General features: G+C 44.6%; 1 pseudogene; it reads right to left on the reverse strand.

Annotated features, from left to right (window-relative positions):
• Positions 1-20,158: 20,158 nt before the first annotated feature.
• On the reverse strand, positions 20,159-23,076 carry LOC137437945 (uncharacterized; annotated as a pseudogene).
• Between the last annotated feature and the right edge of the window lie 49,013 nt (positions 23,077-72,089).

A 72,089-nucleotide genomic window follows, 5' to 3' on the forward strand; every position in this document is an offset into this window, starting at 1 on the left:
ACTATCATCTTTATCTCTGTTTGTCTCTATGTCTCTCTTTCTTTCTTTTTCTGTCTATCTCTCTCTGTCTGTCTCTCTTTCTCACTTTGTCTCTTTGGTCCATTCGCAAAGCCAAAACGAACGACCACAGAACCCTCGCCATTAATATCTATTGTAAGCGTGCCAAATCAATAAGTATCAATTTTTTCTATGAGCCTCGACCAGAGGGTGGTTGTTACTCACAAACACCATTTCCTGTAATTATCTCTCACTAGGGCATGCCCGTACTATATATATATCTAAAATTATATCCCCCGCCGAGCAAGTCGCTGGCTCCAAGTCGAGTGCTTTGAACAAAAAAAGAAGTACTCTAAACGGTGGTTTTTTATTCAACCGTGAAGCATGTCTCAAAGGCTTCTTGATGGACCTGGACAAAATTTGATGCAATTTTTTTTTTTTTCTCAATCGCCATCTTTCATCATAATTCTGAACCGGCATGAGGGGGGGTTGTCTGTCATGAATTTATAGGCATGGCGGGAAAACTGAAAAAAAATTATTTATTTAAAACGGGTGTACACGATTGTACACGTGTACGGACGGACCTTACCGAACCGGCAAACAAGTCGCTTCATGCACATCAGTGGTGCGTTTCTTCGTGGCGCGTGTCAGAAGAATTACACAGCGCAGGAAAAATACGTATTTACAGAAATCGTTAAAAAAACTCGGATAATCGCTAAAATCGTTGTGGCCGGTGTACCATATTGGAAATATATATATATATAAATATAATTCCGTTTCCCGGTTCCCTGTCGCTCGCCAAGCGCCGATCAAGTCAAGTGCTTCGAACAAGTGCAAAAAAAAAAGTAGTACTTTATCCGTGTGCGGGTGTGTAAACGAGTGTACCGGCCTTACACGTCCTTGAAACAAGCGGTCGCAAGGTGCACACTTGCTCCGCCCGCTTCCAGGTCACAGTAAGGCCCTTTAATAACCAGCGCAAAAATACGTATTTACAGAAATCATTTAGAAAAAAACGAATTAATTGCTACAGTCGTTTATCGAAATCCCATTCGTGATGGCTCACGCCACCTATATCGCGGCATCGGTGCACAAAGAAGCCCCAGATCACCTGCTCCCCCATGTATGTACCCATAACTTCCAAGTTCGTAAATCATATTGGACAAGACAAGACACACTCACCTTTTAAAGAAGACTTGCTTGTACAATTGATCCCAGCGGTGCCTCCAAGATTGTCAGGGAATTTACTGGGGGACTCACAGGACTCCAAAGACCGGACACAGGTTACAAAAGGTCTCGTTTATTAAACTGTATTCACTTCATCCAATTACCAAAATGATACCGCATAATATAATGGATCAGGTTAACTCTTTTCGCTGGTCCTTCTCTCCATCCGACACTCCCGTTCGGTCGGCGCTTCACGTAGCAAGTACTCTCGACTCCAGCCGCAGCTCCCGCTTATATGGACCAACTCGACTTAATCCTCTGTCCGCTGAACTCGTAATCTCCTCTCCGCCGACGTCACCGGTCGCCTTCCTGGCGCCAGCTAGCCCCCCCTGCTGTGAGTTCCATTTATCAAACAATAGGGGGGTGCTCCAGCCTGGGGCTGTGACCAGGTGTTTCAAGAGACCATCATGTTCGTGCACATTCCTAACTCATTTACAAACCCGTCCCCCACAGAGTTTGCATGTAAAATGCATCTGCTTTGTTACTAGGTCAACCAATAAGTTACCAGTGCCAATTAATAAGTTACACTGAATTACACTTCCACACCGCAATGGCCGTACCAAGTTAGCTAATCGGCTTAGGGCTGAGTGGCAGCAACTGACAAATGTGCCTGTATCCAGAAGGCTAGTCAACCAACGACTGGTTCAAGCAGGCTATCGTGCAAGGCGTCCCCTGAGAAAGCCACGCCTGACCAGACAACACCGCCAGCGCCGATTGCAGTGGGCCAGAGAGCACCGTCAATGGAATCCAGGACACTGGAATCACGTGATCTTCAGCGACGAGTCTAGATTTCTGGTCTATCGTCAAGATGGCCACGTCCGAGTGCGCAGACAAGTGCATGAAGCCTACAACAAAGATTGTATAGTGCCAAGAGTCCAAGCTGGAGGTGGTGGGGTGACCGTTTGGGCTGCTTTTCATGCAGGGGGCAAAACTGACCTGGTTGTTCTGAATGGAAACCTGAACCAGTTCAAGTACAGGGCCATTCTGGAAGAAACATTGCTTCCATTTGCTCGTGCAGCCTTTCGAGGAAACTTTGTCTTCCAAGATGACAATTCACGGACTCATCGTGCTCGCATGATCCAACACTTTCTTGCTGACCGTGGTGTAGAGCATATGGAGTGGCCTGCCATGTCCCCGGATATGAATCCGACGAGCTGAGGTACCCGGCTTCACCCGGGTTGAATAAGAATAAGACAAATATATGATGAAAAGAACATGTATATGTTAGAGCAATATCACAGTACATTTCCTACATGACGTTTTGTCAATTGTCAATTTCTCAAAACCTCTTGGTATACAACATTTCTGGTTTTCTTACTTGGTGCCAAGACATAAAGATTGCTTGGTTTTCCAACCCTCGAGCAGCCCACGTACAGCTGGCCATGGGAAGTACCCGGCATTGCCGGGCGGGGGAAGGGAGGGGAGGGGGAAGGGGAGGGGAGGGGAACGGGGGGGGAGGGGAGGAGAGGGTGGGGAGGGGAGAAGAGGGGGGAGGGGAGAAGAGTGGGGAGGGGGAGGGGGAGGAGGAGAGGAGAGAAGAGGGGGGGTTGAGATTGATATACTGAGTTGAGAAAGTAAACACAAGTCAAGAAAAAAAAATATATTCCATATTAAATGCCAAGTCTGTTTATATATATATATATATATATATATATATATATATATATATATATATATATATATATATATATATTTATTTATTTATATATATTTATATATATATATATATATTTGCGGTTTTGAGAACCCACACTTGTAAATATAACAGTAAAGCGCGGCGTTACGCGCGCTGCTTGTGAGCAAGGAGGAAGCGGACAAGCGGTAACATATAAACGTCTTTATTGTAAGACTACACTGTAACACTAAACTCCTCCGGGCTGGTCGCCCGGGGTATATCATGAGGCCACGCCTACCCCTCGGGCGTGGCCACCGCCCACTCGGTGCGTGGAATGATGTCACCACGCCAGTGGGCTTTTGTGTCCGCCACACGCGCCCCCCCAGAATTCCCGCGCACCTGGAGGGCCAGTTTGCGGGGCAGACGAATGACCCAGCCGAAGCGCCCCCTGGCGATCGGCGGCGTCCGGGGTGCAGGGATACCAGGTGGGATGCCCCTGGCTGCCCCTGGGATGGGTGCAGGACCGGGGGGCGCCGTGGCGGCGGGGCTGGGCGGTGCCGGGGGTCCGCCCGCAGGAGGGCGGCCCCGACGTGGGGGTCGGGCCACTGGCGGTGGATGGTCCACATCGAGGTGGGCCGGCTTGAGGCGGTCTACCGAAACGCGGTCAGGAGTACCGCCGATGTCCAGGGTGAAGTGCTTCGCCCCGGTCTCCAGCACGCGGAAAGGCCCGTCGTACGGGGGCCGCAGTGGTGTCCGATGGGCATCGTGGCGGACGAAGACGTACTCCGCCGTGCGAAGCTCCGGGGTGACGTGCGTCGGTGGGTGCCCGTGGCATGCCGTTGGCACCGGGGCGAACCTCTGGGCGGTCTCTTGCAGAGCGGAGCGCTGCTGTGCCGCGGACCATGGTGCCGTGGAGTCGGGGAGGAACTCGCCCGGCACCCGCAGCGGTTGCCCGAAGACCAACTCCGCCGCGGATGCGCGCAGGTCCTCCTTGGGCGCCGTCCGGAGGCCCAGCAGGACCCAGGGGAGCCTGTCGACCCAGCCGCCGTCGCGGAGGGTGGCCCGGAGCGCGGCCTTCAATGAGCGGTGAAATCGCTCACACAGGCCGTTAGCCTGGGGGTGGTAGGCCGTGGTTCGGTGCAGCCGGACCCCGAGCCCCTGCGCAACCGCCCCCCAGAGCTCCGAGGTGAACTGGGGGCCGCGGTCGGATGAGATGTCTGAGGGGGCGCCGAACCGGGCGACCCAGGTGGCGATGAAAGCCTGCGCGACATCGGCCGCCGTTGTCGACGCCAAGGGCACGGCCTCCGGCCACCGGGTGGTGCGGTCCACCATGGTGAGGACGTAGGTGAAACCCCACGAGGGGGGCAGAGGTCCCACCAGGTCCACGTGGCCGTGGTCAAACCGGCGTTCCGGCACCGTGAACGGGGCCAACGGGGCCTGGGTGTGCCGGTGCACCTTGGCGCGCTGGCACGCGAGGCACGTCCTGGCCCAGCCGCGGACGGCCTTCCGGAGGCCATGCCAGACGAACTTGTCGGCGATCAGCCTTTGGGAGGCCCTCGCGCCCGGGTGGGACAGGCCGTGGATGGCGTCAAACACCTGGCGCTGCCAGCCCGCGGGCACAATGGGGCGAGGACGCCCGAGGGAGACGTCGCACAAGAGAGCCGCGCCCGCGCCGTCGAACGGCACCTCGGTGACGCGGAGGCCCGTGCCGGTGGTCCGCAAGGCCTGGACGTCGGGGTCAGCGGCCTGGTCCGCTGCCATCCGGGCATAGTCGATGCCGAGGTGGACTGCGTGGGCGACGGCCCGGGAAAGGCAATCCGCCACCGGGTTGTCCTTCCCCGCGACGTGCTGGATGTCCGTCGTGTACTCGGACACGGCCGAGAGGTGACGCTGCTGCCGGGCCGACCACGGCTCGGTGACCTTGCCCATCGCGAAGATCAGCGGCTTGTGGTCGACGAAGGCAGTGAACGCCCGGCCCTCGAGCAGATGGCGGAAGTGACTGACCGCCAAGTGAAGTCCGAGCAACTCGCGGTCGAAGGTACTGTAACGGCGTTCGGGCGGGCGAAGCTGCCGGCTAAAGAACGCCAGCGGTTGCCAAGCTCCACGCACCCATTGCTCGTGCACCGCGCCCACCGCGTAGTCCGAGGCATCGGTGGTGAGGGTGATCGGTGCATCGGGCGCCGGGTGCGCGAGCATGGTGGCGTTAGCCAAGGCGAGCTTCGCGCCCGTGAACGCCGTGTCCATCTGCTCGGTCCAGGTAACGTCGCCTTTGCCCGGCTTACCTCGGAGAGCTTCGTGCAGGGGGCGCAGGAGCTGGGCGATACGGGGCAGGAACCGATGGTAAAAGTTCACCATGCCCAGGAACTCCTGCAGCCCTCTGATCGTGCGGGGGTGCGGAAACCCCTTCACCGCCTCCACCTTGGCCGGCAGGGGGACGGCGCCGTGCCTGGTGACACGGTGCCCCAGAAAATCGATTGTGGCGGCGCCGAACCGGCACTTTGCGGGGTTCACAATCAGGCCATGCTGGCCCAGGCGTTCGAAGAGCGTGCGGAGGTGGCGTAGGTGCTCTTCGCGGGACGCGCTGGCGACGAGGATATCGTCCAGGTAGACGTAGACAAAATCCAAGTCGCGCAGGACGCTGTCCATCAGTCGTTGGAACGCCTGAGCCGCATTCTTCAGACCGAAGGGCATGCGCAGGAACTCGAAGAGTCCGAATGGCGTGATGACCGCCGTCTTCGGGACGTCCTCCGGCCTGACGGGGACCTGATGGTAGCCGCGTATGAGGTCCACCTTCGAGAAGAAGGACCTGCCCGCCAAACGGGCGGAAAAGTCCTGAATGTGGGGGACGGGGTAGCGGTCGGGAGTCGTGGCGTCATTGAGACGGCGATAGTCCCCGCACGGTCGCCATCCCCTGCCGGGCTTCGGCACGATGTGCAGCGGCGACGCCCAAGCGCTCTCTGAGTGCCGAACGATGCCGAGTCGCTCCAGGGTAGCGAACTCCGCTTTTGCCACCGCCAGCTTCGTCGGCTCGAGGCGGCGTGCCCGGGCGTAGACCGGTGGCCCGACGGTGGGGATGTGATGGGCCACCCCGTGCTTGACGGCCCCCGCCGAGAAGGTGGGCCGCGTGAGGGCCGGGAAGCCGGTGAGGAGGCGGGTGAATGCGTCCGCTGCCGGAAGCGTACAGACCAACGTGGCCGGAACCGAATCGTTCGGCAAGCCGCTTGGCAAGCCGCTCGTTGAGCTGGGCAACGCACATGCGAGCGAGCTGAACGTCTCGGCCTGGACAAGCCGTCTGCGCTTGACGTCGACCAGGAGCCCATTAGCGCACAGGAAGTCCGCGCCAAGCAGTGCCATGGGCACGTCGGCGGTGACGAACGTCCATCGGAAAACCTGCCCTCCAAACCGCAGAGAGAGGCAGCGTTTTCCGTACGTACGGATGGGCGTCCCGTTCGCTGCAAGCAGCGCGGGGCCCCCACCCGCGGCGTGCTTGTCTGACGTGCCGGCGGGAATGACACTCACCTGTGCTCCCGTGTCGCACAGGTAACGGCGCCCGGAGAAGGTGTCCGTTATGAACAGCAGGCTGCTCGAACGGCCGGCGCTCATCGCCACAATTGAGCCCCGGCCCGGGCGTTTCCCGACCCGTTGAAGGAGCACGGCGGATGACACCGCCGAGCTTCGTGGCCGAACTTGGCGTGGAACCAGCACCAGGTGGTGGAGCTGGAGGAGTGCGGCTGGCTCCGCCAGGCCGGTGGAGTCGACGGGTTTCCCCGCGGTGGCGGTTTTCGCCGCGGCGGTGGGCGGGGCGTGGCGGCGTTCACGAGGTGCGTATCAGCATGCTGCTGAACCACAGCGTGCTGTAGAAGATGATGCTGTGGAACATCAGCGTGCTGTAGAAGATGATGCTGTGGAACATCAGCGTGCTGTAGAAGATGATGCTGTGGAACATCAGCGTGCTGTAGAAGATGATGCTGTGGAACATCAGCGTCGAAGGCCGTGACGGCCACGCCAACGCTCGCCCGCGTGTCCGAAGCGGCGAAGTACTTGTCCGCCTCGGCCGCCAATGCTCGGGGTTCCGTTAGCCCGGTCCCGGCCAACGCGAGGCGAACCTGCGCTGGAAGTTGGCGACGGAAAAGCGCCCGGAATAGCGAACCGGGGGCTTCGTCGCCCAACAGTGACAGCATATGGTCCATTCGGACCGACGGGCGCGTCTCACCGAGCTCGGGAAGATCCAGGAGGCGGTCGGCCCGTGCGTCGTCCGTGAGGCTGAACGTGGCTAGGAGTAGCCGCTTGAGTGCCTCGTACTTGTGGCCGTCCGGTGGGTGGCGAAGGACGGACACAACTCGAGCGGCCGTGCCGGGCCCGAGGGAGGCGACGACGTGGCAGTAGCGCGTGTCATCGCCGGTGAGGTGCCGAAGCTGAAATTGGGCTTCGGCCTGGACGAACCAGACTTCGGCCTGAGCCTCCCAAAATTCCGGAAGTTTGACGAAGGCGGCCATGGCGATGGCGTCGCGTGTGGAAGGATCGCTCCGGCAGATCCAACGTCGAGGGTCACCAGTAAAGCGCGGCGTTACGCGCGCTGCTTGTGAGCAAGGAGGAAGCGGACAAGCGGTAACATATAAACGTCTTTATTGTAAGACTACACTGTAACACTAAACTCCTCCGGGCTGGTCGCCCGGGGTATATCATGAGGCCACGCCTACCCCTCGGGCGTGGCCACCGCCCACTCGGTGCGTGGAATGATGTCACCACGCCAGTGGGCTTTTGTGTCCGCCACAACATCATTAAAGGTTAAAGGTAGCACCCCATAGGTAGGCCACAAGCAACACGTAGGTCACCTTAGGACGTCAGTTATTTCATACTATGTGTTTAGATAAGGCCATGTCCAGTAGTTGCATCTGCATTGTGTCAAATAAATAAGAGTAGGCCCCTCATCCATTTTGCAGCCTCCCTCCAAGCGATGCCATTAAGCGCTCTCCCGTCTGCACCCCATCGACCCTCCCAATTTGGTTCGCTCCTTTGCCAGCAGCCTTCGCTGCCCTTGGGCTCGCTCAACCCAGCCAAAAGCCACAAGGTGAGGCCCGAAAAGGGGGCGGAGCACCAGGATGGAGGTGCGGCCACGTCAACCAGCCATCAGGGTGGAGCCGGTAAGCCAACCAGGGCTGAGATGAGGTCGCCTGACCGGGCGTGGTTTGGGCTTTGAGAGCGTTCGCTGGCTTGGTTTATAAAAGCGTGCATGCATAGCCCTTCGACAGGACTCGCTGGGGAAGGTTGAGAGGACTCGAGAGTATATGCGCTTTACCAAGAGAAGGCTGATGAGAAGGACTGTCTGAGCGAGCTCGCGTTAAAAAGGGACTTGTTGGGAGGTTGGCTTATTGAGGACTTATGAGAAGGACTCGCTGGGGAAGATTGAGAGGACTCGAGAGTATTTGCGCTTTACCCAAGAGGGGACTGATGCGATTACGAAGGAATTGCGCTTTACGAGAGGGCTGACTGGGCGAGCGCGCTGTGCAAAAGAACTGGTATGAGAGTTGAGTACGAGAGGGAGAGACGCGCTGTGGCAACCAGCTTTACAACGGATGAGCGCGCGGCACGCATTGCCGAGAACTGCAGCATGCCGAAGGACATTGGGGAAAGGGCGCTTGGAGCGGGTAATACCGGTAGCGCGTGTCAAAGTGCCGGAACGCATATTAACCGCCAGTATACCAGCCTTTCCCCGTCACGATAATTGTCCGCCACGCGCTTACACTACGCGGAGAGCTGTCCGCCGTCCACCTTCATCGCCTGGTACGGGATGAGGACCGGAGCCGGACCGGAGCCTGAACACCATCGCCAGACCTTCCACCCTACCATCTGCATCCCCGCGTGAGTCTGAAGTCTGAGACCGAATCTGAGAGCGAGCGGGCCCCAGTCCAGGGAATATGTGTTTAGATAAGGCCATGTCCAGTAGTTGCATCTGCGTTGTGTCAAATAAATAAGAGTAGGCCCTTCATCCATTTTGCAGCCTCCCTCCAAGCGACGCCATTAAGCGCTCTCCCGTCTGCGCCCCATCGGCCCTCCCAATTTGGTACGCTCCTTTGCCAGCAGCCTTCGCTGCCCTTGGGCTCGCTCAACCCAGCCAAAAGCCACGAGGTGAGGCCCGAAAAGGGGGCGGAGCGCCAGGATGGAGGTGCGGCCACGTCAACCAGCCATCAGGGTGGAGCCGGTAAGCCAACACGAGCCAACCAGGGCTGAGGTGAGGTCGCTTGACCGGGCATGGTTTGGGCTTCGAGAGCGTTCGCTGGCTTGGTTTATAAAAGCGCGCACGCAAAGCCCTTCAACAGGACTCACTGCGGAGGGTTGAGAGGACTCGAGAGTATACACGCTTTACGAAGAGAAGGCTGATGAGAAGGACTGCCTGAGCGAGCTCGCATTAAAGAGGGGCTTGTTGGAAGGTTGGCTTATTGAGGACTTATGAGAAGGACTCGCTGGGGAAGGTTGAGAGGACTCGAGAGTATATGCGCTTTACCCAAGAGGGGACTGATGTGATTACGAAGGAATTGCGCTTTACGAGAGGGCTGACTGGGCGAGTGCGCTGTGCAAAAGAACTGGTATGAGAGTTGAGTACGAGAGGGAGAGACGCGCTGTGGCAACCAGCTTTACAATGGGCGAGCGCGCGGCACGCATTGCCGAGAACTGCAGCGTGCCGAAGGACATTGGGGAAGGGGCGCTTGGAGCGGGTAATACCGGTAGCGTGTGTCAAAGCGCCGGTATGCATATTAACCGCCAGTATACCAGCCTTTCCCCATCACGATAATTGTCCGCCACGCGCCTACACTACGCGGAGAGCTGTCTGCCGTCCACCTTCATCGCCTGGTACGGGTCGAGGACCGGAGCCGGACCAGAGCCTGAACACCATCACCGGACCTTCCACCCTACCATCTGCATCCCCGCGTGAGTCTGAAGTCTGAGACCGAATCTGAGAGCGAGCGGGCCCGAGTCCAGGGAATAAGTTAAGACTGTGGTTAAGACTGCCCTGTGTACTTGTCCTTCCCCTTTCTTTCTTGTACATTCTTTCGTTTCCTCTTCTTCTTTGTACATTGTAAATAAATTGCCTTGTTCTTTCTGGTTTCTCCTTAATCCGATCGTCCTAGTCTTTTCTCCATTGGGTAAACGTGGCACGATCCCAACCGCTATAATCGGGTTATCCATTGTTAACAGCTCGGATCGCGGATCGCTATCCGCTCGGCGTTTCCACCTGATATCCGTGATTCGAGCGAGAGTTATCTCCTCGTTTCCGGTCAGCGTTAGGACTTAGGTAATAGCGAATCCCTAGTCCTAAAAACCCTACCTAACGCTGCCCGGGAAGGACGTTATAACTTCCAGGATCGCGTCGCCCAGATAGAGGACAAGGGGATTAACCCCCCCCCCCCCCCCTTGATAAGGGGAGAGCCGATGTCGGAGATCCGCAACAATATATATATATATATATATATATATATATATATATATATATATATATATATATATATATAATTATATATATATATATATATATATATATATATATCTATATATATTGTTACGGTTTTTAGAACCTTCACTTTGTAAATTTAGTATTAAATTTCCTGTGTACATTTCCCCTTAATTGGCTGTTAATTGAAATAAGTGCACCTTAGCTAGTCCATGTACAAGCAGGTAGCAAATCATAGGCTTCCCTCAATAGTTATCTCTTTATTCTATGTCAGTTTAAGGCTCTTTTGCCCATTAGTTGACTCTGCATTGCACCAATTGAAATAAGATAGATCCCCTGTTCAAATTGTCCAAAACCTCCATTGCCGATTGTATTGCCAATCGCATTACCAACTGCATTTGCCTCCATTACGGCGTGGTCAGCTCGGGGAAGAAAGGCGTGCCGCCCATCGTCATCAGGGGGAGGAGTCGGCCAAGTCCCAGGAACAAGGCGTGGCTTTGCCAACGCCTCATCAAGGGGCGGGATCGGTGAGCCCTCGCGACCAATCAAGGCCGAGGCAAGCTCACCGATGGGCGTTTCCAAAAGGCCGGCGGCTTGATCGCCACGCGCCTCATAAAAGGAGGTTGGGAGGGACTGCTTGGGCCGATGAGTGAGAGAGCTCCCCACCAGAGAGTCGTTGAGGAGTTCTGTGGCAAACAGTTCTCTGAAGGGAGGCGCCTGAACAAGCTACGAGGGAGGTGTGCTGAACCGAGGGAGACGCTGTCCCAACCAGCCTAGCCACGACAAGCTCCGACGCTTTGCTGCGAGCATCCCGGCGGTGTGGACCCGAGGGTGGAGAGCCGGCGGCTGCTCGCTCCCGGCCCGGCCGTTCTGTGGACCGCCTGAACCTTCTTCTCTCTCCAGCCATTCCTGCTTCACTCCCATTCGTGTAAGTCTGACTGTCATCTGTTTGTCTGTATTGTCTGGGGTTTAAGTTAAGCCTGTAGATAAGCTAGAATTGCACTGTGTCTTCGTCTTCTGTAAATTATTTTCGTTTCTTTCCTTCTCCCTTGGTTTCTTTGATTTGTACATAATTAGTTAATAAATCCCTGTTCTTCCTACCTTTGCCTTCTTTCCTTCACATCTGTTCGTCTTTGTGATTTCCCCCATTGAGTACCTGTGGCGCGATTTCGGCCAACGTTTAGGATCGGGTTAGTCTTTGCTAATGGTTCGAACCGCGGGCTGCTAAAACCGCTCGGCAAAATACCATCTTGTCCGCGGTCTTGAGCGGAGTTGCCCACCTGCTTTGTGGAGGGGTTGGCGGGGTGTACGGGAATCCCTTGACCAATCGCCTCGGCCAATCCCACCCCACAATGGAGCGGGGTAGCTTCAGGATCGGAGACGGCCAGTGCAAATAGAAGGGGGATTAACCCCCCCCCCCTGCTAAGGGGAGAGCCGTACTCCGTTTCTGTAACAATTGGTGTCAGGAGCGAGATTTGGACCCGAACCAAATTTTTAAAACATCCAAAAAAAAATTTGGCCAAAATTACGAGCGGCCGAAATTGTAGTAAAACATCTAAATTAAATCGTGCCATGGATGGTCAAGGCGACCGGATGCCGGGAGGGGAGATAAAGGGGGTAGAGTCGACCCCCAACCCCGGGGAAGCAGTGGGAGTAATGAAGGAGGAGCGCAATACGCATTGGGTTGCGGAGGGTTCAGGTGCACAAGATGGTGCCCTCGCGCACGAGGTTTCAGGTGCACAAAATGGCGGCGCCACGGCAGCCACGCCGCGGCGCAAGTGGGAGGGATTGACATGCAGGCCCTCATTGCGCAGCTGCAGGCAGCCATACAAATGAGTATGGGAAGCCAAATTGCAGCAATGGGAGGCCAAATGGGAGCAATGAGGGACGAAGCAAGGGGTACCAGTGAACGGTTGGGCAATCAAATTGGGGAATTGAGGAATGATATGGGCAACCAAATTGGGAAATTGAGGAATGACATGGGAAATCAAATCGGGGGGCTAGAAGCCAAATTTGAGGGTTTAGACAATAAATTTGAGGGGTTAGACAATAAATTCGAGGGGATAGACAACAGGTTGGAAGGGCTAGAAGGTAAATTGGGGGGCCAACTGGAGGACGTGGGTAATCAAATTGGGGAAATGAAGGAGGGGTTAGCGAGGTAGGAAAATAGAATGGCTGCCCAGGAGAACCAAATGGAAGGGGTGAAGAATGGGTTAGGGGGGTTAGAAAACACTATGGAAGGCAAATTGAGGGAAATAGGGGAGCAATCCGCCCGGGAAATTAAACAATTGGGGAATCAGATAGAAGAGGTAAAAATCGGGTTAGAAACCAAAGTGGATGCCCAGAGGAATGATTTAGAGCAGATGAGGGCGGCATCTACCAAAGAGATGGGAGAAATGAGGGAGGAGATCAGACGAGGTGTGGGCGAAGAGGTCGCTCATTGGGGTGCATTCGGGGTACGCGAAGAGGCAAAGCAGGGTGAGGAGCGTATGGAGAAAGAGGTGAGAAATAGTACGGCTAGGTTACAGGGGGGCATAGAAGATCTGACGAGGGGAGTAGAGCAGCTGACAGTGGGACAAAAGGAATTAGGGGAGCAAGTAGAAAAGAATACGGCGGTAATCGGGGGGTTGAAGGCGACACAGAAAGAAATAAAAAAAGAACTGATAGCGACGAAGAGGGAATGTCAGATGGTACACGAGGGGTTGACAAAGAGGTTGGATGAGGTGACAGAGGCAATGGAGACAAAAGAACGGGAAGTAAGGACGCACATAGAAACGACCAAGGTGGCATTAGAGGAAGAAATTGAGGGGGCGCACCGGGAAATAAAAGAGGTGAAACAAAAATTAGAGGAAGTGGAAGAGGGGGTAAGTGAAATTAAGAAGAGATGGAGGGAGCTGAAGGAGGAAGTGATGGATTATGTACAAGGTCTGTGCTCAAATCGTGATGATGTGCTTACTAACCAAATAAAGAGTTTGCAGGTGGCGGAGGAGGAGCGAAGACGAGGTGCCGAGGTGAGTGGCGATATACTCGGAAATGTACATGGTATGAGGGGAGATTCAGCGAGCTTGGGTGTTGGTTTAGACCCAGGCGTTCGTGGGAGGCCGCTGATGAGGTGTGCGACAGGTGCAGAGTGTGTGGAAGGAGGAGGTGTGCAAGGAGGTCCGACTTTGGGGAATGCGGAAGGTATTTGTGAGCCAGCGTGTGCGGAAAGAATGCACCCCCATGAGTGGTATGGAGTATGTACCGGGAGAGAGTGCGACAGGTGCATGAGAAAGGTGTGGAACAGAGGTGTGTGTGAGGAAAGAGTGTGCGCCGAGGAGTGAGTGTGCTGTCGAGAGTGAGAGTAAATGCACGACAGAGTGTGGTGGTGAGAGTGACACGGAGTATGGGTTGGTTGTGGCAGGTGAGAAGGGATGCACACCTGGAAGGGAAGAATGCACACCTGGCATGGTTGAGCATGTGCGGGAATGTACACCTGAGTTGGTGTTGGCGCAGGTGCGAAAGGGCACATGGAAGCGCATGATTGGTTGTGCAAAAGAGTGCACACCCATGGTTGTTACAGAGGGTGTGACCGAGGAGTGGGCACGAGGAGGTGTGTTGATGAGGTGTGCGAACGACGAGTGTGTGCCAAGGTGTGCGGAGGTCAGGTGTGTGGCGAAGTTTGTGAGCGGAATGAGTGTACCTGGGTGGTGTGTAAGAGAAGGTGCAATGACGGAGTGTATGGAGACACCTGGATGTGTGAATAAGGAACGGAACGCGTGGTGTGAGCATGCAAGTGAAGCATCGACGTTAAACGGAGCAGCGGTTAGATCGACGGTTAGCCGACGCGAGCCCTCGGCTCGTGCCGGGCTTTGGGTGCTGCGGGAACCAACGGGGATCATAATCACGGTGGTTTCAAAGGAACTGCCGTGCGCGATCCGCGCCGGGCCTCGCTCTGCACGGTCGCGTCCGTGCTCCGCTAAGCAGAGCGGGCGGCCCGGTTCTAGGGCAGGTAGGAAGGGTCGGCACGGCGACCCCTTGTGGTTGCGGCGTTCCGGCCGGGCGAGATCGGGCGGGAGACCGGACGGCTCCACGCCGAGGTGGACCTTGGAATCTTGGCCCGAGCAAACCTCCTTCCCTGAACCGAGTGCCGGACGGATCCAACTGCAGGAAACGAACCACCGCGTTCATTGCTCGGCTTGGCGAAGCCAAGTTTTGAGCATGTAACGACGCACCGAGGCTCAAGTTTAATGGACATTTGGGAGGGATAGGGAATTGGTGATTGGCAAAAATTGATGAGCAAAATTTGATTGGCAAATGATTGGCAAATTTGATTGGCTGAAAATTGGATGGGCAAAATTTATAGTGGGAGATGCCCGATGTGCAAGGATGGTAAATCCACCATCCCTCGCATCCACCCGGGGCACATGAGCACTAGTTATGGGGTTATGGCAGTGTAAGCTCGCCGAGGGAGGGTTTGGATAATGTATAGGGATCTAGAAAAATGACCTTAGGTAACGATAGAGGTAAGTAGCGACATTGTACAGGTAGTCGTGGACGTAGAGAGGTTAGAATGGTTGTTAATGACGTGGTATGTGCTTAGTTTAAAGGGAAGACGGGGAGCACCAAGTTTAGAAGGGCACCAGGTAGATCAGATGATGCCGTGTGTGTGTGAGAGTCTTAGTATTGAGCAAATGAGGAATTGCTAGGCAATGCTCGGGAAGGATGTGTGTGTGAGCGTGGGAAAATCTGGGTGCCTGAGGCAATGGTTTTGAGAATCGAAATTGTATGGAGCAGTGTTTGAGTGAGTAATGGTGATTGTGTGTTGTATTGAGCAAATGGTCCTGGAGGAAGGAGGGTGCAGGAAGCACCAGGTGTGATTGCACAGGTGTGCAAGTGAACAGGTGTATATAGAGCATGGTTGTATGGAATAAATGGTCTGGAATATATGGAGTATGGAATGGATGGTGTGGAGTGAGTATGGTGGAAACTGTGGAGTGGAGTGGATGGTGCGAAGGTGTGAATGGGGGAAAGGTGGACCCCTATCACGAATACCCGGGGAGGGTAGTTTAAGAGTTAGGTAGAGGGTATAGGTAAATTGTGGTTGGATATTGGCATCTGTGGTGCGTGTGGAAGAATGGTGTTTGGATGGGTGCATTAGTGACGTGGAAATGGCTGGGCGTGTGGCCTGTTAGTGTGTGTCGTTGAATGGGCACTCCGCCACTGTGAGGATGTCAGCCAGGTGAGGCCGCAGGTGGGCTCTGGGAGCCAGTAGAGTTGTTCAGTGGGGCCCGAGGATCCAGAAGACGGACCCGGGTAGCCCAGTGCCAGAGAGGGCACCGAGGGGGGTAAGTGCCAGAGAGGGTCTTCCCCAGTTAGATAGGTTAGGTAAGGAGCAGGTAAGCTCGGAGGCAACTGCAGTGGTGGAGGTGTGCAGGTGGGTAGACCTGCTGGGAGAGCTATACGACCCAGTCCTGAAATTGTGCGAAGGCACAGGAAGTTGAACAGGGGGAGTGAGACCCCAAATTGATGAAGCACCACAGTTTGGTCAATGGGGATTTGGTTCTTAAAACCGCATCGAGATTAAGATGGCCAATGGATTGGCAGGGACAGACCCCGGGTAGTGTAAAGTGTGTAAAGTCATTTAGGAAGTAGTTAGGATTGAAATCTCCTCGCACCATCTGCATCCACTCACCTGAGGTGACAGAACTCCACACCATGCCATGTTTTTATTATTTTTTTGTGCAAATGTTTGGATTGTGAGGGGCATCATGACGTGGGGGTGACATTGTGCTTAATGTTCCATCTCTTCCTCCTTATGAGGAATTGATGAGGAATTTGGGTGATGGCAAATTTAGCCATGCGGGTTGCAACGAATTTGGATTAGGGGAGATATGGGGAAGATGTGACGCTAGAGACGAATTGTAAATTGTTGTAAATATGGGTAAGGGCAAGGGTGGAGTAGGTGACAGGGGGGGTGACGTACGGTAGGGACGAGCTTTCTCACTTCGCTCTCCGTGCGCACCCTGTGCTGCATTGCCTTGATTGATGTGTACCCTTGCGCCCTTGCCTCGCTAATTCTGCTTTGTCTTCCTTTCCCCGACCCGAGGATCGTGCTCTCTGGGCACTGAGGGGGAGCGTGCGGGAGGCCGCGTCTGTGTGCCCGAAATTCTTGCAACCAGCTGCCTGCATCCACGCACCACTTATGGACCACATGTCTGTGGCTGAGCACCACTCATGGACCCCACGGGTTGGGGCATGGCCCCTCTGCTGGGACCGGCCACGATGGCCCAAGATCTTGCTTGCGGACCCCTGTGAGGTGGCACCAAGCCCACAGGTGAACCACCCATAGTCGGCCCCTGTGGGCCATAAATAAAAAATGGATGCGTTGTGTGGTTTTTTTTATTTCCACCAAATAGGCCGCAAGCAAGAAGAACAAGAAAGACAACATCAGGATGAACAATGGCCAGCAGAGGGAGCCGAAGAGCAAGACCACCAACAGTGTGTTTGTTTTATTGAACTGATGTGATGGTGCTTTATGGTGCTTTGGTGTTTTGGTGCTCTTTATTGGTGCTGGTGCATCGATGCAGTGCAGGCTGTCTCCTCCCCTCCCACAGGATTTTCTTTTTGTTTCCCCCAAAAGAAATCGCAGGTCCTGGGTTGCGTTTTGTAAATAGTCCAAGTAACGTAACTTGTAAATAAGGCTCCCCACCATTCATGTTTAGTTTGAGAATTAATTCCGCAATTCGGTTATCCTGTGGGCGTGAATCTGTTAGGCAGGGTGCAATGCAGCAGAGGGACATACTTATTTGTGTTTTAAAACTGTCACACTCAGGGTCAGATTAATTGTAGAGGGAATTACACCTGCGTGTCACACTAAGTTAAAGTTCTATTGGCCCGAGACGTGCCGTGAGGAATGAGGGTGCTGTGTTACGGTTTTTAGAACCTTCACTTTGTAAATTTAGTATTAAATTTCCTGTGTACATTTCCCCTTAATTGGCTGCTAATTGAAATAAGTGCACCTTAGCTAGGCCATGTACAAGCACGTAGCAAATCATAGGCTTCCCTCAATAGTTATCTCTTTATTCTATGTCAGTTTAAGGCTCTGTTGCCCATTAGTTGACTCTGCATTGCACCAAATGAAATAAGATAGATCCCCTGTTCAAATTGCCCAAAACCTCCATTGCCGATTGTATTGCCAATCGCATTACCAACTGCATTTGCCTCCATTACGGCATGGTCAGCTCGGGGAAGAAAGGCGTGCCGCCCATCGTCATCAGGGGGAGGAGTCGGCCAAGCGCCAGGAACATGGCGTGGCTTTGCCAACGCCTCATCAAGGGGTGGGATCGGTGAGCCCTCGCGACCAATCAAGGCCGAGGTGAGCTCACCGATGGGCGTTTCCAAAAGGCCGGCGGCTTGATCGCCACGCGCCTCATAAAAGGAGGTTGAGAGGGACTGCTTGGGCAGATGAGTGAGAGAGCCCCCCACCAGAGAGTCGTTGAGGAGTTCCGTGGCAAACAGTTCTCTGAAGGGAGGTGCCTGAACAAGCTACGAGGAGGTGTGCTGAACCGAGGGAGACGCTGTCCCAACCAGCCTAGCCAAGACAAGCTCCGACGCGTTGCTGCGAGCATCCCGGCGGTGTGGACCCGAGGGTGGAGAGCCGGCGGCTGCTCGCTCCCGGCCTGGCCGTTCTGTGGACCGCCTGAACCTTCTTCTCTCTCCAGCCATTCCTGCTTCATTCCCATTCGTGTAAGTCTGACTGTCGTCTGTTTGTCTGTGTTGTCTGGGGTTTAAGTTAAGCCTGTAGATAAGCTAGAATTGCACTGTGTCTTCTTCTTCTGTAAATTATTTGCGTTTCTTTCCTTCTCCCTTGGTTTCTTTGATTTGTACATAATTAGTTAATAAATCCCTGTTCTTCCTACCTTTGCCTTCTTTCCTTCACATCCGTTCGTCTTTGTGATTTCCCCCATTGAGTACCCGTGGTGTGATTTCGGCCAACGTTTAGGATCGGGTTAGTCTTTGCTAATGGTTCGAACCGCGGGCTCCTAAAACCGCTCGGCAAAATACCATCTTGTCCGCGGTCTCGAGCGGAGTTGCCCACCTGCTTTGTGGAGGGGTTGGCCGGGTGTACGGGAATCCCTTGACCAATCGCCTCGGCCAACCCCGCCTCACAAGGGAGCGGGGTAGCTTCAGGATCGGAGATGGCTAGTGCAAATAGAAGGGGGATTAACCCCCCCTGCTAAGGGGAGAGCCGTACTCCGTTTCCGTAACAATATATATATATATATATATATATATATATATATATATATATATATATATATATATATATATATATATATATATATATATATATATACATACTAGCAGAAGTACCCGGCATAGCCGGGCAGGGAGGGGGAGGGGGAAGGGGAGGGGAGGGGGAGAGGGAAGGGGAGGGGAGGGGAACGGGAGGGGAGGGTAGGAGAGGGGGGGAAGGGAGAAGCGGCGGGAGGGGGAGGGGGAGGGGGGAGGGGGAGGGGGGAAAGGAGGGGGAGGAGAGAAGGGGAGGGGAGGGATATAGATGGTTACTGGCAATTCATCACATCCACAAATGACGTAATCCACACAATTTATGTACTTTACATAACGTTAATAGGAATACATGGCCGTGTAGATGGGGAATACAGTTTTTTTTGAAAGAAATCACAAATATCAGATGAAAGTTTTTAAAATTTAAAACTATTCTCACTCAGAGTTAAACGTCACCGCAACATTACGTGGTTGCTTCAACGTTTTCTGTGAATTATATGTCATCATTGTGAGATTTTTTTGTATTTTTTAATGAGATTTTTATATTTTAAAAAACGGCAAAAAAGCATCAGAACAGCTGTGAAAAAGCATCAAAACAACAGTGAAAAAGCATCAGAACAGCAGTGAAAAAGCATCAAAACAGCAATGTAAAAGCATCAAAACAGCAGTAAAAAGCATCAAAACAGCAACAATTGTCCGGTGATTTTTCAATCACCGCAGCTGAATGTGTCGGAGTAATTAACTATTTTCCTTCGTGCCTTTTTTTGTGTTTTTTTATATACACATAAATACATAAAATCACATAAAATACACATAAAAATCAGATCAGAATCAGAATCAGAATCAATATTCTCACAATCATCACAACACACCAGACACGTAGTTAATTACGCAGTGCTTCCTTGTAAACAATGTTCTTTGTCTTTCCTTGTTCGGATAGGATGTATAGATTGTTCTCTTGTCCTACCCGACTACATCCTACGTATAGTTGGCCATGGGAGAAGCACGGGGAATGAAGGTTCAGTCCGACCACCTTGAGAGATTGTCCTTGCGCCTTGTTGATGGTCATGGCAAAGCTGAGCCGTACGGGGAATTGGAGCCTTTTGAACTCGAATGGCAGATCAGATGGTATGATTGGTATCTTCGGAATGAAGACCTGTTCCCCGCTATAGTTTCCCATAAGTATGTTGGCCTCAATTACGTGAGGCATCAACTTTTTTTTCGCCAGTCGTGTGCCGTTGCACAGTTTTGGGGGATCGATATTTCTCAGGAGCATGATTGGAGCACCTTCCTTTAGATGGAGTATGTGGGGAGGCACACCCGGAGGCTGTAGCGAATTGAGGAACTCCACCGGGTAATGGACAGTCTCGTGGTCGTTTTGCATTGAGTCGACAGATCGGTAAGTTCTTAGATCCCCAGGAATAGTCTGCAGAAGATCCAAATTGATTTTGTACACTGCATCGTTCTTTGGGGCTAGAATTGCCCTTTCACAGAGCCAGGAGTGATTTCGGTAGTTGGCGGGGATGTTGGGGAAGACATTCGCCTTGAGTTCGTCAGCCGTGGTGACATTGTTGCCGCATGGTATGATGTCCAGTCCATCTTCAGGGCACGTCTCCAAATCTTCGTTTCCGATCTGTAACAGCTTCGCTGAAAAGGCGCCTGCGGCTACATATCCATGAAGGGTGACACGCATGTTTGTGCTGTTTCAACTTCGTCACTTTTGACCATAGAGGAGATGCCTTTATACAGGAACGAAGTTCATCTGCCTTGGTCCCGCGTGGTATGACAGGCAGGGTCTGTCTGAAATCCCCTGCCATCAAAGAGTAATGCCTCCCATGACAGTCTGATCGTTTCGAATATCTTGCAGTGTGCGGTCAACTGCCTCCAGTGCAACTCTGTGAGACATTGTGCACTCGTCCCAGACAATGAGTTGGCATTGCCGAAATAACTCTGCGACAGCCGATGACTTGGAGATGTTGCACATTGGCTGCTCTGTGTTAGTGAGGTTGAGGGGGAGCTTGAAGGTTGAGTGGGCGGTCCGGCCCCCGGGGAGAAGAGTGGCAGCAATTCCGGAAGAGGCAACAGCCAGAGCAATCATCTTTTTCTGCCTGATTTTTGACAGGAGGAGGTTCATAAGGAACGTTTTTCCAGTGCCTCCAGGTGCATCCAGAAAGAACAATCCACCTTCAGAAGAGTGTATGCTCGCCAGCACATGCATGTAGATCTGTTCTTGCTCCACTGTCAGTCTTGGCTCGTTTTCATTGATGTAGTTTTCCAACTCTTGTGCGTTGTATGAAGTCTCTCGGAGTACTTCCCGAGCCAGGTGATTCTGTTGTTGTCGCTGTGTTACAGGAAGGCCAATGACCTCCAGCGAATGTCCTCCAAGAGAAAGCAGTTTGTCTTCTATGAGTACTAAGGCTTCATTGTAGATCGCATCGGAGTAGTCTGCTTCAGCATGAACCTGTCTTGCCCTGTGGAGAATGTCCTCGCTGAGATCGTCACGATGGTTATTCCACAGTTGTACTGGATTGGAGAGACCGCAAGTTTGTAGCATGATGGCAAAGAGATTTCTCAACAGGGCTGGAGAGCGTGAGACTGCTGCTTCTTCTAGAGTGGCATCCCAGTGGCTGTCGTCCTCCAGAAGGCCATGCAGGTGGCAGGTTTGGCGGAAGGTGTCGCAAACCTGGCCGTTGAACGTTCTCAGTTCTTGGAAAGAGATGGGTCCTTTGACATGATGGAGTAGAAGGCGCAGGAAGAAGCATTCGAAATTGTTTGGATGTACAGTGTAGACTCGTCCAATTGCTTCTGAACGGCGAATGTCGGGATGTCCCACAACTCGTGCTCCTTGTGTTCGTCGTTTCCACGTCTTACTGCCAACCACCCAGGTGTAGTACTGTGGGACTTCATTGTAGATGAGTGTTTTGGCGAATTCGTCTTGTTGACACAATTGGAAGAATGCGGTAAGTGTAGTTGAACTTGGTGGTTCTGCTGCTTTTTGCCTTGCGTTGCTTTCTGTGAAATACACTCTCTGGCCATTCTCAAGATGTACGGAAAGGTGTACAACGGTTGGGTAGCGTTCGTGGATAGGGAAGTTGAGAACTCTCCAGATAGCTTCGTTACTACTGACGTAACGCCCCAGCTGATATGACTCGATCTCGTCGTTTTTGTTCCTCTGAAGGCCGAACATCGCCATGTCCGAACCTTTGTTGATGTATTTGCGCACGTATTTGATTGATTTCACTGAGTTGCAGAACTCAACATTGAGATGAGCCTTGAACATTTTAGAGAGAAGTGGACAGTATGGTACAATCCATCGGTTGTCAACGTCTATGCTTCTGGTCTCGGAAATTGAAATAGATGTTTCCGATCCACCGCTTTCAGGCTTTCTACTCCGGTAAAGTGGGTATCCATCCAGACCAGTCTGCGTTTCCTTGAGAAATGCCCTAGGATATCGCTTGGTGCATTTACTGTCCTTCATACACGGAGACGATGGATTCAGCCGGCCGCAAGGGCCATGCACCATCTGCGTTTTGACGATGTTGAACAGCTCTGGATCATCAGGGTTTGGAAGTTCAGCACTGATAAAAGAGTCTACATTGGAAGCGTGGATCTTTTCTTCTAGCCACACCAGAATGTGGGCATGGGGCAGGCCTCGTTTCTGCCATTCAATGGTGTACATGAAGCATCGGACAGTCCCGAAAACTTTGCCCTTCTTAATGGTCTGCATGAGTTCCTTCTGTTTCTGGTGGAATACCCTTGCGACAATGTCATGGCGATGTGTTGGCTGCTGGTTGATCATCAACTCTCGCTTAATTTCTTCCCACTTCGGATTACAGGTGAAGGTAAGGAAAAGGTCGGGGCGACCGTAATTGCGTACATATGCCATCGCATCCCGGGTCCGCTCGTGCATGTATCAGGGACCTCCGGTGAACGTGGATGGCAAGATGACCAGTTGTCCCATGTTCTGAACATCTCCGTCATTGTTGACAGCATCCCTGAGGTGTGCGTACGATTCTGCCCTCAGTTGACGTTGGTGGAGCCGGATAAAGAGGAGTCTCTCACTTTCGATTTTGGCATACATGTCGACGATGAACTGGTGGAACAGATCACGGCACTGCAGGATATGATTCGTGGAATTCTTTCTGACCATGATGTGGAAGGCATAGAAGTCATTCGCAGATACTTTCTTTCCCCGGCCGCCAGCTTGTTCAACTTCAAAATGATAGCCATCTTGTCCTTTCCAGAAAATCAGAGGGTACTGGAGGGCGTCATAGAATTGGTGAGTCTCCGAAATCCGCTTCGTGCTGTTGTCGCGAAGATGCAGGATGATGTGGCGATTGTTGTACTGCTCTCCTACCATGAGAACTGCAACGTCATTGTTGACTGGCTCGTTAAACCGACGTTCGTGCTCTCCGTGAGGACGTTTGTCAGCTCGAATTACGACCTTGTAATCAGGTGAAGGCATTCTCTCCAATGTCGACTTGAAGCTGTTGACCAGCGCATTATTTGAGTGGAGCATATCTTGTAAGGCGAGGATTAGTTCAGAGCGGAGGTTGGGGAAGTTCTGTCCTCGTCGGGCAGCTTCTTCTCAGTGGTCACCCATAAAATAGATTTGTAAAAATTTCGGTTGCTCACCTGGTTGAGGGTGGATAGAGCCAATGAGGTGGTATACCTGGCCTTGCACCTTGAATGTAGGCATGAATCCTTGCTCAGTGACGACGCGATCTGCTCCAAACGAAGTCATTTGGAACGAAGAGTTGTAATTACGGATTTCCTTCAGGAAGTGTCTGGATTGAGTCGTAGTTGATTGAAGTAGTTCTTTCAAAGGTTCCGGTGGAGATTGGAGAGAAGGCAAAAGGACATTGCCTCCCCTGCAACACATTCCTGGTGTTTCTCCCTTCCATTTCAAGGCATGGCAAAACTGACAGGTGAACGACATGGAGCCAATATCAACGTTTGAGGAGTAGTCAGTGTTCGGATTGTAACTGAATGCAGCCTTCTCCCATGCAATGGTCGGCTGCCGTCTGCCTGATGGTTGCCAGTTGTTGAGTCGTTTTTGGCGCTGTTCTTCTGTCTCCTGCTGTCTGGCCCTCGCTACACTTTGTTGATTGGCGTTTAGACGTGCCTCTGTCTCATCTTCTGTCTCTCGCTGTCTGGCCCTCGCCACACGTTGTTGATTGGCGTTTAGACGTGCCTCTGTCTCATCTTCTGTCTCTCGCTGTCTGGCCCTCGCCAGACGTTGTTGATTGGCGTTTACACGTGCCTCTGTCTCATCTTCTGTCTCTCGCTGTCTGGCCCTCGCCAGACGTTGTTGATTGGCGTTTAGACGTGCCTCTGTCTCATCTTCTGTCTCTCGCTGTCTGGCCCTCGCCAGACGTTGTTGATTGGCGTTTAGACGTACCTCTGTCTGATCTTCTGTCTCTCGCTGTCTGGCCCTCGCCAGACGTTGTTGATTGGCGTTTAGACGTACCTCTGTCTGATCTTCTGTCTCTCGCTGTCTGGCCCTTGCCAGACGTTGTTGATTGGCGTTTAGACGTACCTCTGTCTGATCTTCTGTCTCTCGCTGTCTGCCCCTCGCCAGACGTTGTTGATTGGCAGAAGTACCCGGCATTGCCGGGCGGGGGAGGGGAGGGGGGAGGGGAGGGGAGGGGAACGGGGGGAGGGGAGAAGGGGGGGGAGGGGAGAAGAGGGGGAGGGGGAGGGGGAGAGGGGAGAAGAGGGGGAGGGGGAGAGGGGAGAAGAGGGGGGGATGGGGAGGGTGAGGGATGGGAAGGGGTGGGAGGGGGAGGGGTAGGGGGTGAGGGGAGGGGAAGAGGGGGAGGGGTAAGGGGGGAGGGGGGAGGGGGTAGGGGGAGGGGGAGGGGAGGGGTAGGAGGGAAGAGGGGAGGGGTAGGAAGGGAGGGGGAGGGGTAGGTGGGAGGGGAGGGGGGAGGGGGGAGGGGAGGGGGAGGGGGGAGGTTACATTACACCGATTTACATTGAAAACTGCTGAAATATGTACACAACTTCAACTTAGCACAGTTTAGTAAATACTCGAGATAAATCCATGCGGTAAAAGATTGCTGAGAGTTGCTAAGACCTACGACTTAGAAATTCCACCTGGACACACTTCAGGGGGAACTTTCAAAGGGGAGATGTGCTTATTCTTTCTAAAAAATATTTTAGGTGTGGTATAGACACGATATTTGCATGCATCGGTTTCAAAAATCGAGCAAATATGGTAAATATTACTCACGTGAAACCAGGATCCGTCTCGGTGGTAGCCATGAGTGTGTAGATGTCACATGATCAGTCATGAAGAGTGGTTAAGTCCAAAATATGACATACCATGGCATAAAAACGATTTGCCCGCAAAGCATTGCACCGCAACGGCGGTCACAGAGAGCCATGCACAGCGTGACGTAAGTAGTGCGCGCAGCGCCCCTGGCGGAATTACCGGTCCCTATCAAAGACATTTAATTCATATCGCACAAAATCGACAAAAATCGACACAAAACACGATCGCTCCTCGCTCTGAATTACGTGCAAACGTGTGACGGAAATCACCATCGCCCAGCATCGAATGCCAACCAAGATGGCGCCTGGTAACTGCATCTCCACCTATGTGGAGTGAATGGCAATGGTCACATCACGTGATCGCTCTGAGCGAATCAGTCTAGCGACGGGGATGGAACATCACGTGATCGCTCTGAGCGAATCAGCGAGCTGTTCTGACACCGGCTGAGATTAGCGGGTACTTCGCTGAAATGCGCTGAGGTAAATATGAATAAAAAATATGGATCGTCAAATATTTTGAGGTCGGCCATGTTCGTCTCAGGCTCAATGGCCATGTCTATGCCAAATATGAAGCACGTGAGCCTCTCCGTTTCGGAGTCTATCGGTAACATTACACACACACACACACACACACACACACACACACACACACACACACACACACGCACACACACACAAACTGTGTTTTATATATATAGATATATTAGGGTACGTCAAAAAGCATGAAGTTGTCACATACGTTCACCCACTTGCAATTTTGATCCACTTAATGAGAAAACCTGGCAGTATAAATATCAGTTCAATATATCAATGTTTTGGGGTTGTGCACAGTGAATTAATAACCCTATTTATACCGCCAGGAAGCCGGTATGAAGGCGATGAGTCGGCATCTATGGTACTTGTCTGAAGTTAAAGTCGGTCTCGCTCTCTTCGGCGACGATGTTGCAGATGCTGACAAACTCAAGATGGTCTCTAACATGAACTCTGTGGAAGAATACCTCGAGCCCAGCCCTCATGTGTTGGCCGTCGCGAGAGACGTCGTTGCAAAAGATCTTCCAGACTTCTTCACCTCCACAACTAAGAGGATCTTCCACCATCTTGAAATCGATACTGCGTTCTTGTCAATGTCCCCTGCGGCCTGGATAACATCAGACGGGTACAAACCAGGGAAGGAACGGGACGGGAATCTCCTCGTGACTAACGACACTGCTGAAAGAGGAGTAGCCCTCATCCACAAGTTCATGGCAAAGGGGCGTACCAACCATGAGGATCAGCTCCAATACATGATCCAGGTGGCAGAGGATCATCGGCGAGTGTAACCGAAGACATCAAACAAGAAGGACCTTCTTGGCTGAAAAATGCAAATATTCAATACATCTTTTTTTAAATGTATGAGCAAAATGTATTTTTATTCCTTCATTGACAAAGTCGCCGGAAGCATTATTTCGCCGGAAGAAAAAAAAAACGTCATATATTTCTGATCGGATTACTAGGAGCTCCTCCTGCAAGCAACTGTTCAGCATTACCAACCGCCTGTTTTCCACCTAAAATAAATCCGTTCTTCCCACTGTGTTTCCTCAAAACGAACTACCCCAACGCTTCCTGCATTTCTTTCACAATAAAATTCAGTCAATAAGAAACAATCTTGACAAGCAGTCACTCCTTTCCTTCGATGATGCTGAACACTGCTTTCACGGACGACCTCTTAGTTCGTTTACTCCTGTTACTGAGGAAATTGTCAAATGTACAATCCTCAAGTCAAACACAAAAACATGTGATCTCCACCCCCTTCCCACCGATTTGTTTATTGAGTGTTTGGACACCCTCCTCCCATTTATTACTGCAGTTATCAATGATTCTCTGACTACGGGTTCATTTCCGCCTCTCTTTAGGCTGGTTAAATTTTTTTCCTGTTTATCATCGCCGCCCGCCCCATAAAAGTCGTCCGCCCATAAAAAAATTTTTTTTTTTTTTTTTTTTTGCTCGCGAAGTCAGTAAAATCTGTTCCCGTTCAGTGGAACAGGTTCGAATTTTGTATGTGCTCGCGTACTGTCTGAGCCAAGTTACATGTGCTCGAACTTCGCCGATCTGCAGGAGACCAATGAGGCTTCAACAATGTCAACGCCAAAGCCAATCTCACATGCAACGATGCGACAGAGAAGCCATACTACACGGCTGGCTATGAAGATGTGTGCTATTTCTGTAGCTGTGTTGAGGAGCTGAGTACCACAGATGAGTCATATCCTATATGCAGTACCTGCGGTAAGAGTCGTACTGCCGAGAAGAGGCCCACTTGGAGGTTCAAGAAGTAGTTGGTATTCTGAAGGAGAAGCCAAATATCATCGGCAAACGGGAGAGCCTCACGTGATAATAATTATTGCTGTGGATTTCTAGTCAAAAATTAAACGAGCGCGACACTACATGTAGTAGTAGGTGATGATAGATAGATACATCTATGAGTGCTATAATAGCAGTAGATGCTGATATATAGATACATCTATGAGTGCTATAATAGCAGTAGCTGCTGATAGATAGATACATCTATGAGTGCTATAATAGCAGTAGCTGCTGATAGATAGATACATCTATGAGTGCTATAATAGCAGTAGCTGCTGATAGATAGATACATCTATGAGTGCTATAATAGCAGTAGCTGCTGATAGATAGATACATCTATGAGTGCTATAATAGCAGCAGCTGCTGATAGATAGATACATCTATGAGTGCTATAATAGCAGTAGCTGTTGATAGATAGACACATCTATGAGTGCTATAATAGCAGTAGCTGCTGATAGATAGATACATCTATGAGTGCTATAATAGCAGTAGCTGCTGATATATAGATACATCTATGAGTGCTATAATAGCAGTAGCTGCTGATAGATAGATACATCTATGAGTGCTATAATAGCAGTAGCTGCTGATATATAGATACATCTATGAGTGCTATAATATCAGTAGCTGCTGATAGATAGATACATCTATGAGTGCTATAATAGCAGTAGCTGCTGATAGATAGATACATCTATGAGTGCTATAATAGCAGTAGCTGCTGATATATAGATACATCTATGAGTGCTATAATATCAGTAGCTGCTGATAGATAGATACGTCTATGAGTGCTATAATAGCAGTAGCTGCTGATATATAGATACATCTATGAGTGCTATAATAGCAGTAGCTGCTGATAGATAGATACATCTATGAGTGCTATAATAGCAGTAGCTGCTGATATATAGATACATCTATGAGTGCTATAATAGCAGTAGCTGCTGATATATAGATACATCTATGAGTGCTATAATAGCAGTAGCTGCTGATGGATAGATACATCTATGAGTGCTAAAATAGCAGAAGCTGCTGATAGATAGATACATCTATGAGTGCTGTAATAGCAGTAGCTGCTGATATATAGATACATCTATGAGTGCTAAAATAGCAGTAGCTGCTGATAGATAGATACATCTATGAGTGCTATAATAGCAGTAGCTGCTGATATACAGATACATCTATGAGTGCTAAAATAGCAGAAGCTGCTGATAGAGAGATACATCTATGAGTGCTATAATAGCAGTAGCTGCTGACAGATAGATACATCTATGAGTGCTAAAATAGCAGTAGCTGCTGATAGATAGATACATCTATGAGTGCTATAATAGCAGTAGCTGCTGATATACAGATACATCTATGAGTGCTAAAATAGCAGTAGCTGCTGATAGATAGATACATCTATGAGTGCTATAATAGCAGAAGCTGCTGATAGATAGATACATCTATGAGTGCTGTAATAGCAGTAGCTGCTAATATATAGATACATCTATGAGTGCTATAATAGCAGTAGCTGCTGATAGATAGATACATCTATGAGTGCTACAATAGCAGTAGCTGCTGATAGATAGATACATCTATGAGTGCTATAATAGCAGTAGCTGCTGATATATAGATACATCTATGAGTGCTATAATAGCAGTAGCTGCTGATAGATACATCTATGAGTGCTAAAATAGCAGTAGCTGCTGATATATAGATACATCTATGAGTGCTATAATAGCAGTAGCTGCTGATAGATAGATACATCTATGAGTGCTATAATAGCAGAAGCTGCTGATAGATAGATACATCTATGAGTGCTGTAATAGCAGTAGCTGCTAATATATAGATACATCTATGAGTGCTATAATAGCAGTAGCTGCTGATAGATAGATACATCTATGAGTGCTATAATAGCAGTAGCTGCTGATAGATACATACATCTATGAGTGCTCTAATAGCAGAAGCTGCTGATAGATAGATACATCTATGAGTGCTATAATAGCAGTAGCTGCTGATAGATAGATACATCTATGAGTGCTATAATAGCAGAAGCTGCTGACAGATAGATACATCTATGAGTGCTATAATGGCAGGAGCTGCTGATAGATAGATACATCTATGAGTGCTATAATAGCAGTAGCTGCTGATAGATACATACATCTATGAGTGCTATAATACCAGTAGCTGCTGATAGATACATACATCTATGAGTGCTCTAATAGCAGAAGCTGCTGATAGATAGATACATCTATGAGTGCTATAATAGCAGTAGCTGCTGATAGATAGATACATCTATGAGTGCTATAATAGCAGTAGCTGCTGATAGATAGATACATCTATGAGTGCTATAATAGCAGTAGCTGCTGATAGATAGATACATCTATGAGTGCTGCAATAGCAATAGCTGCTGATAGATAAATACATCTATGAGTGCTATAATACCAGTAGCTGCTGATAGATACATACATCTATGAGTGCTCTAATAGCAGAAGCTGCTGATAGATAGATACATCTATGAGTGCTATAATAGCAGTAGCTGCTGATAGATAGATACATCTATGAGTGCTATAATAGCAGAAGCTGCTGACAGATAGATACATCTATGAGTGCTATAATGGCAGGAGCTGCTGATAGATAGATACATCTATGAGTGCTATAATAGCAGTAGCTGCTGATAGATAGATACATCTATGAGTGCTATAATAGCAGTAGCTGCTGATAGATAGATACATCTATGAGTGCTATAATAGCAGTAGCAGCTGATATATAGATGCAGCTATGAGTGCTGTAATAGCAGTAGCTGCTGATATATAGATACATCTATGAGTGCTATAATAGCAGTAGCTGCTGATATATAGATACATCTATGAGTGCTATAATAGCAGTAGCTGCTGATATATAGATACATCTATGAGTGCTATAATAGCAGTAGCTGCTGATATATAGATACATCTATGAGTGCTATAAGAACAGCAGCTGCTGATAGATAGATACATCTATGAGTGCTATAATAGCAGTAGCTGTTGATAGATAGATACATCTATGAGTGCTATAATAGCAGTAGCTGCTGATATATAGATACATCTATGAGTGCTATAATAGCAGTAGCTGCTGATATATAGATACATCTATGAGTGCTATAATAACAGTACCTGCTGATATATAGATAGATCTATGAGTGCTATAATAGCAGTAGCTGCTGATATATAGATACATCTATGAGTGTTATAATAGCAGTAGCTGCTGATAGATAAATACATCTATGAGTGCTATAATAGCAGTAGCTGCTGATAGATCGATACATCTATGAGTGTTATAATAGCAGTAGCTGCTGATAGATAGATACATCTATGAGTGTTATAATAGCAGTAGCTGCTGATAGATAGATACATCTATGAGTGCTATAATAGCAGTAGCTGCTGATAGATAGATACATCTATGAGTGCTATAATAGCAGTAGCTGCTGATAGATAGATACATCTATGAGTGCTATAATAGCAGTAGCTGCTGATAGATAGATACATCTATGAGTGTTATAATAGCAGTAGCTGCTGATATATAGATACATCTATGAGTGTTATAATAGCAGTAGCTGCTGATAGATAGATACATCTATGAGTGCAATAATAGTAGTAGCTGCTGATAGATAGATAGATACATCTATGAGTGTTATAATAGCAGTAGCTGCTGATAGATAGATACATCTATGAGTGCTATAATAGCAGTAGCTGCTGATAGATAGATGCATCTATGAGTGCAATAATAGCAGTAGCTGTTGATAGATAGATACAATCTATGAGTGCTATAATAGCAGTAGCTGCTGATAGATAGATACATCTATGAGTGCTGTAATAGCAGTAGCTGCTGATAGATAGATACATCTATGAGTGCTCTTATAGCAGTAGCTGCTGATAGATAGATACATCTATGAGTGCTATAATAGCAGTAGCTGCTGATAAATAGATACATCTATGAGTGCTATAATAGCAGTAGCTGCTGATAGATAGATACATCTATGAGTGTTATAATAGCAGTAGCTGCTGATATATAGATACATCTATGAGTGTTATAATAGCAGTAGCTGCTGATAGATAGATACATCTATGAGTGCTATAATAGCAGTAGCTGCTGATAGAGAGATACATTTATGAGTGCTATAATAGCAGTAGCTGCTGATAGATAGATACATCTATGAGTGTTATAATAGCAGTAGCTGCTGATAGATAGATAGATACATCTATGAGTGCAATAATAGTAGTAGCTGCTGTCGCGGAAGTGGAGGGTGAGACTCAAGACGCCAATGGTCGGAAACAGGTTTTACAAAAGGTCACAACTTTATTAAACTGTATTCACTTCATCCAATTACCAAAATGATACCGCATAATATAATGGATCAGGTTAACTCTTTTCGCTGGTCCTTCTCTCCATCCGACACTCCCGTTCGGTCAGCGCTTCACGTAGCAAGTACTCGTTCATTCCATCGTTCCGTCGGGCAGGGCTTCTGAGGACAAGTGTACTTTACTCAACGTTTGCTCTCGTTATATCGCCAAACTGGACTTAATCTCCTCTCCGCTAATGTCCCGAGGTCATGCATCGCACCGAGTCCTGGCATCAGCTCGCTCCCCTCCTGCTGTGTAAATGGAAATCACAGCAGGGGGGGGTGCTCTAGCCTGGGGCCTTGACCAGGTGTTTCAAGAGATTACATTGTTCATACACATAAAATGTATCTGCTTTGTTACCAGGTTAATTAATAAGTTACCAGGGCCAATCAATATGTTACACTGAGTTACACTTCCACAATTCCCTCATCTTTTTGTTTTTGTTTATATTAACCATTAATCTAAACATCAATATAAGTAAACAATCAATCACTACTAGTAAACATCATTACAAGTATAAGTAAATAATCAATCACTTTGTAAACATCATTACAAGTATAAGTAAATAATCAATCACTTTGTAAACATCATTACAAGTATAAGTAAATAATCAATCACTTTGGTAATCAAATTCCCTTAGGCATACACCGTCATCCTGCAAGAATCACAAAACATTTCGTTGGTCATTGACTCCTTCCATATTGTTCAATCTATTGCATTTGCATCACAAATATATTTTCAAAACAACACTTCACCATCACCAAGATACAACAATTTCACTTCATTTTCAAGTTTTGTAAAGCATCTGCACCATCTGGCAAAAACGTTTGCCTCCACACAAATGTTAACTTTGTTTGAAAGGAAGGGCTGATCACTTGTGTTTGAATCCAGGTATGAAACATTTTCTCCTAATGTCTTCATAGCTCCTGCACTACTTCGTGTAGGATTTCGCTGTTGTGGTAACACTGCGGAGTCATAGACTGACCCTTCTCTCCATGTAGCATTCTTGCCACTTTTTTTTGCTGTGAACCATAATGATTCCTTGAACAAGGCCTTCACCCAGTTGTAGTCGACTTGCCTCTTCCCTCATTGTGAGTGGGCAGCAAGTATTGGTGTGACGTTGATTGGCCAGCAAGATGTGGAACAGGGATGCCGGATGCATCCACACTGATGTTGGGACCATGGTGTTCAGGTCATTGATGGTCCTTACCAGGAGCAACCAGCAGAATCGTGCACAGCTGTTGTGACAAGGGCACAGCCGTTTTTTGCAGCTCCATGCTGGTTCCCCGGACGTTGGTGAAGTAATAACATATGTCCCCGCATTTCACAGAGGTTGCAGGTAAAATGTCGTTGTCCTGCAACTTCTGATGTGGTGAATGTTCGAAGTCTTCGAACAAGAGTAAGTGATCGCCTTTCTTTCATATGTTGCAGTGTGATCCAGGCAAATGGTCACATAAATTTCCTTGGTGAAGGTAAGCATTCATCTCCAAGTTACACGGGAGAATGTCTTCATCATTCTTTGAGAAAGAGGGTGTATGCCACGATTAACTTCATTTTTTAGCCACAAATTTTCTTTCTTTCTTCTTCCCAATTCCGTTAGCAATCCCTCCAAAATGTGATCTCGTCTTATCCTTATGCTCAGTCATATCTGAATCTGCTTTCCGCACACACTGAATCAGATAGGGTACATCTTACCATGAAATCAGCATAATCATGTATATCTTCCGACAGTTTCACATTCAACAATTTGTTGTTTTTCCTTAACACAAAAAGTTATATTCATTTATATGCGTCACACAAATAATATTCAATCAGGTATGTATTTTATTACTAAACTAAGAATAGCATTGTATATGATTACAATCACAAACGGGAATACCTAATTCCCAACAACAATTTTCCCAAACCAACAAATTAAGCATAATGTATTATTACCATAATTCCTCTCCACTTTTTCTTTTCCCTCTTTTTTTTTTTTTTTTTTTTTTTTTTTTAACAGTGTGTCACTCGTGGTGATATGAGTTCATTGATATTGTAATTGACACAACTCATAACATTGTCGTTATGCCATTATCTTAATTCTACTGTTTATGTCGCCATAAAAGTCTTCCTTTTCTGGTTCCACATTTCTTTCCTCATTTGTCACTTCATGTGTTATCATCGTGTTGTTGGTTACCTTATTCAAACACACCGTCACTAAGGCTTTCAAGCAAGCCACCACTAAAACAATTGCCAATATAACTACTAAACCAACAAACAAGTCTGCTACTCCTTGTATATATTCATATCTATGACATAGTTATATGTCGATGACATTTAACATTATATACCAAACTAACAAGCTTCCTAAAAGGTAAATAAAGAAAATCCCTTAATATGTAACATAATCAGATTATTTGTCTTACCCTGATCCCCCTATCTCCCGGGGTTGAACTCAATCGCCTGATCATGAGTGTAGTTGTGATACATTTTTTCACTCATGCTGTATTAATATCAGCAGGTAATTGTATGTCATGTAGGCAAATAAATGTCACTATTCCAAGTAGGAATATCACATGTTGAAAATGTAATGTTTATCAATGCAAGGGGTGTTAAAATGTAATTCAAATGACTGTAAATCATGACTATCATTTTTCTACCACTGAATGTTCTGCTGGGCTGCTAGGTGCAGCCTCATTTTCTGTGGGATCGTCCACCTTAGCCCCATGTGCTTGCTTGCAATGAGAGGCATGAATCCAACTTTCTATTTTGGGTCCATATTTGTTTCTATTCTTATCAATCTCCTATGGTTTATCAATTCGTTCCAAGATACCGCAACCAAAGGTTTTAACCAAAGCTCTACCAAACTATTTCCAATTTGAACAAAAATGCCAGTGAAACAATGATTCGAAGGATTAACTTCAAGGGGTCAATAACTTTATTCTATAGCCAGATCTAATTTTCCCATCCAATAGTTTGCCTTGCCACATGTCATATTATAACACCTTAATAAACCTTCGAAAAAATGTTTCCCATCTCAACAAATTTCCTTTTTTTACAAATAGCCATGTGTAACTTACGTATTTAACTACAATTTCCTCTCAATTTGTTTGGCCTAACTGGCCGCAAAAGTGGCTGCCAGCATGCAGTACCGTTTTTATCTACCAAGGAAGTGTTCCACACAAGACCTCTACCAAAATGTTGTTTGTAAAAACAAATCTGGGATTTCTGATTACATGGATGCACATTCTCAGGACATTTTCAGGCTGCTGTTAACAATCCACTACGATGACTTAATTCCTTTACCCACAATCAAATAATTAGTACAAATTGAGGATATTATCCCTATCACATTCTTTTATAGATTCATTATGTTGGATCTAATTTTTTCCAATAATTTTCCACTGCTGTAAGGCGGAACAATAGCTCTCATAAGTCTTAGTAATATCGTACTTAATTTGCCCAGCAGAGAATAATTTATTTACTATCCTTTCTCATCTGTTAACCAGTGACTTTGTTTAAACTCCAGAACTGAAAAACCCACAATAGTTCAAACCAGCAAAATTTTCTTTACTCTTTTCCCATATCATCTATGCCTAAAACACATCCATACATACAGCACAATTTATATGCTGATAAAATTCAAGTTTATATATATAAAATCCATGAGCAGAGTATTCTGGGAAGTCAGTGTAAGACCTCTCCCAAATTTGGATGATTTTGTACTTCCTCATTTCCTTTTATGAAGCTCATATCCATAAATAGATGTTATTCTCATATACATTCTATCAAAAATGGAATCCCAAAATTACTCACAATTTTACTATTAATTAATGGCTGCTCATAACCCAGCACATCAAATTTTTTATATTCCATTTCCCTTGACAAAAGAGATAATGTTCATAATCAAATTATATTTCTATTTTATTTTACGGATTCTCTGGATATTCAATCCCATCCACATATCCCAATCCCATCCACATATAACTATCCATTTCCAGACAGGCACACTGTCGGTGTCAACAATCTTGTAAGATTGATACACAAAAACACACACACACATGCATTATGCATATTTGTTTGCGTTGGAACCATTATTTACAGATCAGATGGGTGTCAATTTTATTTCAATTTCATAAAATTTGTCAATCAAATTCAAAATGCTTATAGACAAATAAACCAAAAGTCCATTCTTAGAAAACCCTTATGATGTCAAATTGAAATTACCCTTTCTGCCTTCACAATAATCTATCCAAATTTTGACTACACACCCATTTGCATGTCAGTCGACCATTGACCTATCAATCGTGCGGAACAATAGTCCGAAATTCCCACCTGATCATCATGTGACTCTTGTTACTTGGTTTGCCAACAATTGCAACGCAATTGTTCCAAACTTTGTAAATTTAAAATTGCTGTGCCCAAAATAGAAGATCCAATTTTGGCATTTGATCAATTAATTATTAATTTGTTAACAAGCAAAAAGAAAAATGAATCATTCTTGCTCTGAAAACTTTTCAGACACAAGAATCATTGACAGTTGTTCATGTTTGTCCAGTAATCGAATCTGTTGAGGCCAATCATCATTTGGGATTTGCAGCAATGAAGGCCTAATCATTGTCTGAGGTACCGGTAAGCACTGGTACGCTTGATCTTGGTTTGCCCCATGACCTTGTCTTCCTGTTGACATACGGACATCTTCTTCTCCAATGTCCCATCTTTCCACACTCGAAACACCGGTTTCTGTCGTTGTCTGATCTGTGCGCCTGTGCACTTGTATTGCTGGGCTGCATCTCTACATCCCTGAGTTGCCACTGCAATCTCTCGTTATCTCCTGAAACACGAAAAAATTCTCTGTACCGTCCTTTTTGGGGAGACAACTGGAAATCAGATGGGACAACTGTGACTTTCATTCCTAATTTCGAGGGCAGTTGTGCATTTGTCTCCTCCACTGTATCCTGTATCCTTTTTATTTTAAGTTCTAGTTCCGTTATCCGTTCTTGCTGTTCCCGTTGTCTGGATTCACCATCCCAAAGATGGAATGCAAGCCAGTCTACCGTTAGATTCTGTCTCTTCCTGGCTTTCAATCTTTGTTCCAATCTTTCCAATCGACTTCGCTCAAATGTACCATCTCTTGGAAACTCCTCATCATGTCCCTTTGTCCACAAATACCAATTCTCGACCTGCCTTATAGCTTCGGCACCATAACGGTCGTACATATGATGTGTACAAGTACCTTTTTGTGGAATCTCTGGTTGTCCTTGTGTGTTCTTGCAGGCTCCATTTCCCATTCTGCCTTTTATCAAAGTAGCGTTGGATGTGTTGTAGCTTGTTCCAGGTTCCTCTAAAGCTTCACTCGTACCTCCAGGAAGGATCTCTCCACCTGTTCGCACGGTGATTTCCAGAGAATCTCCCTCAGCTGTGGCTTTTGCACAATCCAATCTCACAGATCAGTATTTGCAGATGAGCCGGAGGGTCAGTATGAAGTGGGTGAATCCTCAGGTGTCCGCTCTGTTTGACGGGGAAATCACACAATGGTAACCGCACATATATATCTGTATATAAACTCACCACCTTGCTCAATTTTCCCAGGTTGTCTCCACATTGATAATAGCTCGCAAAGATATCAAAGCTTCTTTCTTGAGACCGCATTTTCATCAATCAAACAATCAATATATTCAATTCAATTTATTCAGTTCAATTTATGCAATTAAATTCAATCAATTAGATTCAATCAATTAACAATTCAATCAATTATTCAATTTCAATTAATTCATCAATATTCATCAATAAATCAAATTAATCATTTTGAATGACTCCTTGCATAAGCCCTTTCCCCAATGATGTCAGGACAGGTCCATCCATTGACTGAGATCGAATTTCATCGGTCGTCACCTCGGATTCGTACCTCATGTCAATTGATGAATCGCCGTCCTGTCCTAGGGTCATATCTGACATATTTTCCCATTTTGCCTGGTCTCCACAAATTTTTCTTTGCAACCACTAAAGGCAACTCATCCTTCATTCGTGAGACAGCCAAAATGGATGCCAGATATTAAAGTTCTTTGGGAAAAATATCTCATCATTTTCCTTTTAATAGTACCCAAAATCTCTTGGCAATATAAATTTCGTAAAACTCCTGAAATGGGACTGTCAAATTCCTTCAATCATGCTAAATTTTGAAACTCCATTGCTTGTAACACCCAATTTATCCCATAGGGCTTGAAAGTTCTTTCCCAAGTTCATGCAATCATTCTGCATTTGAACCCTATGATATCATTCATAATAATCATCATGATTTTATAGTCATGGTCATATCATAATCATCTATTTAAAACGAACATTTCCTTTATCACCACAATTATGTGGTATAATCAACAATAGAATAAAACTGTACATAGCAACAGGCTACCTCATGGCCACTCAGTATACCTATTGACAATAAGTCATAACAATATCGAATAATCATTGAACAATTCAAAAATCGCTTCCACTGCTCCAGCCGCAGCATTCGTCATTTTGTTTGCTCATCCGCATGACCAAAACGAAATAAAGGGAGCTCAACCATTACACAGCGCTTTTAATGGCGCATGCCATAGAAACTCAACGCAATTTCGACTCAGCCAGAAAACGAGCAAATTTTGCAGGATGTTAACTGGAATTAGTCGTGAAAATATATCCAAAATACACAAAAAATACACATCCACAAAATAAACAACAAACCCAAACAAACCCAAGGTCGACCCTCTTACACAGTAAATTACATCATTTCAGCATCGTATTGATTGCTGAAATATTCCAGGGTTTATACATACCTTAAAAGAGGTATGCGTGGTGTTGCCCCCTCCCACGTTTATTCCAGGGTTTATACACACCTTAAAAGAGGTATGCGTGGTGTTGCCCCCTCCCACTTTTAATTCCTCATTAAATTACTTATTAAATTACTTATTAAATTACTCATTAAATTACTCATTAAATTACTCATTAAATTATTCGTTAAATTACTCATTAAATTACTCATTAAATTACTCATTAAATTATTCGTTAAATTACTCATTAAATTACTCATTAAATTATTCGTTAAATTACTCATTAAATTACTCATTAAATTACTCATTAAATTATTCGTTAAATTACTCATTAAATTACTCATTAAATTACTCATTAAATTACTCAGTAAATTACTCATTAACTTAACTTACATAGTTTCAGCATTGTATTGATTGCTGAAATATTCCAGGGTTTATACACACCTTAAAAGAGGTATGCGTGGTGTTGCCCCCTCCCACTTTTAATTACTCATTACATCGTTTCCATTTAAAAAAACATCGCTTCTACTGCTCCAGCCGCAGCATTTGTCACTTTGTTTGCTCATCCGCATGACCAAACCGAAATAAAAGGAGCTCAACCATTACACAGCGCTTTTAATGGCGCATGCCATAGAAACTCAACGCAATTTCGACTCGGCCAGCAAACGAGCAAATTTTGCAGGATGTTAACTGGAATTAGTCGTGAAAATATATCCAAAATACACAAGAAATACACAAAACACACTCCCACACAAATAAACAACATTTATTCCGTTCAACAGAACAAACATTTCCTCTATCATGACACGCATGTCTTCAAAATTATATGACCAAGAGAAAAAGTAAAATTAATTAAAACTGCGGGCAGTGATGATCCGGGGACCATACCGCTCCATCCTGATTGGACGAGTGCGTGCTAGAGTCGTTAACAACGACAGTCCAGATCCGATTGTTCAAAATTTCAACTCAATCGATCGAAAAATGAAGGCAGGGATGCATTTTAAAGGTGCAGTGGCACTAACTGAGTTGCCACGAATATGGCCACGAAATTGCCAATATGGCCATCACAAAATATTTTCCTTAATCAATTGGCTCATAGCATAACCAATCTGCAAGTATTTCATCCGAAGATGTATCTCTCAGGAATTTTAATTAAATAAGTCATTTATAAATCAACGAGTTAATTTATTAAATGATTAATCAATAAATCAATATTTTCCTTGACAGCCACATCACTTGGTCAGTGTCATGTCCAAATATCAGCTTCCTTACTCAAAAGGTGCCTGAGTTAATGTAATGTAATTACTGTAATAAGATTACTGCAATTACTGTAATGATTACTGTAATTACTGTAATTACCGGAACTGTAATTACTGTAATTACCTCAGGTAATTACTGTAATGTAATTACTGTAATGTAATAAGAAATGTAATTAATTAAATAAGTACTTCATTAATCGTTAATAATGAAATAATTCCTGAATTCTCATTCGATTCACTTGACATTCGAATGTCCCCAAAACGTTGGAGCAAAACGTTGCAACAACGAAAGTGAAACGTTGTAGCGACGTTGTGGAAATGTTAGCAAAACCCAACATTTGAATGTTCCCATTCATTCCAACAACAAGTTCCAACAACAAGTTCCAACAACAAGTTCCAACAACAAGTTCCAACAACAAGTTCCAACAACAAGTTCCAACAGCAAGTTGCAACAACAAGTTCCAACAAGTTCCAACAACAAGTTCCAACAACAAGTTCCAACAATTACTTTCATTTGCTATAGCAGCCCTTGTATGGGCTAAATGTAAAAAAGTATTAATCCCGTGTAATCCATCGGATTCTAAAGGTGTGTCTTTATCCTTCATCAAACTTCTCTTCTGCTTTTGTCGTTCCGCATGATCATATATCTGTGTATCATTTGCTGGTGTTGCGTTTTGTTCCCTCATTACCCCAAAATAATCCATACAACACAGAGTCCCCACTACCAGAGAACCCATTCCTAGGATAAATATCACCATTTTCAAGGAGTATCTGAAGTAGAAGTCTCTGGTTTCCCTTGATTGGTCGGCTTGTCTTGATACGGTGTTTCCCTTTGTCCCACCTGTATCCATCTGTAAAACATGTGTCTGACTATCATCTTTATCTCTGTTTGTCTCTATGTCTCTCTTTCTTTCTTTTTCTGTCTATCTCTCTCTGTCTGTCTCTCTTTCTCACTTTGTCTCACTCTGTCTATCTCTTTTTGTCTGTCTCTCTCTATGTGTCTGACTATCATTTTTATCTCTGTTTGTCTCTATGTCTCTCTTTCTTTCTTTTTCTGTCTATCTCTCTCTGTCTGTCTCTCTTTCTCACTTTGTCTCACTCTGTCTATCTCTTTTTGTCTGTCTCTCTCTATGTGTCTGACTATCATCTTTATCTCTGTTTGTCTCTATGTCTCTCTTTCTTTCTTTTTCTGTCTATCTCTCTCTGTCTGTCTCTCTTTCTCACTTTGTCTCACTCTGTCTATCTCTTTTTGTCTGTCTCTCTCTATGTGTCTGACTCTGACTATCATCTTTATCTCTGTTTGTCTCTATGTCTCTCTTTCTTTCTTTTTCTGTCTATCTCTCTCTGTCTGTCTCTCTTTCTCACTTTGTCTCACTCTGTCTATCTCTTTTTGTCTGTCTCTCTCTATGTGTCTGACTATCATCTTTATCTCTGTTTGTCTCTATGTCTCTCTTTCTTTCTTTTTCTGTCTATCTCTCTCTGTCTGTCTCTCTTTCTCACTTTGTCTCACTCTGTCTATCTCTTTTTGTCTGTCTCTCTCTATGTGTCTGACTATCATCTTTATCTCTGTTTGTCTCTATGTCTCTCTTTCTTTCTTTTTCTGTCTATCTCTCTCTGTCTGTCTCTCTTTCTCACTTTGTCTCACTCTGTCTATCTCTTTTTGTCTGTCTCTCTCTATGTGTCTGACTCTGACTATCATCTTTATCTCTGTTTGTCTCTATGTCTCTCTTTCTTTCTTTTTCTGTCTATCTCTCTCTGTCTGTCTCTCTTTCTCACTTTGTCTCACTCTGTCTATCTCTTTTTGTCTGTCTCTCTCTATGTGTCTGACTATCATTTTTATCTCTGTTTGTCTCTATGTCTCTCTTTCTTTCTTTTTCTGTCTATCTCTCTCTGTCTGTCTCTCTTTCTCACTTTGTCTCACTCTGTCTATCTCTTTTTGTCTGTCTCTCTCTATGTGTCTGACTATCATCTTTATCTCTGTTTGTCTCTATGTCTCTCTTTCTTTCTTTTTCTGTCTATCTCTCTCTGTCTGTCTCTCTTTCTCACTTTGTCTCACTCTGTCTATCTCTTTTTGTCTGTCTCTCTCTATGTGTCTGACTCTGACTATCATCTTTATCTCTGTTTGTCTCTATGTCTCTCTTTCTTTCTTTTTCTGTCTATCTCTCTCTGTCTGTCTCTCTTTCTCACTTTGTCTCACTCTGTCTATCTCTTTTTGTCTGTCTCTCTCTATGTGTCTGACTCTGAGTATCATCTTTATCTCTGTTTGTCTCTATGTCTCTCTTTCTTTCTTTTTCTGTCTATCTCTCTCTGTCTGTCTCTCTTTCTCACTTTGTCTCACTCTGTCTATCTCTTTTTGTCTGTCTCTCTCTATGTGTCTGACTCTGACTATCATCTTTATCTCTGTTTGTCTCTATGTCTCTCTTTCTTTCTTTTTCTGTCTATCTCTCTCTGTCTGTCTCTCTTTCTCACTTTGTCTCACTCTGTCTATCTCTTTTTGTCTGTCTCTCTCTATGTGTCTGACTATCATTTTTATCTCTGTTTGTCTCTATGTCTCTCTTTCTTTCTTTTTCTGTCTATCTCTCTCTGTCTGTCTCTCTTTCTCACTTTGTCTCACTCTGTCTATCTCTTTTTGTCTGTCTCTCTCTATGTGTCTGACTATCATCTTTATCTCTGTTTGTCTCTATGTCTCTCTTTCTTTCTTTTTCTGTCTATCTCTCTCTGTCTGTCTCTCTTTCTCACTTTGTCTCACTCTGTCTATCTCTTTTTGTCTGTCTCTCTCTATGTGTCTGACTCTGACTATCATCTTTATCTCTGTTTGTCTCTATGTCTCTCTTTCTTTCTTTTTCTGTCTATCTCTCTCTGTCTGTCTCTCTTTCTCACTTTGTCTCACTCTGTCTATCTCTTTTTGTCTGTCTCTCTCTATGTGTCTGACTCTGAGTATCATCTTTATCTCTGTTTGTCTCTATGTCTCTCTTTCTTTCTTTTTCTGTCTATCTCTCTCTGTCTGTCTCTCTTTCTCACTTTGTCTCACTCTGTCTATCTCTTTTTGTCTGTCTCTCTCTATGTGTCTGACTCTGACTATCATCTTTATCTCTGTTTGTCTCTATGTCTCTCTTTCTTTCTTTTTCTGTCTATCTCTCTCTGTCTGTCTCTCTTTCTCACTTTGTCTCTTTGGTCCATTCGCAAAGCCAAAACGAACGACCTGCGAGTACGGTGACCATACCTTGGGACCCCCTTGTCCGATTAATTTCAAACCTTGACAAATTTTCCATTCCTTCCCTTCCTGATCTTTCGTGGCATCTCTGCCATTTAAAATCCCATATTTTGTGAGCGTGCCGAATCAGTAAGCATCACCCCTTCTATGAGCCTCGACCAGAGGGTGGTTGTTACTCACAAACACCATTTCCTGTAATTATCTCTCACTAGGGCATGCCCGTACTATATATATATCTAAAATTATATCCCCCGCCGAGCAAGTCGCTGGCTCCAAGTCGAGTGCTTTGAACAAAAAAAGTACTCTAAACGGTGGTTTTTTATTCAACCGTGAAGCATGTCTCAAAGGCTTCTTGATGGACCTGGACAAAATTTGATGCAATTTTTTTTTCTCAATCGCCATCTTTCATCATAATTCTGGACCGGCATGAGGGGGGTTGTCTGTCATGAATTTATAGGCATGGCGGGAAAACTGAAAAAAATTATTTATTTAAAACGGGTGTACACGATTGTACACGTGTACGGACGGACCTTACCGAACCGGCAAACAAGTCGCTTCATGCACATCAGTGGTGCGTTTCTTCGTGGCGCGTGTCAGAATTACACAGCGCAGGAAAAATACGTATTTACAGAAATCGTTAAAAAAAACTCGGATAATCGCTAAAATCGTTGTGGCCGGTGTACCATATTGGAAATATATATATATATAAATATCAAGTTCCATTTCCCGGTTCCCTGTCGCTCGCCAAGCGCCGATCAAGTCAAGTGCTTCGAACAAGTGCAAAAAAAGTAGTACTTTATCCGTGTGCTGGTGGGTAAACGAGTGTACCGGCCTTACACGTCCTGGAAGCAGATCGTCCCATGGTGCACTCATGGCACGATCTTGCTCCTAGTTCATGGTAAGGCTTTTAATAACCAGCGTAAAAATACGTATTTACAGAAATCATTTAGAAAAAACGAATAAATTGCTACAGTCGTTTATCGAAATCCCATTCGTGATGGCTCACGCCACCTATATCGCGGCATCGGTGCGCTTCACGAGCCGACTTGCCCGCAGACCAGAGTAAGGCTCTTAACACCCAGCGTATACCGTACGTATATGCAAGCACACGAATAATAGAATCATTTAAACCGTTCCATCCGTGACTTTTTCCTTGGACGGTCGTGACAAAAATACTTTTACACTCCTTGGATTACCTACGGAATGCAAGTCCCACACACCAAATCCTCCATCTTCAGAATTCATATTTCATAATGGACAGATCCCCAAGACGTCATGCTTACATGCTCACCTTGGCGACGTCCACTCGAAATTTCAGCGGTGCCTCCATATTGTCGCGGAAGTGGAGGGTGAGACTCAAGACGCCAATGGTCGGAAACAGGTTTTACAAAAGGTCACAACTTTATTAAACTGTATTCACTTCATCCAATTACCAAAATGATACCGCATAATATAATGGATCAGGTTAACTCTTTTCGCTGGTCCTTCTCTCCATCCGACACTCCCGTTCGGTCAGCGCTTCACGTAGCAAGTACTCGTTCATTCCATCGTTCCGTCGGGCAGGGCTTCTGAGGACAAGTGTACTTTACTCAACGTTTGCTCTCGTTATATCGCCAAACTGGACTTAATCTCCTCTCCGCTAATGTCCCGAGGTCATGCATCGCACCGAGTCCTGGCATCAGCTCGCTCCCCTCCTGCTGTGTAAATGGAAATCACAGCAGGGGGGGGGTGCTCTAGCCTGGGGCCTTGACCAGGTGTTTCAAGAGATTACATTGTTCATACACATAAAATGTATCTGCTTTGTTACCAGGTTAATTAATAAGTTACCAGGGCCAATCAATATGTTACACTGAGTTACACTTCCACACTGCTGATAGATCGATACATCTATGAGTGTTATAATAGCAGTAGCTGCTGATAGATAGATACATCTATGAGTGCTATAATAGCAGTAGCTGCTGATAGAGAGATACATTTATGAGTGCTATAATAGCAGTAGCTGCTGAAAGATAGATACATCTATGAGTGCTATAATAGCAGTAGCTGCTGATATATAGATACATCTATGAGTGCTATAATAGCAGTAGCTGCTGATAGAGAGATACATCTATGAGTGCTACAATAGCAGTAGCTGCTGATAGAGAGATACATCTATGAGTGCTACAATAGCAGTAGCTGTTGATAGAGAGATACATCTATGAGTGCTATAATAGCAGTAGCTGTTGATAGAGAGATACATCTATGAGTGCTACAATAGCAGTAGCTGCTGATAGAGAGATACATCTATGAGTGCTACAATAGCAGTAGCTGTTGATAGAGAGATACATCTATGAGTGCTATAATAGCAGTAGCTGCTGATAGATAGATGCAGCTATGAGTGCTATAATAGCAGTAGCTGCTGATATATAGATACATCTATGAGTGCTATAATAGCAGTAGCAGCTGATATATAGATACATCTATGAGTGCTATAATAGCAGTAGCTGCTGATATATAGATGCAGCTATGAGTGCTATAATAGCAGTAGCTGCTGATATATAGATACATCTATGAGTGCTATAATAGCAGTAGCTGCTGATATATAGATACATCTATGAGTGCTATAATAGCAGTAGCTGCTGATATATAGATACATCTATGAGTGCTATAATAGCAGTAGCTGCTGATATATAGATACATCTATGAGTGCTATAATAGCAGTAGCTGCTGATATATAGATACATCTATGAGTGCTATAATAGCAGTAGCTGCTGATGTATAGATACATCTATGAGTGCTATAATAGCAGTAGCTGCTGATATATAGATACATCTATGAGTGCTATAATAGCAGTAGCTGCTGATAGATAGATACATCTATGAGTGCTATAATAGCAGTAGCTGCTGATATATAGATACATCTATGAGTGCTATAATAGCAGTAGCTGCTGATATATAGATACATCTATGAGTGCTATAATAGCAGTAGCTGCTGATATATAGATACATCTATGAGTGCTATAATAGCAGTAGCTGCTGATATATAGATACATCTATGAGTGCTATAATAACAGCAGCTGCTGATAGATAGATACATCTATGAGTGCTATAATAGCAGTAGCTGTTGATAGATAGATACATCTATGAGTGCTATAATAGCAGTAGCTGCTGATATATAGATACATCTATGAGTGCTATAATAGCAGTAGCTGCTGATATATAGATACATCTATGAGTGCTATAATAACAGTAGCTGCTGATAGATAGATACATCTATGAGTGCTATAATAGCAGTAGCTGTTGATAGATAGATACATCTATGAGTGCTATAATAGCAGTAGCTGCTGATAGATAGATACATCTATGAGTGCTATAATAGCAGTAGCTGCTGATAGATAGATACATCTATGAGTGCTATAATAGCAGTAGCTGCTGATAGATAGATACATGTATGAGTGCTATAATAGCAGTAGCTGCTGATAGATAGATACATCTAAGAGTGCTATAATAGCAGTAGCTGCTGATATATAGATACATCTATGAGTGCTATAATAACAGTAGCTGCTGATATATAGATACATCTGTGAGTGCTATAATAGCAGTAGCTGCTGATAGACAGATACATCTATGAGTGCTATAAATAGCAGTAGCTGCTGATATATAGATACATCTATGAGTGCGATAATAGCAGTAGCTGCTGATATATAGATACATGTATGAGTGCTATAATAGCAGTAGCTCCTGATATATAGATACATGTATGAGTGCTATAATAGCAGTAGCTGCTGATATATAGATACATCTATGAGTGCTATAATAGCAGTAGCTGCTGATAGATAGATACATCTATGAGTGCTATAATAGCAGTAGCTGCTGATATATAGATACATCTATGAGTGCTATTATAGCAGTAGCTGCTGATATATAGATACATCTATGAGTGCGATAATAGCAGTAGCTACTGATATATAGATACATCTATGAGTGCTATAATAGCAGTAGCTGCTGATATATAGATACATCTATGAGTGCTATAATAGCAGTAGCTGCTGATTGATAGATACATCTATGAGTGCTATAATAACAGTAGCTGCTGATATATAGATACATCTATGAGTGCTATTATAGCAGTAGCTGCTGATATATAGATACATCTATGAGTGCGATAATAGCAGTAGCTACTGATATATAGATACATCTATGAGTGCTATAATAGCAGTAGCTGCTGATAGATAGATACATCTATGAGTGTTATAATAGCAGTAGCTGCTGATAGATAGATACATCTATGAGTTCTGTAATAGCAGTAGCTGCTGATATATAGATACATCTATGAGTGCTATAATAGCAGTAGCTGCTGATAGATATATTCCTCTATGAGTGCTATAATAGCAGTAGCTGCTGATATATAGATACATCTATGAGTGCTATAATAGCAGTAGCTGCTGATAGATAGATACATCTATGAGTGTTATAATAGCAGTAGCTGCTGATATATAGATACATCTATGAGTGCTATAATAGCAGTAGCTGCTGATATATAGATACATCTATGAGTGCTATAATAGCAGTAGCTGCTGATAGATAGATGCATCTATGAGTGCAATAATAGCAGTAGCTGTTGATAGATAGATACATCTATGAGTGCTATAATAGCAGTAGCTGCTGATAGATAGATACATCTATGAGTGCTGTAATAGCAGTAGCTGCTGATAGATAGATACATCTATGAGTGCTATAATAGCAGTAGCTGCTGATAGATAGATACATCTATGAGTGCTATAATAGCAGTAGCTGCTGATAAATAGATACATCTATGAGTGCTATAATAGCAGTAGCTGCTGATAGATAGATACATCTATGAGTGTTATAATAGCAGTAGCCGCTGATATATAGATACATCTATGAGTGTTATAATAGCAGTAGCTGCTGATAGATAGATAGATACATCTATGAGTGCAATAATAGTAGTAGCTGCTGATAGATAGATACATCTATGAGTGTTATAATAGCAGTAGCTGCTGATAGATAGATACATCTATGAGTGCTATAATAGCAGTAGCTGCTGATAGATAGATACATCTATGAGTGCTATAATAGCAGTAGCTGCTGATAGATAGATACATCTATGAGTGCTATAATAGCAGTAGCTGCTGATAGATAGATGCAGCTATGAGTGCTATAATAGCAGTAGCTGCTGATATATAGATACATCTATGAGTGCTATAATAGCAGTAGCAGCTGATATATAGATACATCTATGAGTGCTATAATAGCAGTAGCTGCTGATATATAGATACATCTATGAGTGCTATAATAGCAGTAGCTGCTGATATATAGATACATCTATGAGTGCTATAATAGCAGTAGCTGCTGATATATAGATACATCTATGAGTGCTATAATAGCAGTAGCTGCTGATATATAGATACATCTATGAGTGCTATAATAGCAGTAGCTGCTGATATATAGATACATCTATGAGTGCTATAATAGCAGTAGCTGCTGATATATAGATACAACTATGAGTGCTATAATAGCAGTAGCTGCTGATATATAGATACATCTATGAGTGCTATAATAGCAGTAGCTGCTGATATATAGATACATCTATGAGTGCTATAATAGCAGTAGCTGCTGATATATAGATACATCTATGAGTGCTATAATAGCAGTAGCTGCTGATATATAGATGCATCTATGAGTGCTATAATAGCAGTAGCTGCTGATATATAGATACATCTATGAGTGCTATAATAGCAGTAGCTGCTGATATATAGATACATCTATGAGTGCTATAATAACAGCAGCTGCTGATAGATAGATACATCTATGAGTGCTATAATAGCAGTAGCTGTTGATAGATAGATACATCTATGAGTGCTATAATAGCAGTAGCTGCTGATATATAGATACATCTATGAGTGCTATAATAGCAGTAGCTGCTGATATATAGATACATCTATGAGTGCTATAATAACAGTAGCTGCTGATAGATAGATACATCTATGAGTGCTATAATAGCAGTAGCTGTTGATAGATAGATACATCTATGAGTGCTATAATAGCAGTAGCTGCTGATAGATAGATACATCTATGAGTGCTATAATAGCAGTAGCTGCTGATAGATAGATACATCTATGAGTGCTATAATAGCAGTAGCTGCTGATAGATAGATACATGTATGAGTGCTATAATAGCAGTAGCTGCTGATAGATAGATACATCTAAGAGTGCTATAATAGCAGTAGCTGCTGATATATAGATACATCTATGAGTGCTATAATAACAGTAGCTGCTGATATATAGATACATCTGTGAGTGCTATAATAGCAGTAGCTGCTGATAGACAGATACATCTATGAGTGCTATAATAGCAGTAGCTGCTGATATATAGATACATCTATGAGTGCGATAATAGCAGTAGCTGCTGATATATAGATACATGTATGAGTGCTATAATAGCAGTAGCTGCTGATATATAGATACATGTATGAGTGCTATAATAGCAGTAGCTGCTGATATATAGATACATCTATGAGTGCTATAATAGCAGTAGCTGCTGATAGATAGATACATCTATGAGTGCTATAATAGCAGTAGCTGCTGATATATAGATACATCTATGAGTGCTATTATAGCAGTAGCTGCTGATATATAGATACATCTATGAGTGCGATAATAGCAGTAGCTACTGATATATAGATACATCTATGAGTGCTATAATAGCAGTAGCTGCTGATATATAGATACATCTATGAGTGCGATAATAGCAGTAGCTACTGATATATAGATACATCTATGAGTGCTATAATAGCAGTAGCTGCTGATTGATAGATACATCTATGAGTGCTATAATAACAGTAGCTGCTGATATATAGATACATCTATGAGTGCTATTATAGCAGTAGCTGCTGATATATAGATACATCTATGAGTGCGATAATAGCAGTAGCTACTGATATATAGATACATCTATGAGTGCTATAATAGCAGTAGCTGCTGATAGATAGATACATCTATGAGTTCTGTAATAGCAGTAGCTGCTGATAAAAAGATACATCTATGAGTGCTATAATAGCAGTAGCTGCTGATAGATATATTCCTCTATGAGTGCTATAATAGCAGTAGCTGCTGATATATAGATACATCTATGAGTGCTATAATAGCAGTAGCTGCTGATAGATAGATACATCTATGAGTGTTATAATAGCAGTAGCTGCTGATATATAGATACATCTATGAGTGCTATAATAGCAGTAGCTGCTGATATATAGATACATCTATGAGTGCTATAATAGCAGTAGCTGCTGATAGATAGATGCATCTATGAGTGCAATAATAGCAGTAGCTGTTGATAGATAGATACATCTATGAGTGCTATAATAGCAGTAGCTGCTGATAGATAGATACATCTATGAGTGCTGTAATAGCAGTAGCTGCTGATAGATAGATACATCTATGAGTGCTATAATAGCAGTAGCTGCTGATAGATAGATACATCTATGAGTGCTATAATAGCAGTAGCTGCTGATAAATAGATACATCTATGAGTGCTATAATAGCAGTAGCTGCTGATAGATAGATACATCTATGAGTGTTATAATAGCAGTAGCCGCTGATATATAGATACATCTATGAGTGTTATAATAGCAGTAGCTGCTGATAGATAGATAGATAGATACATCTATGAGTGCAATAATAGTAGTAGCTGCTGATAGATAGATACATCTATGAGTGTTATAATAGCAGTAGCTGCTGATAGATAGATACATCTATGAGTGCTATAATAGCAGTAGCTGCTGATAGATAGATACATCTATGAGTGCTATAATAGCAGTAGCTGCTGATAGATAGATACATCTATGAGTGCTATAATAGCAGTAGCTGCTGATAGATAGATGCAGCTATGAGTGCTATAATAGCAGTAGCTGCTGATATATAGATACATCTATGAGTGCTATAATAGCAGTAGCAGCTGATATATAGATACATCTATGAGTGCTATAATAGCAGTAGCTGCTGATATATAGATGCAGCTATGAGTGCTATAATAGCAGTAGCTGCTGATATATAGATACATCTATGAGTGCTATAATAGCAGTAGCTGCTGATATATAGATACATCTATGAGTGCTATAATAGCAGTAGCTGCTGATATATAGATACATCTATGAGTGCTATAATAGCAGTAGCTGCTGATATATAGATACATCTATGAGTGCTATAATAGCAGTAGCTGCTGATATATAGATACATCTATGAGTGCTATAATAGCAGTAGCTGCTGATATATAGATACAACTATGAGTGCTATAATAGCAGTAGCTGCTGATATATAGATACATCTATGAGTGCTATAATAGCAGTAGCTGCTGATATATAGATACATCTATGAGTGCTATAATAGCAGTAGCTGCTGATATATAGATACATCTATGAGTGCTATAATAGCAGTAGCTGCTGATATATAGATACATCTATGAGTGCTATAATAGCAGTAGCTGCTGATATATAGATACATCGATGAGTGCTATAATAGCAGTAGCTGCTGATATATAGATACATCTATGAGTGCTATAATAACAGCAGCTGCTGATAGATAGATACATCTATGAGTGCTATAATAGCAGTAGCTGTTGATAGATAGATACATCTATGAGTGCTATAATAGCAGTAGCTGCTGATATATAGATACATCTATGAGTGCTATAATAGCAGTAGCTGCTGATATATAGATACATCTATGAGTGCTATAATAACAGTAGCTGCTGATAGATAGATACATCTATGAGTGCTATAATAGCAGTAGCTGTTGATAGATAGATACATCTATGAGTGCTATAATAGCAGTAGCTGCTGATAGATAGATACATCTATGAGTGCTATAATAGCAGTAGCTGCTGATAGATAGATACATCTATGAGTGCTATAATAGCAGTAGCTGCTGATAGATAGATACATGTATGAGTGCTATAATAGCAGTAGCTGCTGATAGATAGATACATCTAAGAGTGCTATAATAGCAGTAGCTGCTGATATATAGATACATCTATGAGTGCTATAATAACAGTAGCTGCTGATATATAGATACATCTGTGAGTGCTATAATAGCAGTAGCTGCTGATAGACAGATACATCTATGAGTGCTATAATAGCAGTAGCTGCTGATATATAGATACATCTATGAGTGCGATAATAGCAGTAGCTGCTGATATATAGATACATGTATGAGTGCTATAATAGCAGTAGCTGCTGATATATAGATACATGTATGAGTGCTATAATAGCAGTAGCTGCTGATATATAGATACATCTATGAGTGCTATAATAGCAGTAGCTGCTGATAGATAGATACATCTATGAGTGCTATAATAGCAGTAGCTGCTGATATATAGATACATCTATGAGTGCTATTATAGCAGTAGCTGCTGATATATAGATACATCTATGAGTGCGATAATAGCAGTAGCTACTGATATATAGATACATCTATGAGTGCTATAATAGCAGTAGCTGCTGATATATAGATACATCTATGAGTGCGATAATAGCAGTAGCTACTGATATATAGATACATCTATGAGTGCTATAATAGCAGTAGCTGCTGATTGATAGATACATCTATGAGTGCTATAATAACAGTAGCTGCTGATATATAGATACATCTATGAGTGCTATTATAGCAGTAGCTGCTGATATATAGATACATCTATGAGTGCTATAATAGCAGTAGCTGCTGATAAATAGATACATCTATGAGTGCTATAATAGCAGTAGCTGCTGATAGATAGATACATCTATGAGTGTTATAATAGCAGTAGCTGCTGATAGATAGATACATCTATGAGTTCTGTAATAGCAGTAGCTGCTGATATATAGATACATCTATGAGTGCTATAATAGCAGTAGCTGCTGATAGATATATTCCTCTATGAGTGCTATAATAGCAGTAGCTGCTGATATATAGATACATCTATGAGTGCTATAATAGCAGTAGCTGCTGATAGATAGATACATATATGAGTGTTATAATAGCAGTAGCTGCTGATATATAGATACATCTATGAGTGCTATAATAGCAGTAGCTGCTGATATATAGATACATCTATGAGTGCTATAATAGCAGTAGCTGCTGATAGATAGATGCATCTATGAGTGCAATAATAGAGGTAGCTGTTGATAGATAGATACATCTATGAGTGCTATAATAGCAGTAGCTGCTGATAGATAGATACATCTATGAGTGCTGTAATAGCAGTAGCTGCTGATAGATAGATACATCTATGAGTGCTATAATAGCAGTAGCTGCTGATAGATAGATACATCTATGAGTGCTATAATAGCAGTAGCTGCTGATAAATAGATACATCTATGAGTGCTATAATAGCAGTAGCTGCTGATAGATAGATACATCTATGAGTGTTATAATAGCAGTAGCCGCTGATATATAGATACATCTATGAGTGTTATAATAGCAGTAGCTGCTGATAGATAGATAGATACATCTATGAGTGCAATAATAGTAGTAGCTGCTGATAGATAGATACATCTATGAGTGCTATAATAGCAGTAGCTGCTGATAGATAGATACATCTATGAGTGCTATAATAGCAGTAGCTGCTGATAGATAGATGCAGCTATGAGTGCTATAATAGCAGTAGCTGCTGATATATAGATACATCTATGAGTGCTATAATAGCAGTAGCAGCTGATATATAGATACATCTATGAGTGCTATAATAGCAGTAGCTGCTGATATATAGATGCAGCTATGAGTGCTATAATAGCAGTAGCTGCTGATATATAGATACATCTATGAGTGCTATAATAGCAGTAGCTGCTGATATATAGATACATCTATGAGTGCTATAATAGCAGTAGCTGCTGATATATAGATACATCTATGAGTGCTATAATAGCAGTAGCTGCTGATATATAGATACATCTATGAGTGCTATAATAGCAGTAGCTGCTGATATATAGATACATCTATGAGTGCTATAATAGCAGTAGCTGCTGATATATAGATACAACTATGAGTGCTATAATAGCAGTAGCTGCTGATATATAGATACATCTATGAGTGCTATAATAGCAGTAGCTGCTGATATATAGATACATCTATGAGTGCTATAATAGCAGTAGCTGCTGATATATAGATACATCTATGAGTGCTATAATAGCAGTAGCTGCTGATATATAGATACATCTATGAGTGCTATAATAGCAGTAGCTGCTGATATATAGATACATCGATGAGTGCTATAATAGCAGTAGCTGCTGATATATAGATACATCTATGAGTGCTATAATAACAGCAGCTGCTGATAGATAGATACATCTATGAGTGCTATAATAGCAGTAGCTGTTGATAGATAGATACATCTATGAGTGCTATAATAGCAGTAGCTGCTGATATATAGATACATCTATGAGTGCTATAATAGCAGTAGCTGCTGATATATAGATACATCTATGAGTGCTATAATAACAGTAGCTGCTGATAGATAGATACATCTATGAGTGCTATAATAGCAGTAGCTGTTGATAGATAGATACATCTATGAGTGCTATAATAGCAGTAGCTGCTGATAGATAGATACATCTATGAGTGCTATAATAGCAGTAGCTGCTGATAGATAGATACATCTATGAGTGCTATAATAGCAGTAGCTGCTGATAGATAGATACATGTATGAGTGCTATAATAGCAGTAGCTGCTGATAGATAGATACATCTAAGAGTGCTATAATAGCAGTAGCTGCTGATATATAGATACATCTATGAGTGCTATAATAACAGTAGCTGCTGATATATAGATACATCTGTGAGTGCTATAATAGCAGTAGCTGCTGATAGACAGATACATCTATGAGTGCTATAATAGCAGTAGCTGCTGATATATAGATACATCTATGAGTGCGATAATAGCAGTAGCTGCTGATATATAGATACATGTATGAGTGCTATAATAGCAGTAGCTGCTGATATATAGATACATGTATGAGTGCTATAATAGCAGTAGCTGCTGATATATAGATACATCTATGAGTGCTATAATAGCAGTAGCTGCTGATAGATAGATACATCTATGAGTGCTATAATAGCAGTAGCTGCTGATATATAGATACATCTATGAGTGCTATTATAGCAGTAGCTGCTGATATATAGATACATCTATGAGTGCGATAATAGCAGTAGCTACTGATATATAGATACATCTATGAGTGCTATAATAGCAGTAGCTGCTGATATATAGATACATCTATGAGTGCGATAATAGCAGTAGCTACTGATATATAGATACATCTATGAGTGCTATAATAGCAGTAGCTGCTGATTGATAGATACATCTATGAGTGCTATAATAACAGTAGCTGCTGATGTATAGATACATCTATGAGTGCTATTATAGCAGTAGCTGCTGATATATAGATACATCTATGAGTGCGATAATAGCAGTAGCTACTGATATATAGATACATCTATGAGTGCTATAATAGCAGTAGCTGCTGATAGATAGATACATCTATGAGTGTTATAATAGCAGTAGCTGCTGATAGATAGATACATCTATGAGTTCTGTAATAGCAGTAGCTGCTGATATATAGATACATCTATGAGTGCTATAATAGCAGTAGCTGCTGATAGATATATTCCTCTATGAGTGCTATAATAGCAGTAGCTGCTGATATATAGATACATCTATGAGTGCTATAATAGCAGTAGCTGCTGATAGATAGATACATATATGAGTGTTATAATAGCAGTAGCTGCTGATATATAGATACATCTATGAGTGCTATAATAGCAGTAGCTGCTGATATATAGATACATCTATGAGTGCTATAATAGCAGTAGCTGCTGATAGATAGATGCATCTATGAGTGCAATAATAGCAGTAGCTGTTGATAGATAGATACATCTATGAGTGCTATAATAGCAGTAGCTGCTGATAGATAGATACATCTATGAGTGCTGTAATAGCAGTAGCTGCTGATAGATAGATACATCTATGAGTGCTATAATAGCAGTAGCTGCTGATAGATAGATACATCTATGAGTGCTATAATAGCAGTAGCTGCTGATAAATAGATACATCTATGAGTGCTATAATAGCAGTAGCTGCTGATAGATAGATACATCTATGAGTGTTATAATAGCAGTAGCCGCTGATATATAGATACATCTATGAGTGTTATAATAGCAGTAGCTGCTGATAGATAGATAGATACATCTATGAGTGCAATAATAGTAGTAGCTGCTGATAGATAGATACATCTATGAGTGTTATAATAGCAGTAGCTGCTGATAGATAGATACATCTATGAGTGCTATAATAGCAGTAGATGCTGATATATAGATACATCTATGAGTGCTATAATAGCAGTAGCTGCTGATAGATAGATACATCTATGAGTGTTATAATAGCAGTAGCTGCTGATAGATAGATACATCTATGAGTGTTATAATACCAGTAGCTGCTGATAGATAGATACATCTATGAGTGCTATAATAGCAGTAGCTGCTGATAGATAGATACATCTATGAGTGCTATAATAGCAGTAGCTGCTGATAGATAGATACATCTATGAGTGTTATAATAGCAGTAGCTGCTGATAGATAGATACATCTATGAGTGTTATAATACCAGTAGCTGCTGATAGATAGATACATCTATGAGTGCTATAATAGCAGTAGCTGCTGATAGATAGATACATCTATGAGTGTTATAATAGCAGTAGCTGCTGATAGATAGATACATCTATGAGTGCGATAATAGCAGTAGCTGCTGATAGATAGATACATCTATGAGTGTTATAATACCAGTAGCTGCTGATAGATAGATGTATAAATGCGAACTAGACATCCTTTTGATGGGGTTAATGTCCTCTTCCATGTCTGCCAAACTGCTCAATATGCATGTACCGGTACCATGAAGTGATATTTCGTGGCGAGGAATTCTAGTCAAATATGTATGAATGCTATGGCAATAGCTGCTGATAGATACATGTATGGCAACCGGACATTATTCTTAAAAGCCGAAGTTTTGGTCTACCATTGTTATATGTATCAGCAAATATTAAAAGTAAACAGAACTCAATGTGACATAGGTTTCTTTATTTTCTTTATTTGAATCGTATCAGTGCGTACTTACAACGGTTTACTTGTTTAGAAATCAAATCATGATTCATCATATATGTCCGATCAAGTATATTTAAGAAAAAAACATATTGTGCTCTGAATAATCCATTAAAATTTCACTCTGAAAAAAACAAAAAACAAAAACCCTCCCTCCCTCCCCACTTTTTTGAAAAAAAGTGATGATAAACAGGATTTTTTTTTTTACCAGCCTTAAGCAAGCTCTTGTTAAACCACTTCTTAAAAAGCCCACCCTTGACCTTAACGTCATGAAAAATTACCGTCCTATCTCCAACCTGTCTTTCCTGTCAAAGATCACAGAAAGAATTGTGCTATCACAGATCAATGACCATCTAGTTTCAAATAATCTTTTCAATTCTCGCCAGTCAGCATATAGACCAGGCCATAGCACCGAGACCGCTCTCCTAAGAATAACCAATGATCTTCTGACCTCTCTTGACTGTGGTAAGGTTTCCGTTCTTGCTCTTTTGGACTTGTCTGCCGCCTTTGACACGATTGACCATAGTGTCTTAATTCGTCGTCTTGAAATCACATTTGGTATAACTGGTACTCCCCTTTCTTGGCTGATGCCCTATCTTACTGATAGAGTGCAAACAGTTGTTGTCAATGGCCAGAAATCAGCCCCTTCTCCGCTTTCCTTTGGCGTTCCCCAGGGCTCAGTCCTGGGACCTATCCTCTTTCTGTTGTACACTCAGCCTCTATTTGATCTTGTTGCCAGACATTCAGTTGATCACCACGCCTTTGCCGACGACAATCAGCTGTACAAAGGAAGCACGATTCAACAAATCGTGCCCACTGTTGAAGTGTTAGAAGGCTGTATTGCTGATGTGAAGGCGTGGATGACCCAAAACAAACTTCAGCTGAACGATGCTAAAACAGAGTCTATGATTGTAAGATCGCACAGATGTCCTCTACAATGTTTACTTCCTACCACTATTCATGTTGGTGAAACCGATGTAAACTTTGTTTCGTTGGCCAAGAACCTTGGTGTGGTTTTCGACTGTAACATGACATTTTCCAAGCGAGTACTTCAAACTTGCATATCAGCATACTTTCAGCTGCGAAAGATCGCATCCATTCGCCACTTTCTTACTCCTCAAGCTGCTCTAACTCTGGTCTGTGCCCTTGTCCTCTCAAGGCTAGACTATTGTAATTCTTTGTATGCTGGCTGCCCTCAGTTTCTCTTGGATAAGTTACAAAAGGTTCAAAACTCTGCCGCTCGTCTTGGCTGCAAGGCGAAGAAGTCTGACCATGTTACTCCGCTTCTTGAATCTTTACACTGGCTGCCTGTCTCTGCTCGTGTGCAACACAAAATTTGCACACTATGTTGTAAATCATTGTGTGGAACGGGACCTCACTATCTCTCCGATTTGCTCACTCTCTATGAACCTCGACGACGGCTTTGTTCAAGCAACGACTCTATGACCTCAGAGCCGCCGCGCACCAGCACCAAGTCGTTTGGCGAGAAATCCTTTTCCTTTGCTGCACCTCTGCTCTGGAATGACTTGCCTTCCTCTGTTCGACATGTTGACTCTCTTCCTGCCTTTAAAACCTCCCTCAAAACCTATCTGTTTCACAAGTCTTTCAAAGTCTAAGTCCTGTTTTCCCTTTGGTTTGAAGTGGGACAGAGATCGAAAGTATGTCTGTGTATATGTGCGGGGGAGGGAGGGGGAGGAGGAGGGAAGAGTACACATCTGTGGGTTTTGAATGGGGAGGGAGAGGAATAGGGCAAGAGTGACGGTGTATCTGTGTGTGTGTATGTTTGTGTATGTGTGCGGTGTGTGTGCGTTCGCATGATAATGTAAAGCGCCACGACGGTCGTTCACTCTGCTTGATGGGGCTATATAAGACTCCTTTATTATTATTATTATTATTATTATTATTATTATTATGTTTTCAGGTTGTCTGTCCGGCTGTCCATACGTCCGTCCGTGATAGATTTTCGTTACCGCGATAACTTGAGAACGGCTGAAGGGATCCTGGTCAAATTTGGTGGAGGTATGTATAATGTGGTAGAGATGAACTGATTAGATTTTGGAGTCACATGGTCAATGGCCAAAGGTCAGAGGTCATGTTCGGTAAAAATTCTGTAACCACAATAACTTGTGAACCAGTGATGGGATTCTGACCAAATTTGGTACACTTATGTAGAATGATGTAAAGATGAACTGATTAGATTTTGGGTTCAAAGGTCAAAGTCTGTAATATGTCTATAACTTGAGAACAGTTGAAGTGATCTAATTCAAACGTGGTAGAGGTATTATAATGATGCAAAGATTAACTGATTCGATTTTGGGGTCAAAGGTCAAAAGTCAAAGTCGGTAATAGGTCTATAACTCGAGAATGGCTGAATTGATCAAATTTAAACTTCGTATAGGTATGTATAATGATGTAAAGATTAACTGATTAAATTTTGGGGTCAATAGGTCAAAGCTCAGAGGTCATATCAGGTAAAAATGTGAGAACTTGTGAACAGCTGAAGGGATTTAAATTAAAACTTGGTAAATGTATGTATAATGATGTATACATGAACTGATTAAATTTTATCTATAACTGATCTATAACTTGAGAACAGCTGAAGTTATCTAATTTAAACGAATTCAAACTTCATGAAGAGGAAGAACAAGAAGAAAAAGCCAACTTGATGTATCTAAGTAGGGTCGAATGTCTGGTTAAGTGTTTAGGTGTCTCCACACGAAGGGGTGCAGTTGTGCTATATAGGTATGGTCTGTAAGGTTAAATTCCCCTGTATGTGCTTGCCTCCTGTGGTCTTCCCTTTGGTTTTATTACATTCGGCCATCCAGGAAATCGAGGGCTCAGTAAAACAACGATAGCGCTGTAATGGGACTGATGCACTCACAATGCCGTCAGGGCTGTCAGACACCCAAGCATTCTCAATTGGGAGACTAGGCTCCGCTGGATGAAGCGTGGCGTAGAGGCCATGCCCCGGCCTTCATGATTGGTGAAGGCGCGGTGGGTGAGGGGCAGGGCTCAGGCGATTGATAGAGAGAAAAAACCATCTTCGAACATTTGTTACGTACTCCTCCCCAACCCCCAGTCACGGTGTACCTCCGAGCCCCGAGAGGAGTCACAGCAGAAAAATGTGTTATTCTGTATGGCAAAGATCAATGGTGAAGCCACACCAATTGTTACCAACAAACAAATATTGTATTAAGATCACACAAGAATAACAGTACAACAACAATAGTAATCAATTGTACAACCAATATATATTTCCTATGATGGTACCATCAGGTTCGTACAATATAACTCACTGTGCTCCAAGTGAGCGGAAAGAAGAACATTCCCCAATGTCTCTATTCCAGTATTCCGGCATCAAGCCCAGGTCGTTCCACTCCAGCGATCGTCAGAACGATGTCCAATCGAGACCAGAATCCCGTTCGGATGACAGTCACAGTCATGCGGCCAAAGCTGCGCAAAGGTGCCCTCAAGGCGACGAGGAAATCCAAAGGCACCCTCCAGGCGACTGGGAAATCACACCCTCGGGTATGGACGTTCACGGCTCCAAACCGGCGAACCGCAGATTTAACTTCAAAATCCACGTGACACACACACACACCAGATAAACGTCTGGATGCGGTGAAAATGGTTGAAGCGAAACAAAAAACCTTGCGCGATGCACAAAGCGCGCGAGTCAAAATGGCCGACGGCCCGTTCTCGAGGTGTAATGGCACGACGATGATTCTCCTCGGAATCAACCGCCAAAACCTGACATGCAGGTTGATCTGTCACAGCGATAACCACTCTGTCGCAAGAATCCCTTTCCCGGGAAACCCGAAGTTCGCTAGTGACCTCCGTTCGTCATCGTTTGCTCCAGACCTCGAAGCAGCTAGGCTTCTTCCCTGACTCACTCGCTCCGCCTTCTCCTCCTCTAATTCCTCTTTGTCATCATCCGGTTCCGGTTTCATTTAAAACATTGACTTTTTACCTTTTGAAAATAGTAACCTCTATCTCCCTTAAACGACAACAATAATAGTACATGGAATCAAAAATGTTTACAGTGGATGAAAACCACAACAACGGAAGTGACGAATCCGTAACACATTCGAGAGCTCACGGAAAAAAGACACTGTCTCACCATCTTGATCGTTTCTTCTGATCCTGGGAGTTATAGCGGATGGTCGTGTTTTGCGCTCTCTCCTTTATTCTGGCTTGGTCGCAGGTGGTGGCACATCTTTGGCTCGTCTGCGCCTGTGAGGAAGAAACTGAACAAAAGAGGTTTCGGGCAGTCGGCATCGCAAGAAGTACCTCACGTTGGGACGTTGAGGAGCACGACTCCACGCCATTTTTTGTGCACTTCACGTGCGGTGGTTTGGAGGTGACGAATGTCTACAAGCCCTTGGTTGAACTGCAGAGGTGAATGCCGGCCGATTACCAAACCATTTCATTTTCTTTTATTTCTCCCTGTGTCTGTAAATGAATCTGCATGGAGGGTCCCTCACCTAAGCCTGTTACTATTCGTTTTTAACTCAACATTTTTATTGTCTTTGCATTTATTTTCATTAAATCATTATTTGTTGAATTCTACTTTTCTTGTCTTGTTTCAGTTCTTTGTTCTGTGGATTTGGATTACCCCCGTGTGTTCCCGATCAGGTAAGGCTTCAGGCGTTAAAAGTGCACGCGAAAAGATAATCCCGCCAAGGTTCGAAGTACGTCTCAGAGTTAAAGGTCTTTTCGGTCATCTGTCACCTAGGAGTCTTAAACCTGGCGACGTGACAATATATATACTGTATGTATATATATATATATATATACATATATATATATATATATATATATATATATATATATATATATATATATATATACACACACACACACATATAGTTAACTTATTGTTCATATGTATATTACTGTATATAAGGCTTAGCAGTTAGGGTGCCGGCTTGGGATCCTAGGATCCTGAGTTCGAATCCTGATCGATCGCTGAATTAACACCAGGGGGGTTGACTCAGCCTATCATCCTTCTGAGGTCGGCAAATTGAGTAGCAGCTTGCTGGGATGAATGACCACGGTGCGTACCCCAGTTTAGAATAGGTACACCGTATTCCTGTGCATCGTAAGAGGCGACCAAGGGTTGGCGTCAGGAAGGGCATCCGGCCATAAAAACATTGCCTCAAACAGGGAACCATGATTGTAATGGGGCCTGCAAGGCTCACCCCCGCTCTAGCGGGGAAAATGGCCTTAAAACGATCATTCATATATATATATATATATATATATATATATATATATATATATATATATATATATATATATATATATATATATATATATATATTGTTACGGACCGCGGATAAGACGTTAATTTGTCGAGCGGATGGCGCTATATATATATATATATATATATATTGCCCGAACCGTTTTTACAATGACTAAGACCCGATTCCTTAAACGTGGGCCAAATCGTGCCACAGATATTCAATGGGGAAAAGACAAAGGCGACACGGATGTGAAGAAGAGGAAGACAGGAGTAGGAAATACGAATATAATTTATTTCTATTTACAGGACCAAAGAAACCAAGGAAGAAGGAAGGATAACAAAATAAAGACAGAAAGAGGGACGGACCAGAAGGACACAGTGAAAACTCTAGCTTACCTATTACAGTCTTACTTAACCCAGGGACAAGACAAACAAAACAAACTCACGTACACAAGAAGGATGGAAAGGCAGGGATGGTTTGGGACGGCAGAGGAGGGTCCAGGCAGATGGTAGGCGTCGAGGTCCGGCTCCAAGCGCATGCTCCGATCCACGCTTTGGGGTCGAGGCGAAAACCCGGCAAACACAGCCTCGCGTCTCACCGACCGGCAATAGGGCCTAGAGGGTATCGGCCTATTGCCGCAATACAGGCACTCCCTCACGTTTCTCTCTCTCAGTCTTGCTCAATGGTTCGCTCTCCGTGCTGCCGTGGGGACGTCGTGTGCTTTTTCAGGACTCATCTTCTAATCAGTCTGGACTCTTCTGCCGTCTCTGGCGCAACTCTCTGGGGGACTCAGAAACTCATCTCTCTCGCGCACTTCTCCCTTGGCCTCCTTCTCATCACTCCTATCAAAGGCTTCCGTGTGCGCTTTTTATAACGCCGCGGGCAAATCAAGCTGCCGGCCTCCACAACACGCCCATCGGTGAGCTCGCCTCGGCCCTGATTGGTCGGCACGGGCCCTCTGGATCCACCCTTGATGACGATGGGCGGGCACGCCCAGGATTCGGCAGCTCCTCCCCCTTCTTCTCCGAGCCTACCTCGTGGCTAATGGAGTCGCGGTGAAAACAGTAACCCACAGCTGCAGCAAATGCAGTTGGCAGGAAAGGCTTTGGGAATGGGAATGAAAGGGGATCTATTTATTTGAATTCGGTGCAATGGAGTGTCAATTAATGGAAGACAAATCCTTAGCCTAATACACAGAATAAGGAAATAACTGTCAACAAGGAGGAAATCTATTATTGGCTATGTGGGTGCTTATGAAATAACTACGGAACGACCTTTGACCTTTATACACAACTGGAGGCAGGAGGGTCCACAATAAAGCCATAAAAAAACACAATCCTCATATCCACAACACTGCACCCTCCTCCTCTTAGGCACGTCCCGGGCCTCTTACCTTTACTTTTAGTGTGGCACGTAGGTGTAGTTCCCTCTACATTTAACCTGACCATGAGTGTGACAGTTTTAAAACATAAATAAATATGTCCCGCTGCTCCATTGCACCCTACCTAACAGACTTACGCCCACAGCTAACCGAATTGCGGAATGGTCTTCAAACTATACATTTACGGTGGGGGCGCATTATTTACAATGACTACTGGTATTTACAAAACGCAACCCAGGACCTGTGATAGTTATTTTGGGGAGGAAACAGTCTGCTCTGCATCGATGCACCAGAAAGCACCCAAAACGCACCAAAGCACCCTCAAGCACCAATCGGTGCACAGTCATCACTGTTCAATAATAAAAATAAACCAACAAACCCTTGGTGGTGTCTTACTCTTCGGCTCCCTCTGCTGGCTATTGCTCTCTTCCTGATGTTGTCATCTTCTTTGCTGGCGGCCTATTTGGATTAAAATAAAATGCACCCAATGTGTCCATTGTTATTTATTTAGGGCCCACAGGGCCGACTAGTGTGGTTCACCTGTGGGGCATAGGTGCCCTGTGGCCAAGGTCCGCCAGCAAGATCTCAGGCCTTCATGGCCGGTTCCAGCAGAGGGGCCATGCCCCAATCCATGGGGTCCATAAGTGGTGCTCAGCCACAGACATGTGGTCCATAAGGTGGTGCATCGATTCAGACAGCTGTGGTTGCGAGAGTTTCGGGCGCCCAATGGCGGACTCACGCATGCTCCCCTCGGCGCCCAGTGGCGCACAGTCCTCATGTGGGAGACAAAGGGGGGAAAAGACAGATGAGCGAGGGGTAAGGTCACAAGGGTACACATCAATAAAGGCAATGCAAGGCGAGGTGCGTATGGAGACGGAGCGGAGAAAAGCTCGTCCCTACCATACGTCACCCCCCCTGTCACCTACTCTACCCTTGCCCTTACCCCATATGTACAAAAAATCTACACCTTTACAAATTCGTCACTATCATCACGTCTTCCCCACATTTCCCCTCTACCAAATTCGTTCCCACAAACCCTCTAACCAAATTTGCCATCACCAATTCATCATCAATCCTCAAAAGGAGGGAGAGATGGAACACCAGCACAATGTCACACCCACGTCATGATGCGTCTCACATTCCAAACATTTGCATCATCAAAATAATAAAAACAACCATGGCATGGTGTGGAGTACCATCGTTACCTCAGGTGAGTGGATGCAGATGGTGCAAGGAGATCTCCATCCTAACTATCCTCTAAATGACTTTAACACACTTTACACTACCTGGGGTCTTTCCCTGCCAAACCATTGGCCATCTTACTCTATGCGGTTTTAAGAACCAAATTCCCATTGACCAAACTGTAGTGCTTCCTCAATTTGGGGTCTCACTCCCCCGATGCAACTACCTGTGCCCTTGCACAATTTCAGGACTGGGGCGTGTAGCTCTCCCAGCAGGCCTACCCACCTGCACACCTCCACCACTGCAGTTGCCACCCGAGCTGAGCTAGCTCCTCACCCTAACCTATCTAATTGGGGAAGGCCCCTCGTGGCTCTGTCACCCCTCGGTGCCCTCTGGCACTGGGCTACCCGGGTCCGTCCTCCAGATCCTCGGGCCCCATCCACAACAACTCTACCGGCTCCCAGAGCCCACCTGCGGCCTCACCTGGCCGACATCCTCACAGTGGTGGAGTGCCCAACCAACTACACACACTAACAGGCTACACGCCCAGCCATTTCCACAACACTAATGCACCCATCACTACACTGCTGTGCAACTACCCGCACCACAGATGCCAATATCCAACCACAATTTACCTGTACCCTCTACCTAACTCTTAAACTACCCTCTCTGGGTATTTGTGATGGGGTCCATCCTCCTTTCCCCCATCCACACCTTCGCACCATCCACTCCACTCCACAGTTTCCACCATACTCACTCCACGACCATCCATTCCAATACTCCATATACTCCAGACCATTTATTCCATACACCTGTTCTCCATTCACCTGTTGTTGCACACCTGTGCAATCAACCTGTGCACCTGTGTTGTTGCACACCTGTGCACCTGTGCCTGTGTTGTTGCACATCTGTGCAAACAAATTTCGGCCCACTCGTAATTTTGAGCGCGCTATTCGCGCTTCAGGTCCGAATCCCACTCCTGGCACCAATTGTTACGGACCGCGGATAAGATGTTAATTTGCCGAGCGGATGGCGCCGTGGCCCGAACCGTTTTTACAATGACTAAGACCCGATTCCTTAAACGTGGGCCAAAGCGTGCCACAGATATTCAATGGGGAAAAGACAAAGGCGACACGGATGTGAAGAAGAAGAAGAAGAAGAAGAAGCCAAAAAAAAGGTTTTAAATACGATTATTATTTATTACTATTTACAGGACCAAAGAAACCAAGGAAGAAGGAAGGATAACAAAATAAAGACAGAAAGAGGGACGGACCAGAAGGACACAGTGAAAACTTAGCTTACCTATTCAGTCTTACTTAACCCAGGACAGAACAAACAAAAGACAGACTCACACGAATGGGGAATGGAGGCAGGAGTGATTGGCTGGACCGGGAGGAAGGTTCAGCTCGGACCAGAGGACGGCCGGGCCGGGAGGGAACAGCCGCCACCCTTCCTCAACAGCAACCTGCCGTCAACGCTCAAGCTGCGGCGGTCAAAGCTGCGATGGTTCAAAGCTGCTGTGGTTCAAGCTCCGGTGGTTCAAGCTGCTGTGGTTCAAACTCCTGTGGTTCAAGCTCCGGTGGTTCAAACTGCTGCCGTGGGGACGTCGTGTGCTTTCCCAGGACTCCTTTTCATCACTCTTGCGCACTTCTCTCAGAGGCTTCCTTCTCATCACTCCTGCGCACTTCTCCCTTGGCCTCCTTCTCATCACTCCTGCGCACTTCTCCCAGAGGCTTCCTTCTCATCGCTCTTATCAAAGGCTTCCGCGCGCGCTTTTTATAACGCCGCGGGCGATCAAGCCGCCGGCCGCTAGAACACGCCCATCGGTGAGCTCGCCTAGGCCCGGATTGGTCGGCACGGGCCCTCTGGCTCCACACTTGATGACGATGGGCGGCATGCCCAGGATTCGGCAGCTCCCCCTCCTTCTTCTCCGAGCCTTCCTCGTGGCTAATGGAGTCGCGGTGAATCAACAACCCACAGCTGCAGCAAATGCGGTTGGCAGGAAAGGCTTTGGGAATGGGAACGAAAGGGGATCTATTTATTTGAATTCGGTGCAATGGAGTGTCACTTAATGGAAGACAAATCCTTAGCCTAATACACAGAATAAGGAAATAACTACCAACAAGGAGGAAATCTATGATTGGCTGGTGGATGTTTATGAAATAACTACGGAACGACCTTTGACCTTTATACACAGACTGGAGGCAGGAGGGTCCACAATGAGACAATAAAAAAACACAATCCTCATATCCACAACAATATATATATATATATATATATATATATATATATATATATATATATATATATATATATATATATATATATATATATATATATATGTATAGTTCACTTATTGTTCAAAAATCACACAGAATGAAACGACAAACAGGCAAATAAAGGCGACGTGATGCTAACGGCAAATGAAAAGCCCTATGAGCTTATGGAATCTTGCCACAGCAAAATAGCAGCTGAGTCCTAAAAAGGCAACATATGAGGAGCATTAAATGTGTCTTACAAACGACATACGTAATGACTTGTTAAAAACACACCAACACTTTTTATTTTTCAATACATATAAAAATATTGCCTGTGTGTATATGTATGTTTACATGTATGTATACACACACACACACACACACACACACACACACACACACACATGTGAACATCACACCCGTATGTGCTCGTCGATGATCTCATTCCAAAATCATGGGCATTAATATTGGGTTTGTCTCCCCTTTGCTGCTATAACAGCCTCCACTCTTCTGGGAAGGCTTTCCACTCAATGTTGGAACATTGCTGCCGAGATTTGCTTCCATTCAGCCACAAGAGCATTAGTGAGGTCAGGCACTGATGTTGGGCGATTAGGTCTGGCTCACAGTCGGCATTCCAATTCATCCCAAAGTTGGTCGATGGGGCTGATGTTAGGGCTCTGTGCAGGCCAGTCAAGTTCTTCCACACTGATCTAGACAAACCATTTCCTTATGGACTTTGCTTTGTGCATGGGGGCATTGTCATGCTGAAACAGGAAAGGGCCTTCCCCAAACTGTTGCCACAAAGTTGGAAGCAGACAATCGTCTAGAATGTCATTGCATGCTGTAGTATTAATATTTCCCTTCATGAAAACTAAGGGGCCTATCCCGAACCATGAAAAACAGCCCCAGACCATTATTCCTCCTCCACCAAACTTTACAGTTGGCACTATGCATTCGGGCAAGTAACGTTCTCCTGGCATCCGCCAAACCCAGATTCGTCCGTCGGACTGCCAGATGGTGAAGTGTGATGCATCACTCCAGAGAACACATTTCCACTGCTCCAGTCCAATGGCGGCGAGCTTTACACCACTCCAGCCAATGCTTTGCATTGCGCATAGTGATCTTAGGCTTGTGTGCGGCTGCTCGGCCATGGAAACCCATTTCATGAAGCTCCCGGCGAACAGTTCTTGTGCTGACGTTGCTTCCAGAGGCAGTTTTGAACTCGGTAGTGAGTGTTGCATCTGAGGACAGATGATTTTTACGTGCTTAAGCACTCAGAGGTCCCGTTCTGTGAGCTTGTGTTGACTAGCACTTTGCGGCTGAGCTGTTGTTGCTCCTAAATGTTTCCATTTCACAATAACAGCACTTACAGTTGACCGGGGCAGCTCTAGCAGGGCAGAAAGTTGACGTCGAGGAGAGCGTCAAATTCACTGAGCACAAAAGTCACTGAGCTCTTCAGTACAGCCCATTCTACTGCCAATATTTGTCTATATAGATTGCATGGCTGTGTGCTTGATTATATATACCTGTCAGCAATGGGTGTGGCTGAACAAAAAGCTGAATCCACTAATTAGAAGGGGTGTCCGCATACTTTTGGCCATGGTGTGTGTGTGTGTGTGTGTGTGTGTGTGTGTGTGTGTGTGTGTGTGTGTGTGTGTGTGTGTGTGTGTGTGATAACCTTCCCCACTGTATAGACCTCGAACATCCAAGGTCTCCTCTCTAACCTGACATCTTTCAATCCAGGTCACTGCCGATAAACCAGACATCGTCTGTTTAACAGAATCCTTCCTCCCACAGCACATTCCTGACTCTTTCGTGTCTCTCCCTGATTATCTACAGTCCATATACATCTCCATCTACACTCCATCTACATCTCTCTCAGACAATATGGACAAACGTTTAACCACTCATCCCAACTCTCTCTTCCTCGTATGTGGTGACTTAAATTGTCACCATGCAACTTGTCTGGGTGTTGGTACCTCTCTCACCAGCCATGGCACTTCAGCAAAGGACTTCTTCAACTACATGAGACTGACTCAATCTGTGAACTTTCTGACCTAGATTTCTCCAAATGGCAAATCCTCCCTTCTGGACTTGGTTATGACAAACGTTCTGGCAAATGTCTCCTGCTCATCCTCTGCTCCAATTGGTTCATCTGATCATATGCTTGTGAAAGTCAACATCTCTCCGGCTATTCTCAGAAAGCTGCCTCAGCGCCAGTGAATCTGGCATTTCGCTCAAGCAGATTGGCAGGGACTGCAAGCAGCCATCTCTATTCAGGACTCGTCTCCCATATCTACTACACCTGAGGTTAAGTCAGCCTGGGAATTATTCCACAGCATCCTGCTCTCTCTCTCTCTCTCTCTTATGCACAGATTCATCCCATCTCTTTTCACTATTCTTCTCCTCTTCCCACCCATAGTAAACTGAATCCTGTGTTGAAGCAGTTGCTCTGAAACTAAAGGCAATATCAGTGCTTTCCAAAGAGTCCACAACATTTCTGTTTCCACTATCAGGAGAGCTAGAAAACAACATCTGTCCAGCCTCAAGAATGAACTTTGAAACTTGTCTCTCTCCACTAAAACCTGGTGGTGCCTTGTTAAGTCTGTCTCCGGAGTATGCTCGCCTTCCATCCCTTCCCTTGCTTCAAATGGCACCACAGCCGACTCCGCTCATGAGAAGGCTGCCTCAATTCTGTGTTTGTTTCCAAATCTTGTATCCCCACTCCCTCACTCTTGATACTCATCCCTCCTTGTCAGTCCCAACTGCTCTTGGACCCCATGTCTTTTTCACTTGAGAAGATGGAGAGGTTCTTTCAAACTCGACTCTGACTCTGCAAATGGACTGGACAGCATCAGCTCACATATCCTGTTATGCTGCTCTTGCACATCTGTTCGGGGTGCCGGTGATAACTATGTGTGCATGTGTGTGTATATGTGTATCTAAAATATATCTTTACAAATACATAAAGAATTAAAAAATCTAAATACTCAAATAACATAAATATCATAAAGATAAAGATCTAAAAGATACACATATACTTATAGTAATTGATTTAATACACATATACTAATTGATCTTGGTAAATATATTGTAGGAGCTATGCTCCAACGTAAATCGAAAGAATGGACGCGACAAAAAGCTGGAATTCGTCCGAGTTTCTTTATTGTGTCAAATCAACTCGGGTACTCTGAAAAGCCCGTTTATCGGGCAGCAATATATATACACATTATCCCGGAGCGTTTGCCCGGGAAAGGCGAGAGGGGGCGTACCCGGGCGTTCTGGACGAGGCCTGGCAAGTCGAGAGCGGGCATGCCCGGGCGTCCCGGACGAGGCCTGGAAAGTCGAGAGCGGGCATGCCCGGCGTGTCTGGAAATGCCCGGGCGTCCCGGACGAGGCCTGGCAAGTCGAGAGCGGGCATGCCCGGGCGTCCTGGACGAGCCCGGCATGGTGATCGCTCCACGTCCTCGGTAGGTGCAAGGCGATTGTGTATACCCAGCGGTAGCCGCTACAATATTACCATAAAACATTCCACTGATATGTCATTCTCTCATTGCACAAATGGATGCCTCACCTCTCTACTGGGTGCCATGACTGTGGGCTGGTCCATGCTGCTGGGTGACTTTGCTGTTCATTACTTCATGCTGTGCGCTGGAGACCTGCTCTTGGTGGAACTACTATTTTGATCCCTGGTATTGGTTGGTTTCCTTTTTAGAAGACCTCGCCTGGCTCCCCATTGTGCGTGAAAGATCGTGTGCTCGGGGCACCATAGATCTTTCTTTGTATCAAGTTATTTTTGTTATACTGGGTGTGCTTTCGTTTATCTCTTTGCCTGTATTTGTGTCCATCATCAGTATTTGTTGTAATGTCCCTCCTTTCAATAATTCTGTGATTCCATAAGAACATGTGTCATGTGATGATCTGCCATTGGCCACCCTTGCACACGTGTCAAACCATTTTGGTTCTTGGTAAATCCATAAAAATAGCTTCAGCGGGTCAGGTCAGTGTTAGCAAGGCCCATCGACGTGACAATATGCTATTAATTTGCATCCTAGAATAGTACTCCAGAAATATCCTGGTGTTGGCTTAGCGGTTAGGGTGCTGGCTTGGGATCCTAGGATCCTGGGTTCGAATCCCGGTCGATCGCTGAATTAACACCAGGAGGGTTGACTCAGCCTGTCATCCTTCTGAAGTCGGCAAATTGAGTACCAGTTCACTGGTAATTCCCTGTGTGTTGCAAAAGGCGACGAACAGGGTTGGTGGCAGGAAGGGCATCCGGCCATAAAACTTTGCTTCAAAAAGCGGACCACGGTGCCTGAAAAAGGCCAACCCCTGCTCTGTGGGGGGAAATGGCCTCTAAAGGCAGTTCTTAATAGTACTCCAGAAAATATATTTCCATGGTACTTCCACTGATTGTGTTCATTTCCACTTCCTAAACTAAAAAATGAATAATGATATTTCAAAAATCATCCCTCTATCTGTCGTCAAAGTAAAGACATCTAAATGGATACAAACTGTTTAAGAACGGAAAAGAACACAAAAAAGTTGTGAGGATGAATCTCCGTAATGTGAGTTAATCTGTTGAGTGAGTGCAAATGTGAATCTGCTGAGGGCGTGCCTGTGAATGTCATTATCCTTTTAAGGGCCATCTGTTCGTTGTGTACAAAAAAATGTCTGAATTTGTGACTTTCTCCTTCCACTATACTCCACTATACACACCATGTATTTGTTCAAACCCCCCTTCTTCCCCCAAAACCCTTCTCACTTTCTACTTCCTCATAATATGAAGTAGGCATTGGAAATTTGTCCGCTAAGCCTAATACCACCCAGTCAGAACATCCTTTGCAATTATTAAAGCTTCTTTCAAATAACAGGGACCACTCGCCCCCATCCCTCCTTCTTGATCCCAACATTGCATCCATGGAACATATTTGTTATTATTATTATTAATATTATTATTATTTTAATTTTGCATATTACCCACGAGATGTGGCAAAGATACTGAATGGGTCGGTATGGTTTCATGGGTATGGTATGGTTTATGGTGGGTATGGTATTGTGCAGTTTGTAGGATCTGTAGACACAGATTCTGGAAACAGCTGATGTTTGTCCAAT

Source organism: Myxine glutinosa, chromosome 1 (assembly GCF_964187855.1).
Source record: "Myxine glutinosa chromosome 1, kmMyxGlut1.1, whole genome shotgun sequence".
NCBI lineage: Eukaryota > Metazoa > Chordata > Myxini > Myxiniformes > Myxinidae > Myxine > Myxine glutinosa.